Source organism: Danio aesculapii, chromosome 19 (assembly GCF_903798145.1).
Source record: "Danio aesculapii chromosome 19, fDanAes4.1, whole genome shotgun sequence".
Lineage (NCBI taxonomy): Eukaryota > Metazoa > Chordata > Actinopteri > Cypriniformes > Danionidae > Danio > Danio aesculapii.
The window spans coordinates 1074346-1146434 of record NC_079453.1 but is presented as its reverse complement, the minus strand read 5'-3'; the positions used below and the strand labels follow the sequence as shown (position 1 = coordinate 1146434).

The 72089-nt window shown below is 34.4% G+C and overlaps 3 protein-coding genes across 3 annotated transcripts in view; 1 reads left to right on the top strand and 2 right to left on the bottom strand.

Annotated features, from left to right (window-relative positions):
- The window catches only part of slc44a4 (solute carrier family 44 member 4), a 47862-nt gene extending 21896 nt beyond the window's left edge, over window positions 1-25966 (top strand). Inside the window, exons 10-22 of the mRNA XM_056479169.1 lie at window positions 1636-1748; window positions 1951-2073; window positions 2267-2366; window positions 4044-4136; window positions 6318-6420; window positions 9461-9720; window positions 10295-10389; window positions 13156-13259; window positions 19302-19375; window positions 19491-19561; window positions 20196-20290; window positions 20975-21059; window positions 24727-25966. Of these exons, the coding sequence (XP_056335144.1) occupies window positions 1636-1748; window positions 1951-2073; window positions 2267-2366; window positions 4044-4136; window positions 6318-6420; window positions 9461-9720; window positions 10295-10389; window positions 13156-13259; window positions 19302-19375; window positions 19491-19561; window positions 20196-20290; window positions 20975-21059; window positions 24727-24833 (1423 nt within the window). The 3' untranslated portion in view covers window positions 24834-25966. The remainder of the gene's footprint in view (window positions 1-1635; window positions 1749-1950; window positions 2074-2266; window positions 2367-4043; window positions 4137-6317; window positions 6421-9460; window positions 9721-10294; window positions 10390-13155; window positions 13260-19301; window positions 19376-19490; window positions 19562-20195; window positions 20291-20974; window positions 21060-24726) is intronic.
- Window positions 25967-32165: 6199 nt separating this feature from the next.
- Window positions 32166-40732, bottom strand: rnf5 (ring finger protein 5). Its single transcript, XM_056479170.1, has 6 exons — window positions 40464-40732; window positions 37313-37331; window positions 34934-35046; window positions 34253-34307; window positions 34056-34167; window positions 32166-32671 (listed from the first exon to the last, which is right to left on the bottom strand). Exons 1-6 carry the CDS (start codon window positions 40661-40663, stop codon window positions 32553-32555), a joined length of 618 nt encoding a protein of 205 aa, XP_056335145.1. The 5' UTR covers window positions 40664-40732; the 3' UTR covers window positions 32166-32552.
- Window positions 40733-42650: 1918 nt separating this feature from the next.
- Window positions 42651-66499, bottom strand: tgfbr2a (transforming growth factor beta receptor 2a). The gene is made up of 10 exons (XM_056480087.1): window positions 66234-66499; window positions 63455-63593; window positions 59967-60175; window positions 59340-59496; window positions 57022-57203; window positions 52411-52949; window positions 49820-50071; window positions 48921-49062; window positions 45189-45313; window positions 42651-43806 (listed from the first exon to the last, which is right to left on the bottom strand). Exons 1-10 carry the CDS (start codon window positions 66295-66297, stop codon window positions 43633-43635), a joined length of 1983 nt encoding a protein of 660 aa, XP_056336062.1. The 5' UTR covers window positions 66298-66499; the 3' UTR covers window positions 42651-43632.
- Between the last annotated feature and the right edge of the window lie 5590 nt (window positions 66500-72089).

Here is a 72089-nt window from a genome sequence, read left to right as displayed (position 1 = left end):
CCGCTGATTTACCATAGTATTCACCAGTGCTCATCAGTTTACTGCTCTTATTCCAGTGCAAACACAGATACACGGACACTGGAGCGCGAAGCAGCCGTGAAGATCAGTCCAGTCATCAAGCAGATCGCTTGTCTCATCTGTGTTTGCGCTCGGTAAACAGCGGAGGGTGAACTGATGACCTTCTCGGCCAATCACAATCATTTCTGTTGAGCACGTGAACACAATGGCCAATCAGCGCTGTTTTAAGAGAGCCATCAGCAGTGGCTTAAATGTTAACGGGAAAATTGATGGTTTTTCTTTTAATTCAGTATCATGACAAGTCTAATATAGTGAAAGAATCAGTTCATTAACTCCAGTTTGATAAATGGCATCTAAAACGTGTGTTTGGGAAAGAAAACGTTAGCTAATCATCAGCATTTCTCTTAACTTAGCTGAAAATGAGCTCTGATATCGCTTTATATTTACACTATTCATTCAGAACAGACCTTCGGGTCACTCAGAAGGCGCTGAAATGATAAATTTGTTTCTCTTTCTCTTCGCTGATAAGATATACAGCCAGCTACACAACGTTCCCATGTATCTCCTAATGACACCTCCAGGTTTCTTCCCTCCGCAGCCTCGATTTCGTTTTTAAAAATGGCGGACGCGTGAAATCAGTCTATACTACAACAACCAGGTCCAACCTGAATAAGGTGAGGAGAAATGGCTAATTCCCTTCAAAAGCCAGCCGAGCAAAATAAGTCCATTGTCTACCTCACTGAAAGCTTCTTTCTCATTGTGTAGTTAATAATAACAGATGAACTACGTGACCTCGCATTGTTTCCAGGTCACTTCTCTCGTGTTTGGTTGTTAGATGTAGTTTTTTGGATGATTTGTCGGCGATTCTTCCTATCGTAATGCAGTGTGAACCCCTCTGCTGTCGATCCATCTCATAGTGTAAACACAGCACCGACACAACGCTGCCCCAGATAGTCATGCAGTGTGAAAACATCTGTGACGCAACTACTTTAGAAATCCTGCCGTCTGAACTCAGCTTTACTTTGCGTTTGCTTTTTAAAGTTGATTTCACTCCAGAATGTAATAAAGGTGTTGTTGGTAAATTTCTTGAATTGTCTGACAGCTTCTGATCAAACTTTTTTGCAAAGTAAATTGAATATCTGACATGTTTTGAGGCTTTAATCTGATGTTATCTCTCTCTCTCTCTCTCTGTGTGTGTGTGTGTGTGTGCGTGTGTGTGTGTGTGTGTGTGTGTGTGTGTGTGTGTGCGCGCATGTGCGTGTTTGTACTTCTCTCTCACTGTATGTGTGTGCGTGCATGTGTTTGTGTGCGCATGTATGTGTGTGCGTGTATGTGTGTGCGTATGTGCGCATGTATGTGTGTGCGCATGTCTTTGTGCATGTATGTGCACATGTCTGTGTCTCAATGAATGTGTGTGTGTACATATGTTTTTGTGTGCATTTGTGTGTGTGCGTGCGTCTCTCTGTCGCTGTATGTGTGTGTGCATATATGTGTGCGCGCATGTATATGTGTGTGCATATCTGTGTGTGTGTGTGTGTGTGTGTGTGTGCGTGTGTGTTTGCATGCATGTGTCTCTGTCACTGTGTATGTGTGTGTGTGTGTGTGTGTGTGTGTCAGTGGTCTGGTGATAGCGATGGTGGTCAGTGTGCTGTTCCTCCTGCTGCTGCGGTTCACAGCTCCGGTGCTCATCTGGATCCTTATCTTCGGTGTTCTGGCCGTCGGAGCATTCGGTGTGTGTGTGTGTGTGTGTGTGTGTGTGTGTGTGTGTGTGTGTTTAATTCAGTCATTATTATCTACCGCTCAACCTTAAGTCCCCTTTAAGCATTGTTGAATGCAATACTCCTGAAAACTCCATTTCTCTGTCAGATATTTGTAATGTTAAAGTGTGCGTGCGTGTGTGTGTGTGTGTGTGTGTGTGTGTGTGTGTTTCAGGAATCTGGTACTGTTATAATGACTACATGTCTCTGGCGAGCTCCAGCTTGACCTTCAGTAATGTGGGCTTCACCACTAATGTTCAGGTGTATCTGCAGGTGCGGGACACATGGCTGGCCTTCTGTGAGTCACACACACACACACACACACACACACACACACACACACACACACACACACACACACACACACACCTGCTGTCAATCATCTTTACAAATCACTTGATTCATATTGAATTTATTTATTTTCCTTTCATTAAGAAGCTGTGTGTGTGTGTGTGTGTGTGTGCGTGCGTGCGTGTGTGTGTGTGTTGCAGTGATCATTCTGTGTATCGTTGAGGCTGTTCTGATTCTGGCTTTGATCTTCTTGAGGACTCGAATCCTCATCGCCATCGCTCTCATTCAGGAGACCAGCAAGTAAAGCAACACACACACACACACACACACACACACGCACACACACACACACTCACTCACTCACTCACTCACTCACTCACTCACACACACACAATACTCTCTCTCTCACACACACACTCGCATACAAACAGATACTGACAAACCTGATAACACTCTCTCACACAAACTCACACACACTAGCACACACTCTCGTATATAAACACACAACACATACTCACACACTAATTCACACCTATATACGTACATACACACACTTATACACAAACTTGCAAACACACACAACACAACACATTCACGCATACAAAAACACAATTGCGCAAAGACACACACACACACACAAACGCAAAGCTTACAAACACAACACTCATATACACACTCTCAAACACTCGCACATACACACACATAGAACACACACAATCATACATTCTTGTGCGCGCACACACTCTCACACACTAGCACACAAACCTGATAACACTCTCTCACACAAACTCACACACACTAGCACACACACTCGTATATAATCACACAACACATACTCACACACTAATTCACACCTATATACGTACATACACACACTTATATACACAAACTTGCAAACACACACACACACACAACACACAACACAACACATTCATGCATACAAAAACACAATTGCGCAAAGACACACACACACACACACACACACACACACACACACACACACACGCAAAGCTTACAAACACAAACACTCATATACACACTATCAAGCACTCGCACATACACACACATAGAACACACACAATCATACATTCATGTGCGCACACACACACACAGTAGCACACACACTCTCACATACATGTGCACATACACACATGCAAAAGCTTATACTCACTTTCACACACACACACACACACACACACAAACACAAACAGATACTGACAAACATGATAACACTGAAACTCTCCCACACAAACTCACACACACTAGCACACACACTCGTATATAAACACACAACACATACTCACACACTAATTCACACCTATATACGTACATATACACACTTATATACACAAACTTGCACACACAACACACACACACACACAACACAACACATTCACGCATACAAAAACACAATTGCGCAGACACACACACACACACACACACAAACGCAAAGCTTACAAACACAACACTCATATACACACTCTCAAACTCTCGCACACACACACACACATAGAACACACACAATCATACATTCATGTGCGCACACACACACACAGTAGCACACACACTCTCACATACATGTGCACATACACACATGCAAAAGCTTATACTCACTTTCACACACACACACACAAGCACGCACGCACACACACACACACAAACGCAAAGCTTACAAACACAACACTCATATACACACTCTCAAACACTCACACGCACACACACAGAACACACACAATCATACATTCATGTGCGCACACACAGTAACACACACACTCACACATACATGTGCACATACACGCATGCAAAAGCTTATACTCACTTTCACTCTCACGCACACACACACACACACACACACACACACAATGTATGAACACTATGATCATCATCATAATAATATTTAAAATATTAGATGAGTTATACTTGTGACGTGTGTGTGTGTGTGTGTGTGTGTGTGTGTGTGTCTGTGTGTTTTCACAGGGCCTTGGGTCACATGATGTCGACTCTCCTCTATCCCGTGGTGACGTTTGTGCTGCTGTTGGTGTGTGTGTCGTACTGGGGAATCACAGCGCTGTATCCTTAATCAATAACACACTGCAGATCTAAACACATCACTATAAACACAACATTCTGGTGCTTGCTTCTGATTGGTTGAGCCGCATTCTGAACTGTTGTAAAATACTATTCGAACACACACCCGTGTGTTAGTGCTGAGCCAAAGAGAAACCTTGTTTTATTGAGTGAAACCTTGATTTGTGTATGGAATAACTGTTTTATATAAGCAATAATCAACATCTAGCCGTGGTTTACAGTGATTTCACAATAGCTAAAGGGGTTTTAGGCACTCCGCTCAGCATCAGCGCCCTCTAGCTGATTCTCTGAATATGACTTGGCTTATTTAATTTATTATTTACTTTATTTTATGTCAATTTATAATATGTGAGATTATAAAAATTAATTAATCAGGATAAATAATTATTATTTTATGGCAGTTATCATTTATATCAGATAACTAAAATGTAAACGTATAATTAAATAATAAATAACTTTATAATAATATTTTTTTATTTTAGATAACTAAAATGTAAATAAATGTATGAATTAATTCATTTTCTTTTCGGCTTAGTCCCTTTATTAATTTGGTCGCCACAGCGGAATGAACCGCCAACTTATCCAGCATATGTTTAACACAGCGGATGCCCTTCCACCTGCAACCCAGTACTGGGAAGCATCCATACACACTCATTCACACTCATACACTACGGACAATTTAGCCCACCCAATTCACCTACAGTATAGCGACCTTCTTGCTGTGAGGCAATAGTGCTACCCACTGCGCCACCGTGTTGCCTAAATGTATAAATAAATATGATTATTTATTTCAGATAACTAATAAATATGAAATAAATGTACAAATGAATAATAAAGGATTCATAATAATGTTTATTTTATATAACTACACATTTAAAAATAAATAATGATTATTATTATTTATTTCAAATGACAAAAAATGTAAATAAATGTACAAATAAATAACATTTCAGAAACTAAAATATAAATCAATAATAATAATATTATATATTTCAGATTACTAAAAATGTAAATGTATAAATAAATACATAATAAAATGTGAATAAATATATATTCATTCATTCATTTTCTTTTCGGCTTAGTCCCTTTATTAATCTGGGGTCGCCACAGCGGAATGAACCGCCAACTTATCTAGCATATGCCCTTCCAGCTGCAACCCATCTCTGGGAAAGTAAATAAATATATAAATAAATAATCAATTACTAATAATAATAATAATATTTATTGGGTGGTGCAGTGGGTAGCACGATCGCCTCACAGCAAGAAGGTCACTAGTTCGAGTCCCGGCTGGGTCAGTTGGCCTTTCTTTGTGAAGTTTGCATGTTCTCCCCGTGTTAGTGTGGGTTTCCTCCGGGTGCTCCGGTTTCCCCCAGAAGTCCAAACACGTGCACTATAGGGGAATTGGGTAAGCTAAATTGTCCATAGCATATGAGTGTGCATGGGTGTTTTCTAGTACTGGGTTGCAGCTGGAAGGGCATCCGCTGTGTAAAACATATGCTGGATAAGTTGGCGGTTCATTCCACTGTGGCAACCCCTGATTAAAAAAAGGACTAAGCCGAAAAGAAAATGAATGAATGAATAAAATTTATTTTGGATAGCCTAAAATATGAATAAATGTTCAAATGAATAATAAATGATTAATATTGTTTATTTCAGATAACTAATTAAGTATAAATAAATAATGAATAACTAATAATAATATTATTATTTTAGAAAACTCAAATTTTAAATAAATGTATTAATAAATCATTTAAAATGTCATTTATTTTAGATAACAAAACATGATAAAATATTATTATTATTATTATTATTATTATTATTATTTTCATTATTATTATAAATATTAAGTAAACGTTCCCTGAGATAGGTTGCTGCTGGAACGGCATCCGCTGTGTAAAACATATGCTGGATAAGTTGGCGGTTCATTCCGCTGTGGCTACCCCGGTTTAGTAAAGGGACTAAGCCGAAAAGAAAATGAATGAATGAATAAGTAAACGTATGACTGATTTTATTATTATTATTATTATTATTATTATTATTATTATTATTATTATTTTTAGAGATGGTTAACTGTAATGTGCCTGCCGGTCTGGTCAGTATATAAATGTACATGTGTGTATTGATTATTGTTGTGTATCCTTGACTGAGTGTGTGTGTGTTCAGATATCTGGCCACATCCGGTGCACCCATATATAAAGTAGTGGCTCTGAACGCAACACAGGGAGACTGCAGCAACATACAAGCCAACCAGACCTGCGACCCTCAGGTACAGTCAAATACAGTGTAGAGTTGTGTGTTTGAGTACGATTAGATTTTGACATTTTATTTTGTAAACATGACAATTGTTTAAAATAAAAATGCTGCACGCAAAAATAAATGTCATAGAGCAATAAAAAAAGTCAAGCATAGAACTTGAGGGTTTTCCAGAGAGACAAACAGTATTCAGGTACAGAAATCGAATAATCAAGCGTAATGTAAAATAACACTGCTTACACTTCACTGTATTAATAATTCAATTGAAAGTTACAGGTACTTTTTTGTGCCCAAATGCCTTAAAGTCTTTTGAAAGACCTTTAATGACCGGCAGCTAGCTCTCTGCAACTCTCGCATGGTCGCCCACTTAAGCTGAGCAGGGCTGCACCCGGTCAGTACCTGGAAAGCAGACTACATAGGAAAGCCATGTTGCTGCTGTAAGTGATGTTCTTGAGACCAGCAGGGGGCGCTTAACCTGTGATTGGTGTGGGTCCAACCACCTCAGTATATTCATGTGGACTGAAAACAAGCAAAGGATAACGTTTCCCTCTGTTTTGATTAATCTTTGCAGTGACTCCACAAATCTCATGTATTCTGAATTGTGGTGCTGATCAACTATAACACCTGTTTCACACCGCAAGCACGAGCAGAGCGTGAGCAAAGCATGAGCAGTGCGTATGGAGAGTAGAAGCAGCGCACAGGCGTTTTCCTTTCACACCAGCTGCATCACTGATCGGCAGCTTTGGCACAGATTAGTTTATCTCTGTCTATTCTATCTAGTGACCTGTCTATATATATATATATATCCTCCTAGGGCTTGAGTGTCCACATACAGCAACTAAACCCTATTTTTAACTGTCCAAAATGGGGAAAAAAAATGTTGTTTTTACTCTCCTGATAGTCAAAGCAAGTTTAAAAAAATGTTCCTATGTTAAATATGCATGTAAATAATTCATACATACATACATATACATACATATACATACATACGTAAATACATATATACATACATACATACATATATATATATATATATATATATATATATATATATACCCTTTTTTTCTCATCTACACCAAGGCCCGCGGCAACTTCCCCTAAGCTGTTTCCTTAAGCAAATCTAATACTAAAATTGTTTTCAGTTTGGTTTTGTAGTTCGGGCCCAGATTAATATTTGTTGCCATTTTTAATCGTTTAAGTTCATTTGATTAAATATATAAAAATCTGTGGACATTATTGATGCATTTATTGTGTAAAATTACTACTTGTACTGTCATTCAATGTTTTTGGTCACTTTAATTTAAATGAGCAGTGCGGCAAAAATAGACCCAGCGCCGAAACTATAGCCGGTTCAGCGACGCTCACACTCTGCATACCGTATGAAAGCTCTGATCTGTTAACATGGACGCCCAAACAACACAATCTGCTCGCACTTGCAGTGTGAAACAGGCGTAATAATCCAAACTCAACATTGCATAATCTGTGATGTGACTATTGTGGATGCACACAGTGTGATATCGATGCTGAAACATATATTGTGCAGCCCTACTTTGTAGCATTTTTAGCTATAAAATAGCAGAAAGTTATTAGGATTTCAGAAATTCACTTTTAATCAATGCTATAATCATGTTTTAATAACAGAAGAGTGAAGAAATCAGTTTTATAATAACCCAGATTTGAAAAACAGGACAAATTAAATTATTTAAATTTTGGGGGTGGGGGCGGGGGGTGTGGGGTGATGTTAACCTTTCCTGCTCTGTCTCTTTGTGGTGTTAGAGATAGCAGGGGAGATTCACTTATTACTCCAGGGCCGAAGAATATTAGTTTCGGGGTTAACTCCCTTCTCTTTTCGTTGCAGCCGGTGAATAAACAAGGACACATGTAACTTGGTCCAACTATTTATTATTCTCCGGGTGGTACAACTAAATCAGTCACCAAAGAGGAAACAGCACTCAAAAACAGTCTCATTGCGAAAAGAAAGCGCTCCTCCTTTTTTTGTCTCTCCCTCTCCGCTTCACACACACACACACAAACTGCAGCCCCGCCCCTTAAAGGCCCACCTATTTTACAACAGTGCCTTTAAATGACTATTTTTTAAATGTTTGTTTCAATACTTTTAATATGTAAATTAAACGTTGTTATTATTATTAAAAATAAATTATTAGTAAACTGTAAATTATTTGATGTGACATTTTATTAGCTTCATTAAATAAAGCCAACGTTTGGTGCTGTGACAACAAAACCATGGCTGTGATTATACCATGAATGCTGGATTCTGATTGGCTGATGAGCACTCTAAGGCAGTGTTTCCCAACCCTGTTCCTGGAGGCACACCAACAGAACATATTTTGGATGTCTCCCTTATCTGACCCATTAACTTCAGGTGTTGGAGTCTCTTCTGATGTTATGATAAGATGATTCAGGTGTGTTTGATCAGGGAGAGGTTGAAAATGTGTACTGTAGGTGTGCCTTCAGGAACAGGGTTGGGAAACACTGCTCTAAGGTGTGCAGTCATTTGCATATAAAGCACAGCTAAAGTATAAGTGGAAGAACTGACTCCAGTCCAATGAATTATTAGGAAATAATGCAAAGCCAAAGTGGTGAAGTGGCCACATTATGAAGCCAAATGTGCATTACTCTCTAATAATTCATAATATTAGACTAGATATTCTTCAAGACACTAGTATTCAGCTTAAAGTGACATTTAAAGGCTTAACTAGGGTAATTAGGGTAAAGTTAGGGTAATTAGGCAAGTCATTGTATAACAGTGGTTTATTCTGGAGACAATCCAAAACTAATATTGCTGAAGGGGGCTAATAATGACCTTAAAATGGCTTTAAAACAATTAGAAACTGCTTTAATTCTAGCCAAAATAAAATAAATCAGACTTTCTCCAGAAGAACAAATATTATAGGAAATACTGTGAAAATTTCCTGAATCTGTTCAACATCATTTGGGAAATATTTGAGAGAGAAAATATTGCATAATTAATTTTGCCCTCATCTGTATTTGTGTGCAATCTCTGATGTGTGTGTGTTTGTGTGTGTGTTTAGACGTTCAACAGCTCTCAGTACTTGTCGTGTCCGTCCACACGCTGCGTCTTCATCAACTATAACACCGAGGGTTTGTTCCAGAGGAATCTCTTCAATCTGCAGATCTATAACGTCGTGGCGTTTCTGTGGTGTGTGAACTTCGTCATCGCTCTCGGTCACTGCACGCTCGCCGGAGCCTTCGCTTCCTATTACTGGGCCTTCAGTAAACCTGCAGATATCCCTACATTCCCTCTGACACAGTCCTTCATGAGGGCCCTCAGGTCAGACGCAATACACACCAGTGATGTGTGTAATGCATTACAAGTAACACAAGTTATTTATGGATTTCAAGTGAGCAGTAGATATGAGAGAGTGAGAGTTTATAATATGCGAGATTATAAAAAGTAATTCATTATGGTGAATAATTATGTTATGCCAGTTATTTATATTAGATTACAGATTATTTTAGATGACTAAAAATGGGAATAAATGTATAAATTACTATTAATAATTATTAAATAATTAATTAATTATTATTATTAATAATATTTATATTAGATAACTAAAAAAGTATAACAATAGTATTAATAATATTACTTTATCGAAGTAACCAGTAAAGCATTACTTTAATAAAATCAAGTAATAATATTTGAGTTGTATGTATTGTAATGCAAGTTACTTTCTAGTTGAATTAATTAGCGTTTAAAAAATTAATTGCTGAATTAAAACTAACATTGTCACGTTGTGTGTGTGTGTGTGTGTGTGTGTGTGTGTGTGTGTGTGTGTGTGTGTGTGTGTGTGCGTGTGCGTGTGCGTGTGTGTGTGCGTGTGCGTGTGTGTGTGTGTGTGTGTCAGGTATCATGTGGGTTCGCTGGCGTTCGGCGCTCTGATTCTCACACTCGTGCAGATCGTCAGGATCATCCTGGAGTATCTGGACCACAAGTTCAAAGGTCAGACAGTCTCAAAGCATCCTTTCAGATCAAGCTTTTATAAGAGGATTTTAATAAAGGTTTCTTCCAAATTCTGTAGATAATAAACTGTCAGGTCACGCTTAGTTCCTGTATTTACTAACATGAGCTAGTAATGAATTTAACAGCATTTATTAATCATAGTTTAACATGTACCAATGCAATATTACACTTCAAACTAAGATGATTAAGCTCTGTAATGCATGTTTTGTTTATTAAAGACATTAACTAAAATAAACAAACCCATACCTAATAAATTCAGTCAATCCAGACAAACTAATATTGTATTAACAATGTGTTATTAATGTATTCATAATATATACACACACTCACACATGGTATAAAAGCATCTAATTTAACATGATTTGAGTAAGATATGCACAAATATTTGTTGATTAAGGAATATAAATGTATTTGTGCTGGATATACGACATAAACGTCAATAAGAAAATCATTTTTGTTGATTTGTAATAGCAGGAGTGTCACACGTCAAATCTGATTACACTCATTTTACTCTCGAGTGTTTATTTATACTTTTATAATATACAATAGTACTTCATCTTTCACAATCTTTAGGTTTTTATTGATATTTTCTCCTGAAATGTATATAAAAATGCAAATACAGTGAGCACAGATTGGGCACCACAGTACAGGCTAATAGATAAATAAACACACAACTGAATTATCAATCGAAGAGCAACAAAACTGTATTAGCACAATTCTTTTTAATGTTTTAATTATACATTGTAACAGGACAACATAAACATGTCACAGTCAGCAAATACACTGAAGAGTATTTTCAGCAACAAAAATAAATGATAATAATAATAATAATAAATATATATTATTATATATAATATATATATATATATGTATATAAAAAACACTAGTGCAATCTTATATCCAGACAAAACAAGTCTACAAAGTGCTGACCAGAACTGGTATCCAGTACCAAGCTGGGAGTTGTGTGTGGGGACTGAATCAGAAGGAGCAGGGTCAAGCTGAAGAGTTTGGACATTTTTGCGAAGGAGTTCCCACAGTTTAATGAAAATAGTGCCTAATCTTCTCTAATTTCCTAAAATAAAGCACATTTCTTATCCAACAAGTGTGGGAATGAGGGTGAGGGCTCCTCCAGTTCAGAGGAATTAATCGCCTAGCCAGAAGGGTTAAGAAGGCTATAAAGTCTACAAAATGAGAGGGGTGAAGTGTGGTCGGGTGGGAGAACCCCAAATAAACCAATAATTGGACACGGTGGGATATCAACAGTGGTAATAGCCGACAGCAAGAGGAAATTTTGCCTCCAAAAAGAAAGCAGGGAAGGACAGGACCAAAACATATAGATTAAAGTAGCTTAACCAGAATGATGCATTAGCAGATTTTGCTTTGATTTTATACTAAAGTTAATTAACTAAGTTAAATTAATTAAGTTAATTATACTAAAGTTAATCAACATAAAGAGTCCTTAATGTTATTTACTTATTTAATTAATTTTCTTCTACACTTTCTGCAAATCTAAATAAAATACAGTTAAAGTCAGAATTATTAAACCACCTTTAAAATTTTTGAAATATTTCCCAGATGATGTTGAACAGATTCAGGAAATTTTCTTATTTAAAGTCTTATTGGTTTTATTTCGGCTAGAATAAACGCAGTTTTTAATTTTTTAAGCCCCATTTTAAGGTCAATATTATTAGCCCCTTTAAGCTATATATTTTTCGATAGTCTACAGAACAAACCATCATTATACAATGACTTGCCTAATTACCCTAACCTGCCTAGTTAACCTAATTAACCTAGTTAAGCCTTTAAATGTCACTTTAAGCTGTATAGAAGTGTCTTGAAAAATATCTAGTAAAATATTATTTACTGTCATCATGACAAAGAGAAAATAAATCAGTTATTAGAGATGAGTTATTAACACTATTATGATTAGAAATGTGTTGCACAAATTTGCTGTCTGTTAAACAGAAATTGGGGGAAAAATAAACAGGGGGGCTAATAATTCTGACTTCAGCTGTATATATACATAAAATCATGTCATATTAATCTTGTCATGTTATTTTATTGTTATTCTTTATAATGTTTTCTTTTTATTCTTTATATTTTCTTTTATTCAGTTTTCTAGTTAATAATAGTAAAGTATCATTCATTAATAGTTCAGTTTTTTGCTTGTATTATTTTACAATTCAATTTTATTTATAATATTTGAGTTCTGATATTAACAAAATGCTTTATTTTTTCATTCATTCATTCATAATCTTTTCGGTTTAGTCTTTATTAATCTGGAGTCGCCACAGCGGAATGAACCACCAACTTATCCAGCATATTCCAGCTGCAACCCATCACTGGGAAACACCCAGACACACGCATTCAAACACACACACTCATACACTACGGCCAATTTAGTTAATCAATTCCCCTATAGCGCATGTGTTTGGACTATCGGGGAAACCGGAGGAAACCCACGCCAACACAGGGAGAACATGCAAACTCCACACAGAAACGCCTACAGACCCAGCCGAGGCTCGAACCAGCGACCTTCTTGCTGTGAGGCGATTGTGCTACCCACTGCGCCACCGTGATGCCCTGCTTATTTTTAGTTGGCAATAATATTCCTGCTCTACACTGGAAAACAAGATGTTGAATTTGTTTATTTCTCGTTATTATCAGTTATATTTACAGTCAATGATGTACAATAATCTGATGTTTTCTTCAAATGTGTGTGTGTGTGTGTGTGTGTGTGTTCAGCTGCTCAAAACCCGTGCGCGCGCTTCATCATGTGTTGCCTGAAATGCTGCTTCTGGTGTCTGGAAAAATTCATCAAGTTCATCAACAGAAACGCGTACATCATGGTAGATCGAGGACTCATATTATTAACTAGATATTAAAGTTTGAGGACAAACTTTATGGTGGCTTGAAAAGCCGAGTCTGAATTAGCATGTTACTAGCATGAATTAGCAAGTAACTAGCATGATTCTAACATAAATTAGCATGTAACTAGCATGATTCTAGCATGAATTAGCATGTTACTAACATGTTTCTAGCATGAATTAGCATGTTACTAGCATGTTTCTAGCATGAATTAGCATGATTCTAGCATGAATTAGCATGTTACTAGCATGTTTCTAGCATGAGTTAGCATGTTACTAGCATGTTCTAGCATGAATTAGCATGTTACTAGCATGATTCTAGCATGAATTAGCATGTTACTAGCATGTTTCTAGCATGAATTAGCATGTTACTAGCATGTTTCTAGCATGATTTAGCATGTTATTAGCATGATTCTAGCATGAATTAGCATGTTTCTAGCATGAATTAGCATGTTATTAGCATGATTCTAGCATGAATTAGCATGTTACTAGCATGATTCTAGCATGAATTAGCATGCTACTAGCATGTTTCTAGCATGAATTAGCATGTTACTAGCATGATTCTAGCATGAATTAGCATGTTATTAGCATGATTCTAGCAGGAATTAGCATGTAACTAGCATGATTCTAGCATGAATTAGCATGTTAATAGCATGTTTCTAGCATGAATTAGCATGTTGTTAGCATGTTTCTAGCATGAATTAGCATGTTACTAGCATGATTCTAGCATGAATTAGCATGTTATTAGCATGATTCTAGCAGGAATTAGCATGTAACTAGCATGATTCTAGCATGAATTAGCATGTTAATAGCATGTTTCTAGCATGAATTAGCATGTTGTTAGCATGATTCTAGAATGAATTAGCATGTTACTAGCATGATTCTAGCACGAATTAGCATGTTACTAGCATGTTTCTAGCATGAATTAGCATGTTGTTAGCATGAATTAGCATTTTTCTAGCATGATTCTAGCATGTTTCTAGCATGAATTAGCATGTTACTAGCATGATTCTAGCATGAATTAGCATGTAACTAGCATGATTCTAGCATGAATTAGCATGTTACTAGCATGTTTCTAGCATGAATTAGCATGATTCTAGCATGAATTAGCATGTTACTAGCATGTTTCTAGCATGAATTAGCTTGTTACTAGCATGATTCTAGCATGAATTAGCATGTTACTAGCATGATTCTAGCATGAATTAGCATGTTACTAGCATGTTTCTAGCATGAATTAGCATGTTATTAGCATGATTCTAGCATGTTTCTAGCATGAATTAGCATGTTTCTAGCATGAATTAGCATGTTATTAGCATGATTCTAGCATGAATTAGCATGTTACTAGCATGATTCTAGCATGGATTAGCATGTTACTAGCATGTTTCTAGCATGAATTAGCATGTTACTAGCATGATTCTAGCATGAATTAGCATGAATTAGCATGTTATTAGCATGAATTAGCATGTTACTAGCAAGATTCTAGCATGAATTAGCATGTAACTAGCATGATTCTAGCATGAATTAGCATGTTACTAGCATGATTCTAGCATGAATTAGCATGTTACTAGCATGATTCTAGCATGAATTAGCATGTTACTAGCATGATTCTTGCATGAATTAGCATGTTACTAGCATGTTTCTAGCATAAATTAGCATGTTACTAGCATGGTTCTAGCATGAATTAGCATGTTACTAGCATGATTCTAGCATGAATTAGCATGTTACTAGCATGAATTAGCATGTTATTAGCATGATTCTAGCATGAATTAGCATGATTCTAGCATGAATTAGCATGTTACTAGCATGATTCTAGCATGAATTAGCATGATTCTAGCATGAATTAGCATGTTACTAGCATGATTCTAGCATGAATTAGCATGTTACTAGCATGTTTCTAGCATGAATTAGCATGTTACTAGCATGATTCTAGCATGAATTAGCATGTTACTAGCATGATTCTAGCATAAATTAGCATGTTATTAGCATGATTCTAGCATGAATTAGCATGTTACTAGCATGATTCTAGCATGAATTAGCATGTTACTAGCATGTTTCTAGCATGAATTAGCATGTTATTAGCATGATTCTAGCATGAATTAGCATGTTACTAGCATGTCTCTAGCATGAATTAGCATGTTACTAGCATGTCTCTAGCATGATTTAGCATGTTATTAGCATGAATTAGCATGTTTCTAGCATGAATTAGCATGTTATTAGCATGATTCTAGCATGAATTAGCATGTTACTAGCATGATTCTAGCATGAATTAGCATGTTACTAGCATGTTTCTAGCATGAATTAGCATGTTACTAGCATGTTTCTAGCATGAATTAGCATGTTACTAGCATGTTTCTAGCATGAATTAGCATGTTGTTAGCATGATTCTAGCATGAATTAGCATGTTTCTAGCATGAATTAGCATGTAACTAGCATGATTCTAGCATTAGTTAGCATGAAACTAGCATGTTACTAGCATGATTCTAGCATGAATCAGCTTGTTTCTAGCATGAATTAGCATGTTGTTAGCATGATTCTAGCATGAATTAGCATGTTACTAGCATGACTAGCATGTCGCTATTGTGTTGCTAGCACCTTTCTAGCAAGATTAGCATGTCAGTAGGATGTTAAAACTGTTAGCGTGTGTTAGAATAGCTAGTTACAGTCTCTGGGACAGTTGCTAGGGTGCTGAAATTGGTTGCTAGGGAGTGGCTAGTAAGTTTAAAGGTAATCAGTGATTGGCTGCTGGCTAGACTGAGTTAAATGAGGCCAGACTCTAGTCTGTAGGACAGTCTGATGCAGAGTTATGAGCTCACAAAGGTTGATCCAATGTTAAGTAAATGGGAGTCTTTTACAATGGAAGTCTATGGGACAGTTGCTAGGGTGCTGTAAGTGGTTGCTAGGGAGTGGTTAGTAAGTTAAAAAGTCATCAGTTATTGGCTGCTGGCTAGACTGAGTTAAGTGAGTCCAGTTAGAAGTCTGTAGGACAGTCTGATGCAGAGTTATGAGCTCACAAAGTTTGACCCAATGTTAAGTCAATGGGACTTTTGGGATTTTTCTGGGTCGTTTTTCGGAAAACCCAAGGTCGGATCAGTTAGAAAAGATATAGCAACCCGAGTCAGACCAGTTCGAAGGTTTGACGAAAGTTTGAAGTATGTAGCTTGAAAGGCCTAGGAGGAGATACACTTAGAAATTAGTCTCAGAAGAAGAAGAAGAAGAAGAAGAAGAAGAAGAATAATAACTAGATATTAAAGTTTGAGGACAAACTTTATGGTGGCTTGAAAAGCCGAGTCTGAATTAGCATGTTACTAGCATGAATTAGCAAGTAACTAGCATGATTCTAACATAAATTAGCATGTAACTAGCATGATTCTATCATGAATTAGCATGTTACTAGCATGTTTCTAGCATGAATTAGCATAATTCTAGCATGAATTAGCATGTTACTAGCATGTTTCTAGCATGAGTTAGCATGTTACTAGCATGTTTCTAGCATGAATTAGCATGTTACTAGCATGAATTAGCATGTTACTAGCATGATTCTAGCATGTTTCTAACATGAATTAGCATGATTCTAGCAAGTTTCTAACATGAATTAGCATGTTACTAGCATGTTTCTAGCATGATTTAGCATGTTATTAGCATGATTCTAGCATGAATTAGCATGTTTCTAGCATGAATTAACATGTTACTAGCATGATTCTAGGATGAATTAGCATGTTACTAGCAAGATTCTAGCATGAATTAGCATGTTACTAGCAAGATTCTAGCATGAATTAGTATGTTACTAGCATAAATTAGCATGTTACTAGCATGATTCTAGCATGAATTAGCATGTTACTAGCATGATTCTAGCATGAATTAGCATGTTACTAGCATGATTCTAGCATGAATTAGCATGTTACTAACATGATTCTAGCATGAATTAGCATGTTACTAGCATGATTCTAGCATGAATTAGCATGTTACTAGCATGATTCTAGCATGGATTAGCATGTAACTAGCATGATTCTAGCATGTTACTAGCATGTTTCTAGCTTGAATTAGCATGTTATTAGCATGTTACTAGCATGATTCTAGCATGAATTAGCATGTTACTAGCATGTTTCTAGCATTAATTAGCATGTTACTAGCATGTTTCTAGCATGAATTAGCATGTTATTAGCATGATTCTAGCATGAATTAGCATGTTTCTAGCATGAATTGGTATGTTATTAGCATGATTCTAGCATGAATTAGCATGTTACTAGCATGATTCTAGCATGAATTAGCATGTTACTAGCATGATTCTAGCATGAATTAGCATGTTATTAGCATGATTCTAGCATGAATTAGCATGTTACTAGCATGATTCTAGCATGAATTAGCATGTTACTAGCATGATTCTAGCATGAGTTAGCATGTTACTAGCATGATTCTAGCATGGATTAGCATGTAACTAGCATGATTCTAGCATGAATTAGCATGTTACTAGCATGTTTCTAGCATGATCTAGCATGTTACTAGCATGATTCTAGCATGAATTAGCATGTTACTAGCATGATTCTAGCATGAATTAGCATGTTACTAGCATGTTTCTAGCATGAATTAGCATGTTATTAGCATGATTCTAGCATGAATTAGCATGTTACTAGCATGATTCTAGCATGAATTAGCATGTTACTAGCATGATTCTAGCATGAATTAGCATGTTACTAGCATGTTTCTAGCATGAATTAGCATGTTACTAGCATGATTCTAGCATGAATTAGCATGTAACTAGCATGTTTCTAGCATGAATTAGCATGTTACTAGCATGTTTCTAGCATGAATTAGCATGTTGTTCGCATGATTCTATCATGATTTAGCATGTTTTAGCATCATTCTAGCATGAATTAGCATGTTACTAGCATGATTCTAGCATGGATTAGCATGTTACTACCATGATTCTAGCATGAATTAGCATGTTACTAGCATGATTCTAGCATGGATTAGCATGTTACTAGCATGATTCTAGCATGAATTAGCATGTTACTAGCATGTTTCTAGCATGAATTAGCATGTAACTAGCATGATTCTAGCATGAATTAGCATGTTACTAGCATGTTTCTAGCATGAATTAGCATGTAACTAGCATGATTCTAGCATGAATTAGCATGTAACTAGCATGTTACTAGCATGATTCTAGCATGAATCAGCTTGTTTCTAGCATGAATTAGCATGTTGTTAGCATGATTCTAGCATGAATTAGCATGTTACTAGCATGACTAGCATGTCACTATCGTGTTGCTAGCACCTTTCTAGCAAGATTAGCATGTCAGTAGGAAGTTTAAACTGTTAGCATGTGTTAGAAAAGCTAGTCACAGTCTCTGGGACAGTTGCTAGGGTGCTGAAATTGGTTGCTAGGGAGTGGCTAGTAAGTTTAAAGGTAATCAGTGATTGGCTGCTGGCTAGACTGAGTTGAATGAGGCCAGACTCTAGTCTGTAGGACAGTCTGATGCAGAGTTATGAGCTCACAAAGGTTGATCCAATGTTAAGTAAATGGGAGTCTTTTACAATGGAAGTCTATGGGACAGTTGCTAGGGTGCTGTAAGTGGTTGCTAGGGAGTGGCTAGTAAGTTAAAAAGTCATCAGTTATTGGCTGCTGGCTAGACTGAGTTAAATGAGTCCAGTTAGAAGTCTGTAGGACAGTCTGATGCAGAGTTATGAGCTCACAAAGTTTGACCCAATGTTAAGTCAATGGGACTTTTGGGATTTTTCTGGGTCGTTTTTCGGAAAACCCAAGGTCGGATCAGTTAGAAAAGATATAGCAACCCGAGTCAGACCAGTTCGAAGGTTTGACGAAAGTTTGAAGTATGTAGCTTGAAAGGCCTAGGAGGAGATACACTTAGAAATTAGTCTCAGAAGAAGAAGAAGAAGAAGAAGAATAATAATAAGTTTAAGATAGATAACAATATGCTGGCTTTTCAAGCCACCATAATAATAAAGTTGATCAGTTCCTCATCGAGATGAACACGTTAATAATGCCGCTGTTTCTCTGCTCTACAGATCGCCATATACGGGAAAAACTTCTGTGTGTCGGCTAAAAACGCCTTTTTCCTGCTGATGAGGAACATCGTACGGTGAGACACGATTATTGATCATCATTTAATAAGTGTCATCAAGGTTTGTGTGTGTGTGTATGTATTTGTATATGTATATTAATGTATCTGTGTGTGTATGTGTGTGTGTGTTCAGGGTGGTGGTTCTGGATAAAGTGACGGATCTGCTGCTGTTTTTCGGGAAGCTGCTGGTTGTTGGTGGAATCGGTTAGACATATATTAATTCATAAACAAATACATCAGTTTAACATATATATATATATATGTATGTATGTATGTATGTGCATTTTATATATGTGTATATATATATGTTCATTTTATATATGTATATATATGTTCATTTTATATATGTATATATATATGTTCATTTTATATATGTATATATATGTTCATTTTATATATGTATATATATATGTTCATTTTATATATGTATATATATGTTCATTTTATATATGTATATATATATGTTCATTTTATATGTGTATATATATATATATATATATATATATGTTCATTATATATATATATATATATATATATATATATAAATATATATATATATATATATATATATATATATATATATATATATATATATATATTTTATATTATTATTTAATTAATTAATTATTAATATATTTAATCAAGTTACATAAAACCTCACTTTATCACAAACGGTATATATTATATATATATATTATATTATATATATTAACTGTAGATATAAAGGTGTATATTAGTATAATTCTTTTGAATACGTGAATGAACTTTAATCCGGTAATAATCCGTGGTTGTCTGGAGATGTTTACGTTCAGATCTGATGTCTGCTCTGTTGTTTCAGGAGTTCTGGCCTTCTTCTTCTTCTCCGGCAGGATTCAGCTTCCAGGAAACACGTTTCAGACGGCGGCGCTCAACTATTACTGGATGCCCATCATCGTGAGATCCACATACACACAGTGCTCATTCATGCACACAAACACCCTCCAGATCATCTCATCTGATGCAAATCTGGTGTTATTGTCTGTTAGAAATGTGCTGATATTGATTATATGATGATAATGATCATGCACAATAATGACATCAACATATTGAACAATGCACATTATTTCTTTGTGACTTTATTTAGATTCTGAGTTGAAATTCAAATGACTTTTAATATATTTAGTGGTCATGATGTTACATAAAACATCAATTTACTGTAAAAAAAACAACAACAAGGACTTTATTAGTTTTTAAATTTGCATATATGAATAAATATAATCGTTTAATTGGGTTATTATCTACACTACCAGCAAAGATATATATATATATATAATACATCCCTTGCATATTACAATGATTTCTGATTGATCATGTGACATTAAAGATTGGCGTAACCATGCTAAAATATAAAATAAGACACTTTACAAGATAATCACATGGAAACCTGGAGGTAATCAGGTGGAAATGGTCATTTAAACAGTATAAATATATTTAAAAAATGTCGTTTTTACTGTTATATGTCTTTTTTTAATCACTTGAATGCAGCCTTGGTGAAAATGGGATTTTTTTTCTTGCATGCAAAACAATCTCCAGATTTCTGGATGTCTGATTAATATTGGGACTATTGTTGTGTGACAGACGGTGGTGTTTGGAGCGTATCTGATCGCTCATGGCTTCTTCAGTGTCTATAACATGGGTGTAGATACACTGTTCCTGTGCTTCTGTGAGTAACACACACACACACACACACACACACATACTCATAGATAACATTTACACACTGTAGATTAATGTTTTATTATTGTGATGGCTGATTTTAAAACACTGAACTTGAACTAGTGGTTTTGGAGCGCATATCAAATCAGAAAGGTCATGTGATTTCAGTAAACAAGGCTTTGTTACATCATATATGTTTCGAAACATGGGGGCCGATCTGTGTATTACTATAAACCCTCATGAGCTCCCCCTAGTGGCGAATCACTGAACAGCTTTCATAGTTTTACCTGATTTTGCATCATTGTTATGATGAATTTAGATGTTTTAATGAGGCATTTGTAAAATGCAAAGGAATAATAGTTAGTAATAGACTCTTATTGGTATTTTTAACAGAGCTCACTAATGAAACAGAAATATAGACGCTTTGAAAATCATCATCTAAACAGTTCACAATATAAACAAATTACAATGATTTCTGAAGGATCCATGCTAAAATCAGCTTTGAGTCATGGGATAAAAACATAACATTTTACAGGATAATCACATGGAAAACATTGAGATATTCAGGTGGAATAAAAATATTTCAAAATATGTAGTTTTAGCTTGGGGGCAATCTGTGTAATACTGTAAAACATGAGTCAGATCGCCCTCTAGCGGCCAATCACTTAACAGCTTTCATAGTTTTACCTGATTTTCAATCATTTTTATGTGTTTTTTAGATGTTTTAATGAGGCATTTGTAAAATGCAAAGGAATAATAGTTAGTAATAGACACTTATTGGTATTTTTACAGAGTTAAAAATAGAAAAAAAGGCATCAAATTTAATTACAATGATTTCTGAAGAATCCATGCTAAAAAATCAGCTTTGAGTCATGGGATAAAAACATAACATTTTACAGGATAATCACATGGAAAACATTGAGATATTCAGGTGGAATAAAAATATTTCAAAATATGTAGTTTTAGCTTGGGGGCAATCTGTGTAATACTGTAAAACATGAGTCAGATCGCCCTCTAGCGGCCAATCACTTAACAGCTTTCATAGTTTTACCTGATTTTCAATCATTTTTATGTGTTTTTTAGATGTTTTAATGAGGCATTTGTAAAATGCAAAGGAATAATAGTTAGTAATAGACACTTATTGGTATTTTTACAGAGTTAAAAATAGAAAAAAGGCATCAAATTTAATTACAATGATTTCTGAAGAATCCATGCTAAAAAATCAGCTTTGAGTCATGGGATAAAAACATAACATTTTACAGGATAATCACATGGAAAACATTGAGATATTCAGGCGGAATAAAAATATTTCAAAATATGTAGTTTTTAGCTTGGAGGCGATCTGTGCAGTACTATAAACCCTCTTGAGTCAGATCGCCCTCTAGCGGCCAATCACTGAACAGCTTTCATAGTTTTACCTGATTTTGCATCATTGTTATGAGTTTTTTTTAGATGTTTTAATGAGGCATTTGTAAAATGCAAAGGAATAATAGTTAGTAATAGACACTTATTGGTATTTTTACAGAGTTAAAAATATAAAAAAGGCATCAAATTTAATTACAATGATTTCTGAAGAATCCATGCTAAAAAATCAGCTTTGAGTCATAGTATAAAAACATTACATTTTACAGGATAATCACATGGAAAACATTGAGATATTCAGGTGGAATAAAAATATTTCAAAATATGTAGTTTTAGCTTGGGGGCAATCTGTGTAATACTGTAAAACATGAGTCAGATCGCCCTCTAGCGGCCAATCACTTAACAGCTTTCATAGTTTTACCTGATTTTCAATCATTTTTATGTGTTTTTTAGATGTTTTAATGAGGCATTTGTAAAATGCAAAGGAATAATAGTTAGTAATAGACACTTATTGGTATTTTTACAGAGTTAAAAATAGAAAAAAGGCATCAAATTTAATTACAATGATTTCTGAAGAATCCATGCTAAAAAATCAGCTTTGAGTCATGGGATAAAAACATAACATTTTACAGGATAATCACATGGAAAACATTGAGATATTCAGGCGGAATAAAAATATTTCAAAATATGTAGTTTTTAGCTTGGAGGCGATCTGTGCAGTACTATAAACCCTCTTGAGTCAGATCGCCCTCTAGCGGCCAATCACTGAACAGCTTTCATAGTTTTACCTGATTTTGCATCATTGTTATGAGTTTTTTTTAGATGTTTTAATGAGGCATTTGTAAAATGCAAAGGAATAATAGTTAGTAATAGACACTTATTGGTATTTTACAGAGTTAAAAATATAAAAAAGGCATCAAATTTAATTACAATGATTTCTGAAGAATCCATGCTAAAAAATCAGCTTTGAGTCATAGTATAAAAACATTACATTTTACAGGATAATCACATGGAAAACATTGAGATATTCAGGTGGAATAAAAATATTTCAAAATATGTAGTTTTAGCTTGGGGGCAATCTGTGTAATACTGTAAAACATGAGTCAGATCGCCCTCTAGCGGCCAATCACTTAACAGCTTTCATAGTTTTACCTGATTTTCAAGCATTTTTATGTGTTTTTCAAATGTTTTAATGAGGCATTTGTCAAATACAAATGAATAATAGTCAATAATAGTCTTTTGTTGGTATTTTGAACAGAGCTCGCCATGAAACAGAAAGATAGACGCCTTGAAAATATAAAAAAGGACGTCATATTTAATATGAGAGAATAGACTTAACTTTCAGCTTACAGTTTGCAATATGTTTGAAAATGTTGTTTCTAATCAGTGGCTTAAAGTAACACATGACAAATACTTAAATGACTGTAATTGAGCAGGTTTTCTCAGGAATTACTCTTTACAAAGCACTTTTACTTTCACTTGGGTAGATTTTAGTGCTGTATCGGTATCTTCACACCATTTTTTCCTTCAACCTGCACTCACTACTTGATTCTTTTACTTCTTTATATATATATATTGATTGGCTCAGTAGAATAATCAGTCCTGGGATTCCCGTCCAATCAAATTGTGTGTTGAAAAATTGCATCAACTTCAAGATACAGAACAACGTCAAGACTCGAATGCTTTATGAATGTAGCGAACATGAGCAGTGTGAAGCGTTTAAAGTGTCCAAGAAGACACAGAATCATTACAGGCAATCCCAGAGAGACTGTTTAGATGATGATGAAGAGGAAATATCAACTGTATGAGGACTGAAATCAGCTGATGGCCTTAACCAGTCACTACATGCACTACAAACAGCATGTAAACACATCAGCCTTTCACAGTGCAATACACACTACTCTTGAGTACTTTTAAAAGGGCTGCTCTTTACTCATACTTTGAGTAATATTTACAGCAGATACTTTCACTCTACTTGCACTATATTCTTGTGTAAGTAGTGGTACCTGAGTGGGATTTCTCAGTGCTCTTTCCACTCTGTTTTTGTGGCATTTACACAGCTTTGACCAGCAGGGGTCACTAGCATCTGCTATTTTCAATGCTTCAAACCCAATCAGCTCAATGATTCTGAAGCTTCACTTTGACTTGACTTTCTTTATCCTCCACAAGATGTATCTACGGCTTCACATGACATTTATCACAAGAAACACAAATACATTTAATATCATCACATTGAACACTCAATTCATACTTAAAACCCAGTTTAAGCGCAGTTTCTCCTGTCATTATTTCCCTTTGTGTTTGTCCTTCAGTGGAGGATCTGGAGAGAAACGACGGCAGTGCAGAGAAACCCTACTTCATGTCCAAAAACCTGATGAAGATCCTCAACAAGAAGAACAAACAGCCTAAGACTGGCTAACACGATGAAGATGATGAAGCCTTTACTCTCTCGAGCACCGTCACTTTCAATCGACGCATGCAGATCCTCCTTTTAAACCTGCATTATTACCAATATTACTGTTTCATAGATGTTACTGAGAGCTTTTAGTTCAACACACACTCCTGCATTCTCAATCTACTCCACCAAAGATGCTGAATCACATCCAAACCGATGGGAAACGATGTTTCCACTGCAAATGTGCCAGTTTTTAGCTTTTTATATGCACTTTTTAATTCCTTTTCAACAGAAATGCATGACATGAGCTGGAGTGGAGCCTGCAGTCTGACGTCTGTAAGCCAAAGCATTTATTATCACACATTATTCATGTTTTTTTTAGTGCTGGACACACTTAAATCACATTTAGATGAAGATTTTGATGTAATATAGATATATTTGTGTGTGCTGTGTGTGTTTATTATGTGGATGTGATGCACACATGCATGCATATATCAGAGAACATGTTTATTTTTATTTAGATAGAAGATTTTGATGTGTATAATACAGATTATATTTCATTTTAAACATCTGTGAGACTAAATAGTTCTGTTTGTATGCATGTGTGTGTGTCAGATATACATATATAACACACAAACATATCTATTACGTCAAAGCACACTATTATTTTAGATGCGATTCATCTTTACTCAGTGCTACTTTAGTTTGTTGATGTTTTTAGACAGATATTGCACATGTGATTATTAGTGCAGATTAATAATCTGTTCTTCCAACATGACTGTACTGTTTTAAAGCCAGCTCCGATTTATGAATCTTCACATGCATATTCTGTTGGTTTTTATACTTTAATAATGATTTGTTTATTTGGTTCTGAGTGATTTAGTTGAAACTGGAAATAAATATTTATTTAAAGATAGAACTGCATGTGTATAAAGTTAATAAAACATCGGCTTTTCTTCTATATTTGCTGTCCATTATGGTCATATTTTAGCACGTTATTAACATATTGTTCACTTAGTACGCCTGTTAGCATGTTTTAACTGATCGTCTTCTTTTTTTACACACTGCTAACATGAATTAGCATGTTTTATGCTGCTGGCATTTGGCTAACATGTTTCACCATCATTGCTAGCTTGTTTATAACGTATGACTAATGTTAAACAGTTGCTGACTTTAACATTTGGAAACCTTTTAGTATTGTTTTCATCGTTAGCATGCTGCTATCATGACTCGCCATGTTTTTAGCATATGCTAACAGTGAATTGTTGCTCATTTATGACCTTTTTAGTACATGGATAACATGATTTATGCATAATCCTCATATTGGTAACATTGTAAACGTTTATAATCATCTTTTACATGCTGCTAACATGACTCACCATGTTTTTAGCATATGCTAACAGTGAATTGTTGCTCATTTGTGACCTTTTTAGTACATGGATACATGATTTATGTTAGCAATCATGCATAATTCTTATATTGGTAACCTTGTAAACATTTATAATCATCTTTTACATGCTGCTAACATAAGTTAGCATTTTTTCAGCATGTTTTACACTGCTTGCATTTGGCTAATATGTTTCACTATTATTGCTAGCATGCTTATAGCGTATGACTAATGTTAAAAAGTTGCTGACTTTAACATTTAGCATCTTGCTAGTACTGTTTTCATCATTAGCATGCTGCTATCATGACTCACCATGTTTTTAGCATATGCTAACAGTAAATTGTTGCTCATTTATGACTTTTTTAGTACATGGATAACATGATTTATGTTAGCAATCATGCATAATTCTTATATTGGTAACATTGTAAACGTTTATAATCATCTTTTACATGCTGCTAACATGAGTTAGCATTTTTTTTCAGCATGTTTTACACTGCTTGCATTTGGCTAAAATGTTTCGCCATGGTTGCTACCATGTTTATAACGTTTTAGAACATGACTAATGTTATAAAGTTGCTGATATTTTAAGCATTAGCATCTTGCTAGCATTGTTTTTGTTAACATGCTGCTATCATGACTTGCCTTGTTTTTAGCATATGCTAACACTGAATTGTCGCTCAGTTATAACATTTTTAGCACATTTTTTCAGCATGTTTTACACACATGGCTAAAATGTTTCATTGTTGTTGCAAGCATGTTTACAACAATTTTAGCACATTGCTAATGTATACTTAGCTGCTGACATTTTTAACATTTAACATGTTGTTAGTCTAACAGAAACCATGCTGCTATCATGACTCACCATGTTTTTAGCATATGCTAACACTGAATTGTCGCTCAGTTATAACATTTTTAGCACATTTTTTCAGCATGTTTTACACACATGGCTAAAATGTTTCATTGTTGTTGCTAGAATGTTTACAACAATTTTAGCACATTGCTAATGTTATACTTAGCTGCTGACATTTTTAACATTTAACATGTTGTTAGTCTAACAGAAACCATGCTGCTATCATGACTCACCATGTTTTTAGCATTTGCTAACACTGAATTGTTGCTCATAACCCTTTCAGTACAAGGATGACATGACTTATGTATACATTGTAAATGTTTAGCATCATCTTTCACATGCTGCTATCATAAATTAACATTTTGTTAGCATGTTATTACATTTGGCTAACATATTTCACCATTGTTGCTAGCATGTTTAAAACATTTTAGCACACAACTAATGTTATAAAGATGCTGACGTTTTTTAACATTTAGCGTCTTGCTAGTTTTGTTTTCATCTTTAACATGCTGCTATCTTGACTTGCCTTGTTTTTAGCATATGCTAACAGTGAATTGTTGTTTGTAACTTTTTTAGTACATGGATAACATGATTTATGTTAGCAATCATGCATAATTCTTATATTGGTAGCATTGTAAACGTTTATAATCATCTTTCTCATACTGCTAACATGAATTAGCATTATTTTTCAGCATGTTTTACACTGCTTTCTTTTGGCTAACATGTTTCGCCATTGTTGCTAGCATGTTTATAACATTTTAGCACAAGACTAATGTTTAAAAAGTTGCTTTTATTTTTAACATCTAGCATCTTGGTAGTATTGTTTCCATCATTAGCATGCTGCTATTATGACTCACCGTGTTTTTAGCATATGCTAAAACTGAATTGTTGCTCATTTATAACATTTTTAGTACACGGACAACATAATTTATGTTAGCTGTCTTACATGACTTTCATGTTGTTAACGTTTTAAACATGTTTAGCATCATCTTTTACATGTTGCCATCATGAATTAGCATTTACACACTGCTTGCATTTGGCTAACATGTTTCACCATTGTTGCTAGCATGCTTATAACATTTTAGTATGACTAATGTTATAAAATTGCTGACATTTTTAACAATTCGCATCCTGCAAGTATTGTTTTTTTATCGTTAGCATGCTGCTATCACTCACCACGTTTATAGCATATGCTAACACTGAATTGTTGCTCATTTATGACCTTTTTAGTACATTGATAACATGATTTATGTTAGCAATCATACATGCGTTTTTTATGTAGGTGACTTTGTAAATGTTTAGCATCATCTTTAACATGTTCCTAACATGAATTACCATTTTGCTAGCATCTTTTACATTTGACTAACATGTTTCGCAATGGTCACTAGCATGTTTATAACATTTTAGCACATGACATGTTATAAAGATGATGAATTTACCATTTAACATCTTGCTAGTGCAGTTTTCATCGTTAGCATGCTGCTATCATGATTTGCCATGTTTTTAAGCATATGCTAACAGTGAATTATTGCTCATAACTCATACAAGGATAACATGTGTATGTTAGCAATGACACATGATTTTCATGATGGTAAACATTTAGCATCATCGTTTACATGCTGCTAACATAAATGACCATTTTCAGCTATTTACAATCTCATTTGTCTACAAAAAAAAACCAGCAAAAAAAGAGCTAAATATTTATTAAGAGTTATAAATTAAGTTACAATGGCGACTATCCTGAAAAACAAACAACCTCGCACATTTATTTGACAGTACAGCAAATAATTGAGAAAAGAATTGGAAACATCACACAGCTTGTATTAAATGTTTATTTATCAAGTGCCAGAGAACAGGCCACACCCACTTTCCGCCCCACATATGCACAAAAATTATATGCAATTTAGCTACCAAAGGACTTTACGCAAATAAAAAGAGAGACTGTTTAATTACGTTCGTAACCCGTGATATGAAAAAAGACAAACAAGAGCAACTTTCAACTAAATACACACAAAAATCATCTTAACGTATTCAGACTGTAAGCCCCGCCCACTCAAGTCCAGCAGATGCCCGTCAACAACTTTTTTTTTTTAAATAAAAGTGGGCGTGGCCAGTGGGCCAAACAGGCCAATCAGTTTGCAGCAAGAGGAAATAAGACGTGTTTTTCACAGGTGTTTGTTACATGAGTTAAAACTGAGGATTACAAACCATCATCAACAAGATCCAGATACACACACACACACACACACACACACACACACAAGCTGAAACATTAGCACGATGACATTAAGGGAAATTAGCAAAGCATCTCGCATAATGATAATGATGCATAATGTGCTCTCGTTCTGCTGTAAGTCATCATTTAGTGTGTGTGTGTCTGTGTGTGATTGGTTATTATTAATATTAATGCTAATGTGTGTGTGGTGTGTCCAACCGGAGAAAGAAACTGCAAGAAGTGTGGAGTCAGTAAATGATGACAGAATTTCATTTTAGAGTGTACTGTCTCTTTAAGAACGGCAAGTTCATATTTACACAACACACACACACACACATAACAGATGAAGCTGTTGTGGAAACACTGTAAAACTGAAGCAGGACTGATCATCTGCATTAGATGATGATGCTCAAACGTTCCTTAAATAAACCTTCAGCAACTCTTCAGATTCACTCACAAAATGTTCATTAAATAAAACGGTAAATCTCAGAAGCACACACACACACACACACACTCGGGTCATCCCTTACACCAGTAACAAGCAGAAAACATCTGAATATGCATATAAATATATTAGGAATGCTCCGATCAATCGGCCGATAATCACGTTATGACGGATCAGTATTCGTCAATCTGGCCGATCTCATGAACCCATCGCAGGCGTTTTGACTGAGATAAAATAGCCCAGAATTCAGGGAGATGAGCATGAACTAGCAAGAGATCAGATCACGAGAGGCACAGTGATGTTGCAAGCTTTACATATATGGAGCTGCTGTGAGGCTGTCTGGAGATTAGGAGCTGCGGTCACAGACGTGCTAGTTGGAGATTTGCTTTTTTACATCTATAAAACCTGAAAGTTCGGTGTTTTTGACTATTTGATCTATTATTTTCTGCAAAGCTGCTTCTGACCTTGACATGTCCACGCTAGATGGTTATAAGAGACGTGTTTAAGGGATGATATCAAACATCCTTCATCATTTCTCTTAGGTAAGAAGAGATCTCCACTCGAGTGTCATACTGCTTAATGCAATGTAAAGCTTGAAGCATTAGAATCGGTACTCCGTATCGGCCGATCACCGTGACAAGGAATCAGTACTCAGTATCGGCTGCGAAAATCCTGATCGGAGCATCCCTAAAATAAAAAAGTGTGAGTTTAATATATTAGAGATCACTTTAAAAGAAAAGAAAACAATGGGAAAAGCCTGAATTTACAAACACATTTCTTTATACATCAAGGAAATGATTCTAATGCAGGAAATAATCTTGCTTGCAGTACTGTGTTTCGTGGCTGTACACCTCACTATTCTGCTTTCTAGTTTCTGCTGTGATCTAAAACATAATTATGCTGTAATTTGATTTACAATACTGATTTCTTTCACAGTTACCTTTTCATATATATATATATTTTTGTGGCATGGTAAAGTTCTCATGAACATAATATTTCTGTAATACAGTTTTCCTGGCAGCGCAACAGATCTTATCCTGATGTTTTGCATCATGGGAATGTTTTTCCTTTATTAATAATGTAGTAGTGATGTTAAAAAGGTCCTAAAATTACAGTCATTTGAATCTTCCTGCTGAGTAAACTGTAAAAAATGCAGATTTCCACACAATTTATTGATGTAGTGTCAACTTAAACTGATCAAGCTCACTTAATTGATTTTACAAATTTAAGTTGATTGAACATAAAACTATTGAGATGTTCCAAAAATGTTTTAGCTCATTTTGAATAAATAAACAAGCACCATTTTTATAATATTTCACCCCAAAATCAGAAAGAAAATACAGAAAGAGAAATGAGTAGAACGACTAGCGTCATTTAATGCAGGACAATTAAAAGCTTGACTTATATACTGCCGAATATATAACAACAGTAAAAACTGAAGAGAGCGTCTGAATTTATTATAGTTATAATGATAACAAAAAAGGAATAATAATTTAGGGGACATAGTAAAAATGATTACAGTATAATAAAAAGAACTTAGGGCAGGGGTGGGTAAACTCGGTGTCCTGACAGTTTAGCTCCAACACTAATCAAACACACCTGCTTTTAGATTTCTAGTGATCATGAAGACACTGATTAGCTTGTTCAGGTGTGTTTAATTAGTGTTGGAGCTGAACTGTGCAGGACACCGGACCTCCAGGACTGAGTTTGCCCACCCCTGTTTTTACATCATTATGATTATTACAGAAAAAACATGATATCCTCTACATTAGAATTATTCTTCTTCTTACATTATTATAATGAAGGAAAATGATTACAATTTAAGGGATATCATGAAAATGATTTCATAATAATTAAAATAATAAGTAGAGGAATTTAGGTGATTTTACACTAAATTTTACACTATAATAACTGTTCTTTATTATTATTATTATTATTATTATTGTTATTATAATTTAGGCAATATCATGATTGTTTCTACATTTTAATAATTATAATAATAAAAAAAGAAAAATAATTATAATGTGGGTGATATCATGAAAATTATTTTATAATGATAATAATAATAATATTAATAATAATAACAATCATAATAATAATAATAACAATAATAATAATAATAAAAATTAACTATTATTATTATGTAAAATTTTGCATGATATCACCTAAATCATAATAATAATAATAATAATAATAACAACAATAATAATAATAATAATGATAATAATAATAATAATAATAACAATAATAATAATAATAATAATGATGATAATAATAATAATAATAATAATAACAATAATAATAATAATAATAATGATGATAATAATAATAATAAAAATTAACAATGTAAATGTAATAATGTAATAATAATAAAAATTAATAATGTAAAATTTTGCATGATATCACCTAAATAATAATAATAATAATAATAATAATAATAATAATACAAAAAAGGATCATATTTAGGGTATATCATGAAAAATGATTTCAAAATGAAAAAATAAACCTACATATTAGTTCTAAATATATTAAACTATTAACATTTTATGCATTGAGACATTAATTTTATGACAAAATATTTCTATGAATTAGTGAACATTTTACAAAAATCCTCAATAAAGCAACAAAAGATTAGAAACAACCCAAAATGCAAGTAAAGCGTAATCTACTCCAGAGGAAATGAACTGAAGTCTGATTAGAGTAAAGAGGAGGAGGAGATAAACGTGTTTAATGAGCATGAAGCCTTCTCTCAGGGTTACAGCTGAGATTCTTCAGCTGGTGTAGTGTTTGATCTATTCACGCTAATACTGCGCATGTGTGTGTGTGTGTGTGATACGCGTGTTCGTTCAGACGCTCAGGATCCAGAAGAAGAAGAAGATGGCGAGGAAGAGGAAGAGCGAGTCCTGCCAGTTGTTGCCGTTGTTTGCGTTTTCATTGGCTTGCTGATCTGCTCCGTAATGAGCGTCTGAATCAAGATAATTCATATTCAAATGAGGTGTTACTCAATGAAACATCAGCTCATTTGCATACATTTCTCACACACTAAAACTGGAACGTTAGAGGAAGTCAATTAGTTTTTAATTTACTCATTTTATTTCATTTCATTGTTTTAGATTAATAGAGAGAAGGATTTTTACTGAGAGGATTTGATTTTGTTATTATAATATTATTTCATTTATTTTTGTTAATTTAGCATTATAATTAATAACGATTTTAGGATTCAAAACTTTTATTTCTAGAATTAAATTTTTTATTATTGTTATTTTATTTATTCTTTTATTTTTGTTTATTTTGCATTATTCATTTTTACAGAGAGGACTTTAGGAACCCAGACTTCTATTATTTAAATTTTATTTATTATTATAATTTGATTTATTAATTATTTTTGTTAATTTACATTAATATACAATTTTACAGAGAGGATTTTAGGATGTTGTTTTGTTATTATAATATTATTTCATTTATTTTTGTTAATTTAGCATTATAATTAATTACAGAGACAATTTTAGGAATCAAAACTTTTATTTTTATAATTGTTGTTTTTATTATTGTTATTTTATTTATTCTTTTATTTTTGTTTATTTTGCATTAACTTTTTTTACAGAGAGGATTTTAGGAATCCAGACTTCTACTATTTTTATTTTATTTATTATTATAATTTTATTTTTTATTTATTTTTGTTAATTTAGCATTAATATTCGATTTTACAGAGAGGATTTTAGGAATCCAAACTTTTATTATTATTATTATTATTTTAATATTATGATTTTATTACTTTATTTTTTATTTTAGATCTTTTCTGGTTAATTTAGCATTGATTAGATACTATTGTAGTTTTTATTTATTTATTTATTTTTACAGAGAGAATTTTAGGAATCACAACTGTCATTATTATAATTTTATTTAATTATTATAATTTTATTTTAATTTTATTTATTAATTTAGCATTATTTATACGCTATTGCAGTTTTTATTTATATTTATTATGAGTACATTTTTAGTTTAAATATTGTGGCCAAATAAATAAATACATTTTAGTTTTTACAGAGATTATCTTTTTACCACTTCATAATTCACAAAATATTCTGGCCAAACCTTTATTATTATTATAATTATTATTATTATTATTGGTTAATGTAGCATTATTTATATGCTATCTCAGTTTTAATTTATATTTGTAATGTGTATTTGTCATTTATATATATATATAGAGATTTTTTTTTTACAGAGAGGATTTTAGGAATTCGGTAAATATTGTGGCCAAACTTTTATAATTATTTTTAATTGTATTATTTTAGAACAGACTTTACAGCTTTACAGTGGACATTAATATGAAGATGAGCTCTGACCTGGTCTGTGGAAAGGGTTGTTGGTGTTAAAGACTGTGGTGAAAAAACCAAAAGGAAAAGCACCGATCCCGAAAGACATGTGAAAGCCTGTGTCTCCAAAACCCTGAAATGGCTGCGCACACACACACAATGACATTATTAACACAGTTATAATCATCACACTGACATTAATGAGGGGTTAATGAGGTCACACTCACTCCTCTGCTCTCCGGCTCTGATCTCTGACCCTGAGGTCGAGGGGGTGTTTTTAATCTGCAAAACACACACACACACACACACAGACACACGCACAGACACACGCACAGACACACACGCACAGACACACACGCACAGACACACACGCACAGACACACGCGCACAGACACACGCGCACAGACACACGCGCACAGACACGCGCACAGACACGCGCACAGACACGCGCACAGACACGCGCACAGACACGCGCACAGACACGCGCACACACACACACACACACGCACGCACACATGCACGCACGCACGCACGCACGCACGCACACACACGCACGCACGCACGCACGCACGCACGCACGCACGCACACACACACACACACACACACAGACACAATGTTTATCATTATATTCAAATTAACAACCATATTTTACTGCATCTGCTGCTTTAACATCAAACATGCGGTTTTATGACAAACACACAAGTGAAAATTAAGGAACAAACATTAAATAAATAAATAAATAAATAAATAAATAAATAAATACAAGTCATTTTCTATTTGTAATCTAAAATAAATTGATCTTATGATTAATACAGTGAAATATGTTTTCTAGTTGGATGCAGTATATGTGGGCAAATTGGGATGCATCAAAAATGTGTGTACAGTGTATTGGTGTGTGTTGCTGTACCTGGGGTCCTCTTGACTGCTGCTTCCACGGCCGTACAGAGGAATCACTTTATCACGACTGATTCCTGCTTTACACACGGGACACTGCTGTCTGCTGGGACGCGTCTCCAACCACTAAAACACACACACACACACAACATCATCACCATCATTTCATCATCTTCAATATACACTCCAAAACACTGAAAAACACACACACACACACAAGACTATCATCATCATTTCATCATCTTCATCACACACACACCATCATCAAGATCATTTCATCATCTTCAACAAACACTCAAACACACACGGCAATATTATCCCGATCATTTAAACATCTTCAACACACTCCAAAACACACACACATTCCAACACACACGTGAAAATATCATCACTATCATTTTCATCACACACACAACGTCTCTTATGAATGTGTTTGATCAAAATACTGTAATAAATATGGTTAAAATTCAATAGCTTTGGATGTGAATATATTGCAAATCTGAATTTACTGCAGTGAAATAAAGCTGAATTTCATAAGATCACACAGGACTGTGATCAAGTCACATGATCACTCAGAAACCAGTATGAAGATTTGATGATGATGATTAAAGAAACATTTCTGATTATTATTATCAGTGCTGAAAACAGTTGTGCTGCTTCATAACTGTGCAAATATCAGAATCTATGCAAAAGCAGCATTTATTTTGGAGAGAAATTTTTCATGACACTGTAAGTATTAGGGCTGTACAATTAATCGAACATTCGGTATCGATTTCGGCTTCTAATGATTATGAAAGCATTAATGGAGATAAGTGATTATTGCATCATATTAACCCTTTCCAGTTGTTCATATTTGTTGCTCCTCAAAGTTCAGCTCCACATGAAAATGGCTGAAAGCATGTACAGTAATGTAACGTTTGCAGCACGGGATGTTTAGCATCGTTGTTTAAAAGCGTGAATGAGAGCGCATGCTGTTGTGTGTGTGCGCTCAGCCTCAGAGACGAGCAGAGCACACACATCTAAAGTCATCTTAATGTGAGCGCTTTAATGGTCTAATAGGTGTCAAAACACGGTGTTCAGTGATTATTCTTATTCATATTACCCTCATTTGTGTAATAAACAAAGCAGTTGAGAATCAAAAGACATGTGAAAGAGAAACCATAAATCAGAACCGTACTGCTCTTAAAGAGACAGCGCACAATATTCCTGCTGCAGACTGCTTTTATCATTAATCAAACAACAAAAGGAGAAAATCCCTCACTGCTCTTGACTGAAGGACTGCTGGAGCTGAAGTGTTTTCCTTACAGTGAAGATGCTTAAAGCTCAGTTTGTTTCATACTTTTATACTATTGTATTTATTTCCCTTTTCTTATTTACAGGGAGGAAAATAACTATATATACAGCTGAAGTCAGAATTATTAGCGCCCAATTTCTACACATTTCTAATCATAATAGATTTAATAATTCATCTCTAATAACTGATTTATCTTATCTTTGCTATGATGACAGCACATGATATTAGACTAGATATTGTTCAAGACACTAGTATTCAGATTAAAGAGTGATTTAAAGGCTTAATTAGGGTAATTAGGCAAGTGATTGTATAACAGTAGTTTCTTCTGCAGACAATCAAAACATATATTGCTTAAGGGGGCTAATAATATTGACCTTAAAATAGGTTTAAAATATTTTTATTCTAGCCAAAATAAAACAAATCAGACTTTCTCCAGCAGAAGTTTTTATATTTATATAATATTATAAATATTACAGGAAATACTGTGAAAATTCCTGAATCTGTCCAACATAAATTAGGAAATATTTATTTTTTAAAAATTCACAGGATTGATAATACTTTTGTCTTCAACTGATAATCGTTTTCAATAATCGTGATTACATTTATGACCAAAATAATCGTGATTATGATTTTCCCCATAATCGAGCAGCCCTACTAGGTATATTATATTTTCCATAGTTCATTCATGCATTTTCTTTTAGCTTGGTCCCTTTATTCATCAGAGGTCGCTACAGCGGAATGAACCGCCAACTATTCCAGCATATGTTTTACACAGTGGATGCCCTTCCAGCTGCAACCCAGTACTAGGAAACACCTGTACACACACAACAGCCAATTTAGTTCATCAATTCCCCTATAGCGCATGTGTTTGGACTGTGGGGGAAACCGGAGCACCCGGAGGAAATCCACGACAACACAGGGAGAACATGCAAACTCCACACAGAAACGCCAACTGACCCAGCCGGGACTTGATCCAGCGACCTTCTTGCTCTGAAGTGACAGTGCTAACCACTGAGCCACCATGTCGCCACCTTTCATTTCATGCCACATAAAATTATGACACATATATTATTTCTATTTATAGATGGAGACACTGACCTGATGTAGACACGGCCAACTGCAGAGAGAGAGAGAGAGAGAGAGAGAGAAAGAGATATCAGTTAATACATTCAGAACATGTCTGCAAAACTAGAAGCGAAATATATTTACACCATCCAGAGCACAATCTACACTGTTTATCATGGTAATTATCGTATTTAAGAGTAGAGATATTGTTTGTTTTGTTGTTTTCTCTCATTTATTTCTCATTCATTGTATTATTTATTACTTTGATGATGCAATTTATATTCCATCGTTTAATATATTAATAAATTATTAGTTTTGGATTGTCTCCAGAATAAACCACTGTTATACAATGACTTGCCTAATTACCCTAACTTTACCCTAATTACCCTAGTTAAGCCTTTAAATGTCACTTTAAGCTGTATAGAAGTGTCTTGAAGAATATCTAGTCTAATATTATTTACTGTCATCATGACAAAGAGAAATCAGTTATTAGAGATGAGTTATTAACACTATTATGATTAGAAATATGCTGGAGAAAATCAAATATGTAAAAAAAAATCATTCAAACTTCACAGAAAGGCCGATTATTTTATCTTCAACTCTATACTTCATCATTATGAGCTAATATACAGTCAAAAATAAAACAGATCAGCGGTGTTGCTCATCCTGAAAGGTTTGTTTTCTAAATACTGAATAATTATCTTATCATTATCATTCTGTCATGCACACAAACACAATAAATGACATCTGCAAATCTACAAAACAAACAGTAGATAATGAATGAAGATCCGCAGCCAGTGTTACTCCATCATCATCTTCAGCAGCAGCAGCAGCAGCAGCTATTCTTACTCCTGCACTACGACCTCAATCCTGCAGAGTCTGTAATCTCTCATTAACCTGATAATCACACACTAACACCACTCAACATGCACAAATACTACTACACACACACACAATGATCAACTTAAATAACTCAATCAAGACAGAGCTCACTTTAGAGTTTAATCAACCCTATCAAGGCCTCTAAAACTTTGATATTCCTATAGGCCCAGTTTCACAAACAGGGCTTAGATTAAGCCAGGACTAGGCCTTAGTTAAAATAGGCTATTGAAGCCACATTTATAAAAATAGCCTTAGAAAAATATATTACTGGTGTGCACAAAAAAATGACACTGATGTATTTCAAGACATCTCACCGCAAGTTATTTTGAGTTGAGACAGCTCAAACATGCAATTTAGTATTGACTAGCCTTAAATCTTGTTCGTGAAACCGGGGGCTAGTGTTTTATTATTTATTTGATTACAGTGTGACTTATTTATTTATACAGTTTGATTTGATTTATTTATTTGATTTGATTTATTTGATTACAGTGTGACTTATTTATTTGATACAGTTTGATTTGATTTATTTATTTGATTTGATTTGATTGATTTGATTGATTTGATTACAGTGTGACTTATTATGTGAATTTCTTATTTTTCAATCTTTGCATTCTTATGTTTTGTGCATGTTGTAGTGCTTTTGAGTTTAAGAAAAGTGCATCTTAAATAAGATTTATTATTAAACATTATTATTATTATTATTGATTATTTACAGATGCATTACATTTTCGACCTCCGTAAATTATCGAATTATAATTTTTGCTTTTCAGCTGAAAGTGGAAAAATATGTAAAAGAGAAATAAAGTATTTTATTGTAATATTCCAATAAAGAACACTTACTGAAGCATTTTACATTTGACTGATCATTATGCTGAAAAATTATGAGTTTGCCAAGTTTTAGGGGAAAGATTAATTCCAGAACCTTTGCTTTCTCTGTTCCTCAGTGGTGAAATTGTTCATCTCTCAATTACAATCGTCTTATTATGTTCTGACAATGAATAGTTCTGACTAAATAAGCATTTTTCAATATATTAACACAAAATGGAGACAAAAATAAAATAAAACAAAAGTAATTAAATTAGACAAAATGATTAACCCTCCTGTGAAAATGTTATTATTTCTCAAATATTTCCCAGAGTGCTGTTCAACAGAGCAATGGCATCGATGTTTTGTTTTTACATAATTTCCTATGATATTTTTCTTTAGGAGAAAGTCTGTTTTCATTTACGTTGACTGGAATAAAATATATTTATTAAAAATGACAAGCATCAGAATTCATCTTATTTTTTTATGGCTGTATAAATATCAGCATCTGTACCAAAATGCTAATTGTCTTGACTAAATTTAATCTGTTTTCTTTACATATTCTTCCTATATCAGCACCGCCTGTTTCTGTGATTCAAAATATAAAATAAACATGCTAAATAAATAATATTTGAAATAGTTTTCTTTCTAATATTTACTCTAAATAGTCAAGAAACAACAAAAGTGGCATAACTTCATCCTGTCAATCATCTATAGCAATGCCAAACAACATTTACCATAGTAACCACCAGCATTTACACCCAAATCACATGTGGAGAAGAAAATAATGCAGTGTAATGAAACACAATTCAATGCTGTATGGAATATATTAGTCATGTGTTTGACTCTTTAACGAACATTACAGTATTATGTCATATTTTACTATATTAATCTACAGTATCAGCTGTATTATGAGTGTTTATTGTATTATCAATCAGACTCTTGTTTGTCAACAAAGACTGTCTGTCAGTCAGCCAGTTTCTGTCTTCTGACAGGTTGTGTTTGACAAAAATAAGCAATAATAATGATAATAACAGGTATTATAGGTGCATCTCGTCTCGGTTATTGAGGAAAAAAGTTGTCTATATTCGTACATTCGGACAGTCTCCTTAATAATGTTATTTCATTGAAGTATTATTTACAAATTCTAAATAGTAAAATTATATTAGCAGCCAATGATTATCAAAGTACAACATTGTTTACAGTCAATTAAATAGTGCTAATGTTGTTTTGAGGGTACACATATTCAACTGAACGTGGTAAACATTATAGGGAGGGTTAAAATGACCGAATGTGCGAAATTACACCAACTTTACCTCAGTCTGTCAGTGAGTCTCTGTTTGCCTTCTAACAGCTCGTGCTTTACAAAAATAAGTAATGATAATTACAATAACAACAGGTATTATAGGTGTAACTTGTCTCGGTTACCATAGTAAATGCTCTCGGTGTGTATTATCGCGCAGGTACTGTTATGATATCGATTACTGATCAGATGTACCAGAACAGGTGTCCGCAGAGGCTGATGACCGCGTCTCGGGCGGTGTCCAAGCATATATTGCACTCGAAAGTGGCCCGTTCTCTGTCCCGCTCGCCCTCCGCGCCTCCACCGGGACCTGCTCCGCCTCCGCTTCCCGGGAAACCCGCTCCTCTTGCGGCCGCGCCGTCACTCGAGCTCCGCTGCTGCTCTGCGGCCTCCATCCTCTCGCGCTCGCATTCAGTGAGTCCTGCTGCTACTATCGCGTTGACGTCACGACACGCCAGCTACAAGCTCCGCCCAGTTCCGTCTGCGTCGAGCAAGTGTTGAGTAAACATCTGAATATTCATAGATTCATTAGTGTTGTGCAAAAATGAATCGCGATTAATCGCATCCGAAATAAAAGTTTGTTTTGACATAATGTGTATAAAAATATACATATATATGTGTCTGTATGAGTGTGTGTGCTGTGTACATTTATATAAATACACAAACGCATCTAAGAAAACCTTTTTGCAGGTATACGTCTCAATTTCTATTTAACTATGAGATTAAATAATGCATTTTAGTCACATTTTAAACAGTTTTTTTTTTTTTTTGCTGGATTAGCTAGCTGAATGTCATCATAACCACACTTTTTGATGTACCAAATATATTTCCTAAAAATTAGCAATAAAGAAAATATAGGATAGATATAGGAGTTTAAATACAAGAAGTGTCATGAAAATGAAGGAAGATGCAATCTTGGCCCACAGTTTAACAAGCAGGTGGTCGTAACGCACCTTGAAGTTGTATGCTGACAGCCAATTCTTTTTTTGGATAAGGCTGGTCTAAAAGAGGAAGCAGAGTGCCGACAACTTGATGAGAATCTGGTTTAACCACTGATAAGAATTCAATCATTAAAAATGCTCTATTCTGTTTGTTAAATTTCTCAAGGCATGAAGGTAGGCGGTGTCTTAACTTGTGTTTCTCCAGGAGTCAAGACTGACAGTGGACGGATAAAGACCCAAGCAGGGAATTTACACTGTGAAGAAATTATACATATTCCAGCACAAAGTAACGCTATCATGATCTAAAGACATGTTGGAAAGGCTCTGGAAATGGAAAAGTTGACCTCCATTGTGTTTCCAGCTATTGGAACAGGTAAAATACGCTTTTATAACCTAAATACATATCAGTTCTATAAAAAAAACACATTAAACGGATTTTATGACATAGTTTATGAAGATTTTATAAAAAATGTACACAATGATTACATGTATACTGTATTACAAAAAGTGCTGTATTTCTTGGCTTTTATAAATGTTCCTTTCAGCTGCTGAATAATAATATTTTATATTCATACTAAACCACATTCATATAAACGAATCTCTGCTCAATAAGGCACAAATGTAAAAGTCTTCATACTGTATGTTCACATTAAAAAACTGCTTCTCCTGAGTCTCAAATACAGCAAAATAATATCATATATCGGTTACTAACATCTCTATATAGCTCACAGTTCAGTTCTCTTTGGTCATCGTTAATATCCCTCTACTGTTTATAAAACTATAGGATCAAATTTCCAGCCAAAAGTATTGAGGTCACATATTCATTCATTTCCTTCAGCTTAGTCCCTTTATTTATCAGGGGTCGCCACAGTTGAATGAACCACCAACTATTCCAGCATATCTTTTACACAGCGGATGCCCTTCCAGCTGCAACCCAGTAGTGGGAAACACCCACATACACTCATACACTATAGCTAATTTAGTTCATCAATTTCCCTATAGTGCATGTGTCTGGACTGTGGAGGAAACCCACGCCAACACGGGGAGAACATGCAAACTCCACACAGAAATGGCAACTGGCCCAGCTGGGACTCGAACAAGCAACCTTCTTATAAGTAATGAAAAAATAGAAAAAATACTAAGACTTAAAAAAAATTATAATAAAGTGTCATCGTTTAGAAATAAAAGCAAAGATCAAAAGCACATGAAAAATGAAAATATACAATTAAATAAATTAGTTTTTCAAGTTTCAGTTTTGTGCAGTAAATGTAAGGTTCATTTTTAATTCATTCTTATTTTTCAACCCATGATCTGTTTATTATAAATAGCATTTAAATTGAGTATTTTTACAATTTTACACCTTTGTTAATATATGCATATTATTCTCTGATCCATGACCTCATAGTTTTTATTCTAATTAGGTTTGTATTTATACTTCACATATTATTTTGACCTCAATACATCTGGAGGAAAATGACTCCCATAATAAACACTTAAATCAGCCGATATGTCATTCAGGATCACTGCTCATGTTTTTGTGGCTTCATAATACTGTACGTTTTTGGCATTCAGTGTTGGGGTAAGTTATTTAATAATATTGCTTTAGCGAAGTAACGAGTAAATGCATCACTTAACTAATGATATTTGAGTTACATTTTAAAAATGTAATGCGAGTTACTTTTTATTTTAATTAATTAGCTTTTTAAAAAATAGGCTTAGTCCTTTACTAATCAGGGGTCGCCACAGTGGAATGAACCGCCAACTTATCCAGCATATGTTTTATGCACTTCCAGCTGCAACCCAGTACTGGGAAACGCCCATACTCTCATTCACACTCATACACTACGGCCAATTTAGTTAATCAATTCCCCTATAGCGCATGTGTTTGGACTGTGGGGGAAACCAGAGCACCCGGAGGAAACCCAACATGGGGAGAACATGCAAACTCCACACAGAAATGCCTACTGACCCAGCCGGGACTTGAACCAGCAACCACTGAGCCACCATGTTGCCAACCTTATTGTTTTAAAAAATAACTCAAAAGTAACGTAACGCATCACTTACCATAAAGTAATTACTATATATAGTAACTCAATAGTAACTCAATATACCATATAGTAACTCAATATTGTAATGTATTACTTTCTGAAGTAACTTTCCCCAACACTGCAAATATTTCCCAGAATTCTTTGCTCCAGGAACACTGCCTTTAAAAATGTTTCTTGAGCAAATAAAAGTCTTAAAAGCAGATAAAAGTCTCCTTTGTATTGTCGGCTGGTTTTCCCTGAAGTGAGGACAACGTTGGCATCAAACACCACACATTGATCTCAGAAATGGACACTGATTATTGAAGCTCTACAAACCGTGTGTGTTTTTGGCATGGTTCTGCTGTAAAGTGCAAATGTTGTCTTTTTTTTTAGGCTCTACATTTCTTGTATCCCAGAATCCCCTGCGCTCTTGGTGTCGGGGCTGATGGGGAGGATGACGTCACTGCTGATGATGTCATCGAAGCGCTCCACCACACACTGCGCCGTCAGACGCGCCTCGGGGTCGTGATCCCAGCACTCCTCAATGGTGGAGCTCAGATGATGAACACCCTGAGGAAGAACCAAATATTAAAATCAATATGTATTAAAATAAACACTGATCCTAGTGGTGGAGCTCAGCTGATGAACACTCTTACAGAGAGAGAGTTTGGAGGAAAATAGATAAATAAATGATCATTTAAATTTAAAAAATGTACTTAAAAATAATTATAAATTATTTTGTTAATTACAATAAAACATTTTTAAAATTGAATTAAGATTATGAAAATAAATAAAATTATAAAAATAAATCAAGTAAAATTGTAAAATAACATGTATTTAAATAAATTAAAAAAAATGGTAATTAGTATAATAATAATTTGTTATAATATATTAATTAGAAAAAAATTACAAAACAGTAATGAATTATTAATTATGAAGTAAAATAAATAATAATTTACATTGTTGAATTGGGAAAAAAACAAGTATTTAAAAAATAAAAATTGTTGCTAACTATGAAAGAATATTTTTTAAAACTTAAAATTTATAAAAAAAAATTAAAGGCACGATGTCAAATTTGTCATTAAAATATACAAAAAATATAATTATTATAAAAAATTATTATAATATATTATAATATAATAATTTAATATCCAAATAAATCAGAATCTGCTCCATACTTTTATTTTATTGTAACTAAAACGAATATTGAGCAGGGGCGGGGTTTATTTTGGAGCTCCGCCTCGCATCTTTCACTTGCAGCAAACTAATGGTTGAAGAGGTGTGGCTGAGAATGCTTCACCCAATCAGAATGATCAGTGATAGACTGCCCATTAAGCACACCAGAGTTTGTGTGTGTGAAATTCTGTCGTGCGGCGCTGCGAAAAGGGGCGGGATTAAACAAGATGATTAGACATTAAATAAAGCGAGCGATTGCTCCATAATTTAAATTTCTGTCCAGAGAGGTCCTGTTTTGATCCTCGATCGGTCTCACGCAGTCAAGTGATGCGATTTCGCAGGTCAGAGTTCACCAAGCTTGAACTTTGCACTGCAGCGACATGCGAAACTTGACGCATGACCTTGCGTTTCCGGTCTGACGCATTAGCGTGCGTATGAATGGAAGTCTATGGGAGGAAAAGCCCAGTGTGAGCGCAGCTTTACAGAGCAGAAACTGATGGTCAGATTTTATTGAAAGATTACCATGAGAGGCGGAGCTAAAAATAAACCCCGCCCCCTACTCAATATTCCATTTCAGTTGGGAATAAATTCTGAAATAAAACTTCTGGTTCACACAGACACAGACAAAAAAAATACTTAGCTGACGTAAAACTGAAATAAACAAACTAATTATAAATGTGGTACAATTACAACATTTAAAATTAGATTAAACCTGAAATGAAGCTAAATGAAAAATGTGTGTGTGTGTGTGTGTGTGTGTGTGTGTGTGTGTGTACCGCATGTTTGCTCCAGCTGGTCGGGATCTCAGGTCTCAATCGATCTCTGATGACATCATCCTTCATGCTCTCCACACACGGGTGATCCTTCAGCTTCCCGAACGGAGGCTCATAATCACGCACATCTAAACACACACACACACAAACACATATAAATTAGGACTCTACATAGATATGATATATTTTATGCTGTATTCTATACTGTAAAAACCCTTCAGTTTCCCGAATAGTAATCACACACATCTAAAAAACGTTTGATTATTATATTTGGAATGACTGATATGAATGAAGTGTTAATGATTATTAACCAATTTAAACTATGAGAACACACACACACACACACTGCTGCTGAGCACAGATGAGCTATGTAACTGCAGTAAATGAAGATCTATTTTTGTTTGTATCGTTTTAGGTGTGTTTCCTTTGCTTTTTCACCATGTTTATATTCTTTTTCTGGAGAGTCTCATTTCTTTTAGTTTTGTTGGAATAAACTATAGATTTTAAAGTCAAAACTGCTGAAATATGCTAAAATATATGTTATAAAACAGCTATAAATATTATTAGCCCCCTTAAGAAATAATTTTTGTCTGAAATAATAATATTTTTTCTATATTTGTCTGAAAAAACCCACTGTTATATAATGACTTGCCTAATTACCCTAACTTTACCCTAATTAACATAGTTAAGCCTTTAAGTGTCACTTTAAGCTAAATACTAGAGTCTTGAAGAATATCTAGTCTAATATTATTCCCAATATGAAAGAAATGAGTTATTAAAACTATTATTTTAAAAATATGTACACTTTTTCTTCTTGGTTTATTTGTTTCTGCAATGTTGAATTTCTCCAGCAGGAGGCAGAATATGGTTTAATCTCAATGCAGTTAATCTAATCCTCATAAAGTCCTGTATATTTATATTTAAAGCACTATATTTGACTATATACACACACCTAGATGTAATATTTATTTGAACCATACTCTATAATACAGCTTCTGTTTTTCATATGTGATCATAAATATCTGTTGGCATAAAAGCTCCTTTAGTGTCAGACATTATTTACTCTGGAGCTCATTTTACTCTAGTAATTTACTCCACTAATAAAAGGTGAGAAGTGGCTCTAAACAAAGTACCACAAACTGAAAATCAAAATAAACCAGAAACACCGACTAACACAGAGGGACGTCTGCAGAAGTGCGGTGGGAAGTGTTTTCCACCAGAGTATTAACAGGTCACACCAAATACAAATTTGCTAAAAGGGATACAGCTGTGGTCAGAAGTTAACATTCATTCATTTTTCTTTGGCGTAGTCTCTTATTTATAAGGGGTCGCCACAGCGGAATGAACCATCAACTATCCCAGCATATGTTTTACACAGCGAATGCCCTTCCAGCTGCAACCCAGTACTGGGAAACACCCATACACACATTCACATACACACTCATACACTACGACCTATTTAGTTAATCAGTTCCCCTATAGCGCATGTGTTTGGACTTGTGGGGGAAACCGGAGCACCCGGAGGAAACCCACACCAACACGGGGAGAACATGCAAACTCCACACAGAAACGCCAACTGGCTTAGCCGGGACTCGAACCAGCGACCTTCTTGCTGTGAGACCACAGTGATAACCACTGAGCCACCGTGCCGCGCTTAACATTTATTTACATTATTTATTAAATAACCCATTAATTGTATTTTATTATCATCTACCCCAATCCTAAACCTGATATATGTATGATATATGAATCACAGTAATGTAAATAATATGAATTATTGTACAGTGCCACAGAAATGATGCTGTATTGATGCGAGTTTCTGCAGCTGTATCTCTTCTAGGCTTTACCCACAAACTCAGTTGATTCTGGAATAAACAGCTCAGCCTCACACTGCAGTAAAACACAAACAGGCCATGCAGGAAGTGCGCAGAGCAGAGAGAGGAAGTCAGTGGTGTAACATGACAGCTGAGCTCACAACAAAAAAGCTTCCTGTTATTGAACAAAACTTGACTGATGCATTTCTATAAATATATGTGTAATATATAAATCTATCTATCTATCTATCTATCTATCTATCTATCTATCTATCTATCTATCTATCTATCTATCTATCTATCTATCTATCTATCTATCTATCTATCTATCTATCTATCTGTCTGTCTGTCTGTCTATCAGTCTATCTATCTATCTATCTATCTATCTATCTATCTATCTATCTATCTATCTATCTATCTATCTATCTATCTATCTATCTATCTGTCTGTCTATCTATCTATCTATCTATCTATCTATCTATCTATCTATCTATCTATCTATCTATCTATCTATCTATCTATCTATCTATCTATCTATTTATCTGTCTGTCTATCTATCTATCTATCTATCTATCTATCTATCTATCTATCTATCTATCTATCTATCTATCTATCTATCTATCTATCTATCTATCTATCTATCTATCTATCTATCTATCTATCTATCTATCTATCTATCTATCTATCTATCTATCTATCTCTCTCTCTCTTTTGGTGGAGTAATTTTAATACCAATCTTTATCTAATATATATACATATATATATATTTATATTTATTTATATTTATTTATATTTATTTATTATTTACATCTGTTTTTATAATTATTGATAGTTATTTTTTACACTATACTGTTATATTTTAATTAAAAAAATTATGTAAAATTTATAATTATGACAATAATAACAACTATATATTTTAGTTGAAGAAGATTTTAAATAGATTTATTAATATTTTAAAAAAAAGAATATTTTTTATATATTTTTTATATCTTAAAATTAAAATAAATTGTCATTGTCATATTTTAATAATTATAAAACACATAGAATATTGACAGGTATATTAAATAATCATAAATACATACAATTAAATTTGTAAATATGTAAAATCAAGTCATACAATAAACAGAGTAATTATTAAATGCATGATTTATGTATATGTAACATGTTTATTAATCTTAACATTTTTGACAGTTCAGATTTTTTTTTACAAATATTGAATATAATATCTGACTTTTATATTCATCTAAATAAATGTTGCATTGAAATAATGTATATTTACGTTAATATTGCATAATATAAATAATTACAAAATCTGTGGATGAGATCAGCTGAGATGCTTCTCATACAGTGTGTGTGTGTGTGTGTGTGTGTGTGTGTGTGTGTGTGTGTGTGTGTTTGTCAAGTTGAGCTTTACTGTGCTTCTGCTACATGTGTGGACCTGCAGTGGAATGAATTGTTGTGTCTCTCAGGACCACAGTTCTACAATCATAAACATTAACACAACACTGGACTTAGGAGCGATATTAAATCTATACTAATGTAACTCACTACTAATCATACACATACATACTTAACTATACACATAACCTAAGACAGACTACACAAGTACTTTTACATCAGACAGAACAATATTTTAATATTAATAATTAATATTAATATCTTAATATTATTAAGGTTATGCAAAAGAGGTATTTGAGGTTGAAGAAAACTGGTGCAACAGGATTGTGTGGTACATTCACAAGTAAACATTGTTTTCCTTATTGAGTCCTTGTAAGACAGAGTTTAAAGTAAAGTGTGTGGTGCATATGGAGAGAAGAGTGATTCTACAGGTGGTTTGTCAAACCCACTCACCTGTGTGAGGCACACTCAAAAATGCACAATGTTTTTTCTAGATATATTGTGTGTGTGTTATATTCAGTACCTCCAGTAGCACTGCATCTGGACATGATCTCCCACAGCACCAGGGCCATGGAGTAAACATCAGCCTGCTTAAAGGACTCTGTGTTTTCCAGATCCATCCGCGACTCCAGCACTTCTGGTGCCATGTAACGCGCCGTTCCCACCTGACAAACACAAAACACACACAGAAATATTGTATAGTTTTAGTTTAAAGTTATTTATGCTACAGTGCTGTTAAATGCTTGATTCTGATTGGCTGATGGTCATTCTAAGGTGTTTGGCTATTGTCAGATAAAGGCACAGCTAAAGTAGTTCCGGCAGGTTTTGAGCACTTCACAGCTCTAAATCACTGAATTCAGCAGTCATGTTGTTCAGCAGTAATTTCATTAGTAGTTTCATTGCACATTTCAGACCCCAATTCCACTAGAGGGCGCTGTTTACATGCTTGCGAATATGAAATATATTATTTAGAGCACGTTTTGTAGTATGCTTCAGATATTTTTATTGTATATAAATAATATTAATATTAAGACTTTAATTTGGTTTTATTTTATACGTTTAATGTATTTATCAATTTAATAGCATAAATATTTTCTTTTTATTTAGAGCACATGAAGAAGCAAAATAAAATATATGCAATCATTTCTATAAATAAAGATGTATTTTTAAATATTTTTGAATCATGCATTTAATTTTTTTAAATTATTAATATAATATAATCTTCTGTATTTAAAATATTTAGTTTATTTAATTATTTTTATAATTTTACATGTATTTTATTTGCATGAATATCTAAAGAGAAAATGATTCCGTCTATATTATTCGCACGTTCACTTTCGAAAGATACTCCAGAAGTCCAATCAGAAGTCTATTATCCTTCAGCCAATCAGAATCAAGCATTAATGAAAAACATGCGTTCACCTGTCCGCTATTGGCCAGTTCTTCAGGACTCAGGCAGCTGTCGAGTCTCAAGCTGAGGCCGAAATCGCAGACGCAGCAGCTCCAGTCGCTTTTCACCAGAACATTTGAGCTCTTCAGGTCTCGGTGCGCAATCGACACTTTGGCTCTCCCGCACGGCGTCCTATCCGAGTGCAGGTGAGCCACGCCCCTTGCCAGAGACACGCTCAATCGGCACAGCTCGTCCCAGCCAATCACCTGCAGCACCAGCAGCTCCTGATGAGACAAACAAAACGTTTCAAAACTTCGAAACAATTGAACAACTTCGCAAAATGATCGAAAATGAGTGTTCGAAATACATGCTAGTGACACCTGCTGGTCAAAAACATGTTATTGCAACAAAAATTAGAACTAGAATTAACTATTTTAAACATAATAAAAACGTTTAAATCGAAAATATAACCTATAAATTATCTTCACTAATCTAATATTATTAAATATTATGTGTCTGCATAAAATGGATTCTTTTATAAAAAATAAAAAGCCTATATATTGTTATATATTGTAAAAAAAGCCAACAGGAGACTATTAACTAATGTTATTTCTTTTCATTTTACAATCGTCTAATTAAAAGTGATATAAACTCGTAAAACTGATCTGAGATGAAAACTATGAAACCAGTTTAGTGATTCACCACTAGAGGGCGAACTGAATGAAGTCGTGTGATTCATATTCATATCCAATGTGGATTTTATAGTATTACAGAGATCATCCCCCGGTTGAAACCACAAGATTTCCTCTGTAAACGCTTACGAATTGTCCTTTACACAGGTCCCCAGTGGAGAAATCTAGAATTTTCTAAACGTTTTGAGACATTAATGACGTAACGAAGTCACATGACTTGACACACTTGATACAAACCACAATTCAAAACAAACGATTCATGTCGGTAAAAATAAAATTCCAACATGTTTTATAGAAAACAGCATCTAAAGTAAAAGCGCATCTACATGTGTTTCTCTGATCTACAGGTGTTTTTACTAATTATTATTTAATTTCAGTTCATTTTATTGTGATTGTTATTAGTTCCGTTTAGTTTTTTAAATTTTGTAATTTCAATAAACAAAATATTTTTGACTACTAAAATAACCAAAATAACTTGCACCATTTTTTTAAACAAAAATAACCTTGCACCAAACCATTTCCAAAAAGACAACCATTAAAATTGTCTAAACATTTCGAAATGGTAATGACGTAACAAAGTGTGTTTACTACAATCACATGACCTTTCGTGCTCAAATCGCGCCCTTGATATGCACTCAAAGTTTATAAACTTTAATGACTTAACAAAATCATGTGACTTTGCCCACTTGATACTTACTCTGAACCACTGATCCATCAAAACCAAACTTATTTGAAACAAGATTCAAAATGTTTCTAGCTTTGCTTTGTAAACATCTGCAAATCGTCCTTTACACAGATCGCCCCCCCCAGTGTACAAACACTGAATTTTCGAAAAGTTTCAAAACAATGACGTAATGAAATCATGTGACTTCCACTGGTTCAAAACAAATGACTTATTATATTATTAAACACGCCTCGTATACATTTATTTGAGTTGGTTTTATTGTGACTGTTGTTATTCCGTTTACTAAAAAAACATTTCCAATTTTGAAACGGTAATGATGTTATGAAGAGCGTTTTATTGAAATCACATGATCTTGCCAATTTTATTCTAAATATAATTTTATTTAGGTTCAAAACGACCTCATTCAAAACAAAAGTTTCGTAAACGTTTTAAAGCTTAATGAAGCAGTGTTTTCGAAAGCAGCCATCACTACTGCTTTTCATCTGCGAATCGTCCTTTCCACAGTTCACCCCCTTGTGGAGAAAACATTGAAATGTCAAAGTTTCGAAATTTTAACCAAACAAAATCATGTGTCCGCCCAGTTGATACATGCTCCGAACAACTGATTCAAAACAAATGACTTATTATGTAGGTAAACACTATTTTATTTCAGCTAGTTTTTGGGTGACTGTGGTAAGTTTTGTAAACAAAAATGCTTTTTGACCAATATTTTTTGTTTTTGTTTATTAAAATAACCTCGTAATGTCGTAACAAAGCATGTTTACCAAAATCACATGACTTTTGCAATTTATTAAATGCTCAAATCCACTTATTCGAAACAATATTTGTTAAGGTTTTAAAGCTTAAGCTTAATGTTTCGAAAGCAAGCCACCACTACTGCATTAGACTGCAAACTGGCCTTTACACAGATCGCCCCCTAGAGGAGAAACATTGAATTTTAAAAAAATAATAAAACGGTAATGACAAGTTTCATGAACTTCCCAATTTTATACACGCTTAAAATCACTGATTCAAAACCAAAGGTTTATAAAAGTTTCGAAGCTTCATGAAGCAGTGTTTCGAAAGCAGCTATCACTACTGCATTAGACTGCAAATCGGCCATTACACAGATCGCCCCCTAGTGGAGAAACATTGGATTTTCCAAAAGTTTGAAACGGTAATGAAATTACACCTTCCCAATTTTATAGACAATTAAAATCACTGATTTGAGACCAAAGAGTCATAAAAGTTTGGCAGTCATCCCCACCTGCAGGTTTCCTCGCTCGTGATAAGCCGTGATCAGCCAATACTGTCGCTCCGCCATTCGCTCTTCTGCCGTCAGAAACTGCAGGACGTTTTCATGCCGAAGCTCGACGTCAGAGAAAATCTGCCATTCACTCTTCCACGAGGAAAACTCCTCATACGGGAAGATCTTCACCGCCACCGTCTGGAAGGAGTCTGCGCTCTGCTTCAGTTTCGCTTTATAAACATCTGCGAATCTTCCTTTTCCCACGACTCTGTCCAGCTGGATGGGCAGCAGCTCAGTGTTGTGGTTCAGGCTGTTGGCGTTGGCGGAGCTGCTGTCCGAGTGCTCTTCTGGATTCATGAAAATGTTGCACCTCTCGCTGTCCAGACTCTTCTTATTGGGGAGCTTCAGTTTGTGCTGACTCATGTAATAACAGTAGAAGACTGAGAGCAGGACGATTGTGATGAGGACAAAGACGGAGATCAGCACTGAAGCCAGACTGAACCATGATGACTCAGAGGGGTGATTGAACAGAACCACTTCTGGAGATTGTTCCAAATCTGAGCATGAGAAAAACAATAAACATTAATATATGATTAAAAAGTATGAGCGACGCGGTGGCGCAGTGGGTAGCTCTCTCGCCTCACAGCAAGAAGGTCGCTGGTTCGAGTCCCTGTCAGTTGGTGTTTCTGTGTGGAGTTTGCATGTTCTCCCTGCGTTCGCGTGGGTTTCCTCCGGGTGCTCCGGTTTCCCCCACAGTCCAAACACATGTGGTACAGGTGAATTGGTTAAGCTAAATTCTCCGTAGTGTGTGTGTGTGTGTGTGAATGAGTGTGTATGGAAAGGCATCCGCTGAGTAAAACTATGATGATGATGATGATTATTATTAGGTTGGATATTGTTTATTTATTTATTTTTTTAAAGTCTACTTTTACAATTTGACACTTGTAAACCACAGCAGAAAGTTCTAACCAGCAGGCCCATGTCATACACAGTACAGATACTTCATAAATAACCCACTATAAAATAAAAGCATTAGCGTATGCTGTGTTATTTGTTTTCACAAGCTTTAGAGATGTAACATAAATTCCGCTTTTAAATAATAGGTCACCTATAGCTTTCATCATGAGGCTGTGTTCAAAATGACATCGATGTTTTCAAAGTGCACTGCGAAGGGAGCACACATCGCTAAAACTGAACTGTAAAAATAGTTAGAAAGCAAATGACACCTAAGAGTGATGACTTTAATGCTTTTTTACTTTTAATCATTCCATCTTTGAATGTTAGAATGTTCTAAATGAATAGGGCATAGGGGGAATAAGTGGGAATAGAACACAGCCAGGAACTATGCTTCTTACTACAGCTCCAGAGGTGTAGTTGTGAGTGCTCAAGTTTGCGACGCAGTTTGCGAATGTTCGTTGGAGCGACGGATTTGGGAAACGGCAAATCAGCGAACTATGTTTGTAACAACGTAACTTGCGACCTTAGTTGGCTAACGATGGTTTTGGGAAACGCACCCCAGAGCGAGAGGTGGCAGTAATGCACCAAAAAGTTTGTTGTCAACCATCGTAGAACAGGAAGAAGAAGAAATCGTCATTCTCGCAATCATATGGCTCGTTTCCACTGACTGGTACGGTACGGTTCGGTTTGGTACGGGTCACCTTTATCAGGCTTGCGTTTCCACTACCAAGGGTACCCTTTTGGTGGGCGTGGTGTATGACAGAAAGTTTTAGTCGACGTCATTCTCGCTCGAGGAAATGTCTACAATTAAGCTGTACGGGTCACTTACATATCATATGAGAAGCACTTCACACAACACAGATGCTTCATACACATAAATACTTGTGTATAAATGTTTATTACTGACTTTTCAATGAACATGAGTTGATTATAACTGCAGATCAATGATCAGTGCGAAACAGCCTACTGTAACGTCTGTAATTATATTAAATAAATAAATAAATGAACATATATAAACACATACAGACCCTTACAGTCTCCGATATGTTATCAACTACAGAAGAACTACATACAGCAGACATTTCGTCCTTATTTAGGTTCAAAACAACACAAACTATAGCCTACAGTCATTGTAAACCTCTCATCTGTGTCTGTAATCTTCAGCAGCACATGTAGCCTCTGTTAGAGCGTAATTCAATCATTCTGAGTTCACATTAGTCCAAAAGGTGATAATAACAATAATAATTAAATAAGGCAGTGTGTTCACGTCTGCTCAAAAATAATGTGCTCCTTTATTCCGGCTTCTCCTTTGTTTCTTCACGCTTCACTCTCGCGTTTGTCAGTGTCTGACAGGATCGGGTTTCAGAAGCACATCAATAATTAAGCGCAGGTTATTATCATCAGCTCAAGAAGTTTGTTATTTCAGATATAATGTTAGACGCGCGGCGAGCGCTAGCAAGAAAGCGAAACCGCTCGCGCCTCAGACTGCCTCGTAAAAAACTATGAGGCACAGGGTAAATCTGCTCTTCTTCTTGGCTTTGTGGCTGTTTATCAAGACGACAAGGTTTGTTTGAGCCCTGATCAACCATGGCTCGTTATTATATGTATATATAACTCCGCTGTAATCTCTCGCTGTGTTTTTCAAACATGGCGGGTTTTTTGTTTTCATTCTGGCTTGTTGCGTAAGCGAATGACGTATCTCTGTAAACCAATAGCGTTCAGCTGCGCGTCTAGCTCCGCCTTTTGGTACCCTTTCTCGTGTTTGGTACCCTTTCGAAAGGGTGCTGAAAAAGTGGTATGGTACGGTTCGGTACGCTTTTTGACAGTGGAAACGGCCATAAAACCATACCAAACTCTACCGTACCACTCAGTGGAAACTGGCCTATATAGAGTTACCTTTATCGGCTAGACACCGGCCTCACAGCTCCGTGAATGTCAGTGCCATCACTTATTGATCTGCGATCGGTAAATGTAGCTTGTGTGTGGACGCTACTGCGCTACTTGACTAATAAAATAGCTTCACTACTGAAAAGCTATTGGATTTATAAAGTAGCGGCGCTACCGCCACGCTATTGAGAAATGTAGCTGCTGCCCAACACTGTGCACTGGATTCAGCGATCGCGGAAGGGTCAGATTTACATCACTTTGCTCCTGAAGACACATCTATTTTAATTTAATGTGTAGACATTTGTCCTGAAAAAACAAGACAAGATTACCAAGGCAAAACCTCACTTTTTACAGATCTTGTTTCAACATCAGATTTTCTCACACAATCGAGAGATTCAGCTTCCTGTTAATAATCTAAAACTGGCCTCAAATCATTTCTGATAGATAATAAACAGGCGCCAGTGAGTGGTGTTTTCCTCGTGTGAGTTTCCCAGACTGCTTCACATTACTGTAATCACACAGTAAAACAGACACACAGTTGAGCTGTGATCTTCAGACAGGAAACCACACACACACACACACACACACACTGTCTCTATCTCTCCCTCAGACACACACACTGTGTCTCTATCTCTCCCTCAGACACACACACACACTGTCTCTATCTCTCCCTCAGACACACACACACTGTGTCTATCTCTCCCTCAGACACACACACACTGTCTCTATCTCTCCCTCAGACACACACACACTGTCTCTATCTCTCCCTCAGACACACACACACTGTCTCTATCTCTCCCTCAGACACACACACACTGTCTCTATCTCTCCCTCAGACACACACACACTGTCTCTATCTCTCCCTCACACACACACACACTGTCTCTATCTCTCCCTCAGACACACACACACTGTCTCTATCTCTCCCTCAGACACACACACACTGTCTCTATCTCTCCCTCAGACACACACACACTGTCTCTATCTCTCCCTCACACACACACACTGTCTCTATCTCTCCCTCACACACACACACACACACACACACTGTTTATTTCAGTGGGAGTTTTACTCATTTATTTTTAGAAATTTTTGTTTAATATTCATTCTTAGTGAGGCGACACAGTGGCGCAGTGGTTAGCACTGTCGCCTTACAGCTAGAAGGTCGCTGGTTCGAGCCCTGGCTTAGTCATTTGGCAGTTCTGTATGGAGTTTGCATGGTCTCCCCGTGTTCGTGTGGGTTTCCTCAGGGTGCTCCGGTTTCCCCTACAGTACAAACACATGCGCTATAGGGGAATTGTAAACTAAATTAGTGTATGAGTGTGACTGAATGTGTATGGGTGTTTCCCAGTGATTGGGTTGCAGTTGGAAGGGCATCCACTGAATAAAACACATACGCTAAATAAGTTGGTGGTTCATTCCGCTGTGGTGACCCCAGATTATGGAATGGAATGAACCACCAACTATTCCAGCATATGTTTTTACACAGCACATGCCCTTCCAGCTGCAACCCAGTACTGGGAAAGACCCATACACTACGTCCAATTTAGTTCATCAGTTCCCCTATAGTGCATGTGTTTGGACTGTGGGGGAAACCGGAGCACCAGGAGTAAACCCACGCAAACACGGGAAAAACATGCAAACTCCACACAGAAACGCCAACTGGTCCAGCCGAGGCTCGAACCAGCGACCTTCTTGCTGTGAGGAGTGTATATTTACCATTCTACTCATCTACAACGCTGCCAGTGTGAGTGCAGGGCTCAGTTTTACTCATGTGAGGTTTACCGTGGTTAAAAACGAGGCGATCATTGCACTCCTCATCATTACAGGAGCAGATGTACAAGTCCTCCTCCACCTTCTTCATCTGACAGACGCTGCTCTGAGAATCCGTCAGATTGTGGCCGTGAAACAACAGCGCTGGATTGTGACACACCGTCTCTATGCTGGAGTTTCCTCCGTTACTCCTCCTGAAACACACACACACACACACACACACACACACATCACCACATATACACACACACATATATGAACACACATACATAAACACACACCATCATGTGTGTGTGTGTGCGTGTGCGTGTGTGTGTGTGTGTGTGTGTGTGTGTGTGTGTGTGTGTGTGTGTGTGTGAGTGTAGTTTTGATTCTCAGTTTCTCTGAGCTGAACTATTTCCTGCAGGATTGTCTGGAAGTCAGGCAGGATTTCCTGTGTGGCAGTGAAGCCATTTCCTGATTAACACTGCTGTGATCTTTCAGACTGAACCAACACACCACACACACACACACACACACACACACACACACACACGCAGACACACACACAAACAGACACACACACACACACACACAAGTTTGTAATGTTTTTTGTCTGTGTAGTGTATTTCTAAGTGATTTTAAATGCAGTGTGTGTTTTGTTGATACAGTGTGTTGTGTTGATGCGGTGTGTGTCGTGTTTATGCAGTGTGTGTTTGTTGATGCAGTATGTGTGGTGTTGATGCAGTGTGTGTTTGTTGATGCAGTGTGGGTTGTGTTGATGCAGTGTGGATTGTGTTGATACAGTGTGTGTTGTGTTGATGCGGTGTGTGTCGTGTTTATGCAGTGTGTGTTTGTTGATGCAGTATGTGTCGTGTTGATGCAGTGTGTGTTTGTTGATGCAGTGTGGGTTGTGTTGATGCAGTGTGGATTGTGTTGATGCAGTGTGTGTCGTGTTGATGCAGTGTGTGTCGTGTTGATGCAGTGTGTGTCGTGTTTATGCAGTGTGTGGTGTTGATGCAGTGTGTTGTGTTGATGCAGTGTGCTGTGTTCAGTGATGCAGTGTGTGTTGTGTTCGGTGATGCAGTGTGTGCCGTGTTTATGCAGTGTGTGTTTGTTAATGCAGTGTGTGTCATGTTGATGCGGTGTGTTGTGTTCGGTGATGCAGTGTGGATTGTGTTGATGCAGTGTGTGTTGTGTTGATGCAGTTTGTTGTGTTGATGCAGTGTGCTGTGTTCAGTGATGCAGTGTGGGTTGTGTTGATGCAGTGTGGATTGTGTTGATGCAGTGTGTGTCGTGTTGATGCAGTGTGGATTGTGTTGATGCAGTTTGTTGTGTTGATGCAGTGTGCTGTGTTCAGTGATGCAGTGTGTGTCGTGTTGATGCAGTGTGTGGTGTTGATGCAGTGTGTGTTTGTTGATGCAGTGTGTTGTGTTCAGTGATGCAGTGTGTGTCGTGTTTATGCAGTGTGTGTTTGTTAATGCAGTGTGTATCATGTTGATGCAGTGTGTGTTATGTTTATGCAGTGTGTGTTGTGTTGATGCAGTGTGTGTCGTGTTTATGCAGTGTGTGTCATGTTTATGCAGTGTGTGTCGTGTTTATGCAGTGTGTTGTGTTGATGCAGTGTGTTGTGTTGATGCAGTGTGTGTCGTGTTGATGCAGTGTCTGTTGTGTTCAGTGATGCAGTGTGTGTTGTGTTGATGCAGTGTGTATCATGTTGATGCAGTGTGTGTTATGTTTATGCAGTGTGTTGTGTTGATGCAGTGTGTGTCGTGTTTATGCAGTGTGTGTCGTGTTTATGCAGTGTGTGTCGTGTTTATGCAGTGTGTTGTGTTGATGCAGTGTGTTGTGTTGATGCAGTGTGTGTCGTGTTTATGCAGTGTGTGTCGTGTTTATGCAGTGTGTTGTGTTGATGCAGTGTGTTGTGTTGATGCAGTGTGTGTCGTGTTTATGCAGTGTGTGTCGTGTTTATGCAGTGTGTTGTGTTGATGCAGTGTGTTGTGTTGATGCAGTGTGTGTCGTGTTTATGCAGTGTGTGTCGTGTTTATGCACTGTGTTGTGTTGATGCAGTGTGTGTCGTGTTTATGCAGTGTGTGTTGTGTTTATGCAGTGTGTGTTGTGTTGATGCAGTGTATGCTATGTTGATGTAGTGCGGGTTGTTAATGCAGTGTGTTGTGTTCAGTGATGCAGTGTGTGTCGTGTTGATGCAGTATGTGTTGTGTTGATGCAGTGTGTGTTGTGTTGATGCAGTGTGTGTTGTGTTGATGCAGTGTGTGTTGTGTTGATGCAGTGTGTGTTGGTTTCTGCAGTGTGTGTGTAGTGTTCATGCAGTGTGTTGTGTTGATGCGTACCAGGCGCTAGCGCAGACCTCGTCCGGCGTCTCACAGATGGCGTTTATGATGCAGGCGGACTCACACACACCACTGGCGTTACACACCGAAGACTCAACATCACAAAACTTACAGTTCTGGTTGAGTTTGAAGCCTCTGCTGGAGTTTGTCTTCGACACTGTAAACACACACACACACACACACACACACATTCATGCTGTCATTCTAACAATATCTACAATATGTAGGAAAAACTGACATTCTGTGCAGATGAGAGTTATCGCTGAACAGCATAAACGCAGTACAAACGCATATTTCTAAAAGACAAAAGGTGTATTAATATTAATATTTCATCTGCAGATCTACTAAATTAAGTGTCGGTGCATTTAAAGACGGTCTGGAGTCAGGAAAATGTACAATATACCTTCCATAGTTCAATAGCATGATATTACACACTTCATAAAAGAACATTAGTAGTATATAATCTATAGTATTACATTAGTTAGTATAAATAGTAGTATACATGGTAGTACACACTTCATAAAAGAATGTTAGAAGTATATACTATTTGCGATTTGTCTCACACACACATATACACACTCCCTTTCTTTCTCTCTCTCACACACACACACGTCTCAGTATACTCACATTTCTCCTGCTCAGTGAGTTTGTGCAGCAGTGGGTTTTGGTTGCACTGGTCTTTTGTACAGCCACACACACGCATGTGTCTTTTGTGTACGTGTTGTTCCTGCAACACACACTCCGAGCTGAAATAATCCCGCAACATCACATCGTGCAGAAGCTTCAACGGGTCATGACATAAAGTCTCCATCATCACCGGTCCTGCATCTCTCCACCTTAAAATACGCACATATACACACACCGTCAGCAGCTGAACACACACATATGTGTCCTGCAGCGTCCCAGAATGCAATCTGCTCAATTGTTCATTTACAATATTTAAAAGCTTGAGGTTAATAAGATTTTATTTGGGGATGGAAATTAAAGAAATAATTATGTTTACACAATCATCAATGATCTATTCACAATTTTATTTCAATATTATTATTATTGAAACAATAATTTTGAAAAAAAAATACATCAAATGCAAAAATGTTTTATAATAATAATAATAATAATAATAATAATAATAATATAATAATAATAATAATAATAATAATATAATAATAATAATAATAATATAATAATAATAATAATATAATAATAATAATAATAATAATAATAATAATAATATAATAATAATAATAATAATAATAATAATAATAATATAATAATAATAATAATAATATAATAATAATAATAATAATATAATAATAATAATAATAATAATATAATAATAATAATAATAATAATAATAATATAATAATAATAATAATAATAATAATAATAATATAATAATAATAATAATAATAATAATAATAATAATAATAATATAATAATAATAATAATAATAATAATAATAATATAATAATAGTAATAATAATAATAATAATAGTAATAATAATAATAATAATATAATAATAATAATAATATAATAATAATAATAATATAATAATAATAATAATAATAATAATAATAATAATAATAATAATATAATATTAATAATAATAATAATAATGTTTAAATCATTAGAATAAACAAGCAATACCAGTGCACTGCTGCGTGCTTATACTGTATTTTGCATACTGTCTCCAGATTAATTATGCTGTTTTAATAACATAGTCAGCTTATTTACAACGTTAGCTTATTTTGAGCTGTTGTTGCTGAATCAGAAAGAAAGTGAAACAAGCTCATGCTGCAGTTTCTCTTTCCCTGTAATAATCGTCACAAACAAAACTACAACACCCATAATGCAACAGTGCACATGCTCACTTGTGTTAGAAATCCATCTGTGTTCTGGTACTCTAAAGAACTATAAATCTTAAACACTGAGAACTTATTGACAATGTAAGAAAACACTGAGCTTCATTCACTATTCCCTACATTAGTCCATTAGTACACTTGAAGGAGTGAATAAAATGAGTGAGTGAATTCGAGCACTACTGAGTGCACAGAGGGGATGCCTTTGTGTAATTCTGACTTTTTGGTCTGACTCATAGAGTATATACATAAATAAGTGCATTGTGTATAAGTGCATAACTATCTAGTGTATAAGTGCATAACTACCTAGTGTATAAGGGTATAGTGTATAAGTGTATAGTGTATAAGTGGATAGAGTATAGTGTATAAGTGCATAACTATCTAGTGTATAAGTGCATGGTGTATAGTGTATAAGTGGATAGTGTATAAGTGGATAGAGTATAGTGTATAAGTGCATAGTATATAAGTGTGTAGTGTATACGTGCATGGTATATAGTGTATAATTGTATACTGTATAAGTGCACAGAGTATAGTGTATAAGTGCATAGTATATAAGTGCAAAGAGTATAGTGTATAAGTGCATAGTATATAAGTGCAAAGAGTATAGTGTATAAGTGCATAGTATATAAATGCACAGTGTAGTGTATAAGTGCATAGAGTATAGTGTATATGTACATAACTATCTAGTGTATAAGTGCATAGTATATAGTGTATAATTGTAAAGTGTATAAGTGCATAGAGTATAGTGTATAAGTGCATAGTATATAAGTGCGTAGTGTAGTGTATAAGTGCATAGTATATAAGTGCGTAGTGTATAAGTGCATAGAGTATAGTGTATAGGTACATAACTATGTAGTGTATAAGTGCATGGTATATAGTGTATAATTGTATAGTGTATAAGTGCACAGAGTATAGTGTATAAGTGCATAGTATATAAGTGCGTAGTGTAGTGTATAAGTGCATAGAGTATAGTGTATAGGTACATAACTATGTAGTGTATAAGTGCATGGTATATAGTGTATAATTGTATAGTGTATAAGTGCATAGTATATAAATGCAAAGAGTATAGTGTATAAGTGCATAGAGTATAGTGTATAGGTACATAACTATGTAGTGTATAAGTGCATGGTATATAGTGTATAATTGTATAGTATATAAGTGCAAAGAGTATAGTGTATAAGTGCATAGTATATAAATGCAAAGAGTATAGTGTATAAGTGCATAGAGTATAGTGTATAGGTACATAACTATGTAGTGTATAAGTGCATGGTATATAGTGTATAATTGTATAGTGTATAAGTGCATAGTATATAAGTGTGTAGTGTATACGTGCATGGTATACAGTGTATAATTGTATAGTGTATAAGTGCACAGAGTTTAGTGTATAGGTACATAACTATGTAGTGTATAAGTGCATAATATATAGTGTATAATTGTATAGTGTATAAGTGCATAGAGTATAGTGTATAAGTGCATAGTATATAAGTGCGTAGTGTAGTGTATAAATGCATAGAGTATAGTGTATAGGTACATAACTATGTAGTGTATAAGTGCATGGTATATAGTGTATAATTGTATAGTGTATAAGTGCACAGAGTATAATTGTATAAGTGCATAGTATATAATATATAGTGTATAATTGTATAGTGTATAAGTGCATAGTGTAGTATATACGTGCATAGTTTATAATTGCATAGTGTAAAAGTGCATAGGGTATAGTGTATAGTGTAAAAGCGCATAGGGTATTGTGTATAGGTGCATAGTGTACAAGTACGTAGTGTATAAGTGCATATTGTAGTATGGTGTTTAAGTGCATAGTGTATAAGTGCTTGGAGTATAGTGTATGAGTGCGTAGTGTTGAAGTGTATAGTGTAAAAGTGCATAGAGAATAGTGCATAAGTAGATAGTAAATAAGTGTATAGTGTATAAGTGTATGCATAAGTGCATAGTAAATAGTGTATAAGTGCATAGTAGATAAGTGCATAGATATAGTGTATAAGTGCATAGTGTATAAGTGCATAGATATAGTGCATAAGTGTATAAGTGCATAGTGTATAAGTGCACATCATAGAAGTACATAGTAAATAGTGTATCAGTGCATAGTGCATAAGTGCATAGTGTACAAAACATAACAAAACACAAACATAGTGTATAAGTGCAAAGTGTGTTTTTTGGAAAGCAGCTTAGGTCTTGTACTGCAGATGAGCGAGTTCAGACATGTGTGTGTGTGTGTGTGACTGGAGTATTGCTCATACCAGACGGCGGCGCAGACGTCCCGCTCATTCACACACACTGTAGACTCACTGCAGTTGGAGAAGCACTGATTTGACACACAGTTGACTAGATGAGGCTTACAGGAGCTACAGATGCGGAGATCAGCAGTGCAGAGAAGAGCTGCAGAAACATCAGAGAACATCAGTTTATATGTACACACACACACACACACACACACACATACACACACACACACACACACGCACACACATACAGATGATCGATTAGTTATTGTGCTATTATTATTATTAGTTATTATTACGTTATTATTGGTTATTAAGTGATTTGTTATTATCATTTTGTTACCAGAGAACATCAGTTTGTATGTTCACTCATCAACATCAACACACAGCCAGAAGTTTTAACCCCAAACAGATGTTTTAATTTACAAAAACATTTCTACAGCATGAAGCATGATGTCAGTGTCTCTACATTCAGCTCAACACGCCAGAAAATAAACACAAACACATGCGGCCGCAGAGACTGATGTGATCTCCAGATTACCACGATCAGATGAGACTATAGTCAGCATCCCATAAACACACACACACATACAAGTGTTACAAATATAGAGTCATAAATACTAAACAGTAATAAAACTGTGACATATATATATCACTCTATATATATAACTCTCTCTCTCTCTCTCTCTCTCTCTCTCTCTATATATATATATATATATATATATATATATATATATATATATATATATATATATATATATATATATATATATATATATAGAGAGAGAGAGAGAGAGAGAGAGAGAGAGTTATATATAGAGAGTGATTATATATATATATATATATATATATATATATATATATATATATATATATATATATATAGAGAGAGAGAGAGAGAGAGAGAGAGAGTTATATATATAGAGTGATTATATATATATATATATATAGAGAGAGAGAGAGAGAGAGAGTTATATATATAGAGTGATTATATATATATATATATATATATATATAATTATATATAATTATATAATGCAGAGAAAACATTAGCCTTTATTTAATTAAATGTTAATTAAATTAACAACCCCCAAAGTACCACAGAAAGTTATTATGACTTAGTTAAACTGTTCCCACATGAAAAAATAGCAACTTATAATAATAAACACTAGTCTTTTTGAACCATACTATAGTAAAGTGTATTATATTGTATATATTAGTATATCCAACACTTTACTATAATATATTAACTATATTGAACTGATATAGTGAACTCTAATAAATATTGTAGTTTTTACTACAGTAAACTATGATGTATTGTAGTATAATATACCATAGCTATAGTTGTAGAAAACTCCAGTATTGGTTCATTTGTTTATTTAAGCCTACTATAGTTGTTGTATTAGCATGGTGACTCGATTATTTCAAGCTCAAAAACACTATAAATAACTATAATATATATATTTTTAATATGTGGAATGCTAGATTTAAACAATATTTCACAATAATATTAGTAACGCTCCAGAGTTTTACTGTAGAAACACTAACTCGCGCAAAAAATAACATCAACATGTTTGTTTTTATATATAAAGTCATTAGTAACAGATAGACAATACTACAATGGAATGTATTTTTACTGTATATATTATAGTATATCAAACACTTATTATAAATGCTCCAGCAAACTGTAACATTAAAGATAGCGAACTGATAACCAACATAGTTACTCTAATAAATATTGTTGTAGGGTTACGGTTAGCTATACTTTAGTTTTTACTACGGTAAACGGTGGTGTACTGTATTATAATATAGCTATAGTTGTAGAAAACTACAATATTTATTAATTTGCTTATATTAGCCTATTATAGTTGTTGTATTAGCATGGCGACTCGATTATTTCAAGTTTAAAAGCACTATAAATAACTATAATATAAATTTTTAATATGTGGAATGCTAGATTTAAACAATTTCTCACAATAATATTAGTAACGCTCCAGAGTTTTACTGTAGAAACACTAACTCGCGCAAAAAATAACATCAACATGTTTGTTTTATATTTAAGATAATCATTAACAGGTAGACAATACTAAAGTAAAATCATTAACAGGTAGACAAAACTATAGTAAAATGTACTTTATTGTATATAGTATATCAAACACTTTGCTTATGAATGCTCAGCATACTGTAATATTAAATATAGCGAACTGATAATCTAGTGAACGCTAATAAATATTGTTGTGAGGTTAGGGTTAGCTGTACTTTAGTTTTTACTACAGTAAACGTTGTATTGTAGTACAATATAGCTTTAATTGTAGAAAACTACAGTCTTGGTTCATGTGTTTATATTAGCCAACTATAGTTGTTGTATTAGCATGGCGACTCGATTAATTTAAGTGTAAAAGCTCTATAAATTACTATTATTATTATTTTGTAATGTAAAAAATCCTATATTTAAACAACATCTCACAGTAATATTAGTAACGCATAGTTTTACGGTAGAAACAATAACTCCAGCTAAAAATAACAACAACACGTGTTGATTTATATAAAGTTAACAGTAGCGCTGTATTAATGTTAAACTGTTAAGCTATCAAACACACGTGGGAACTCGCGCACGAGGAGATGAGAATCACACCACTGCTGTCTGACAGGTTGGCACACTGATAAATAAATAAACAAATAACAGTACTAGCCTAATAATGAATATATTTCCACTCAAAGTTTTGACGCGTAGTTTTGAGCGCGCTCCCGCACACCGAGCGCGCGCTATTGAAACGAGACAGAAGCGGAAACTCACCAGACGTGAGAAACACGAGAAGAACCGAACCGGAGCCGAAGCCCGGCGGACCGAGCCGCTCCATCACCGATACCGACCGCGCCACTGTCCGCCGCCCGAGGCTCTGAAAGCGGCTGTCACAGCGACTGATCTGCCTCTGAGCGGAGGATCAGGACTCACTGACAGGAAATGTTGAAGAGGAGGAGACGCGCTGTTCCTGGTTCATTTTCTCAAACCCACAACACTCAAGTGTGTAGTTCCCTATAACTAGACTGCAGCCTTGGTGAGCACACTACATCATCCTAATGAATCTAGTGAGTTCAGACACACCCCAACACCTTAACAACAGAAAAACACATCAAAAAGTGCAAAACGTCAAAGTCTTGACGTCTATTTGACATCCACACATTGACGCCATTTTGACCAACCGCCAAAATAGCGACACAAAAAGTTAGTAATAAGATTTTTCCCATCTATTTCTTATCTTTTTTTCTCTCTTTCTTTCGTTCTTTCTCTCTCGAATACGAAAATATATATATTAATCCAATTGGTTTGCTTACTCCTATACACATTGTCACACACACAGATGTTGACAGTCAGTTTATGTTATATATTGGTTATATGTATACTTCTATGTAAATATTGTCATATCCCGTTAGCTCAATTAATTTAAAAAAAACTAAAATTGCTGGGTTATTTCAATTGAAGTAATGTGGACAAACCCTAATGTTGGGTTATATTTGGGGTATTTTTGAAATTTTATTATTATTATAATAATTTTTTCAGTTCTTTTCTTAAAATTGGGTTTGAATAACCCAGCATGTTTTATGTTGGGTTCAATATGGAATAAACCCAACTCTGGGTTAATTTTGTCAATAAAATTAAAATGACACATATAACTCAATGGTTGTGTTTGTCCATAATTCACAGGCATTAAATTAACATTATTAAATAAACTTAACACCTATTTAGTTTAAAAGAATGTTTTTGTAAACAATTGTTGGGTCAATAATATGGACAAACCCAACCATTGGGTTAAAAAGTGTGATTTATTTATTCATTCATTTTCTTTTCGGCTTAGTCCCTTTATTAATCAGGGGTCGCCACAGCAGAATGAACTGCCAACTTATCCAGCATATGTTTTACGCAGCGGATGCCCTTCCAGCCGCAACCCATCACTGGGAAACATCCACACACACTCATTCACACACATACACTATGGACAATTTAGCCTACCCAATTCCCCTATAGCGCATGTGTTTGGACTGTGGGGAAACCGGAGCACCCGGAGGAAACCCATGCCAACTCCACAAAGAAATGCCAACTGACCCAGCGACCTCAAAGCGACCTTCTTGCTGTAAGGCGGTCGTGCTACCCACTGCGCCACCGTGACGCTAGTGTGATTTAAATTTAATAAAAAAGTCAACATTGGGTTTTTCCATATTTGACCCAACACTGAGTTACAACAACCAAACATTTTAGTTAGTTTCACTTTGATGTTTTATGATATTAAACTAAACTTTGACTTGGTAATGTTACTGTAAAGTGACTAAGTTACTGTATGAAAATATTTTTATTAATAACAACAAACAATAAATAAATAAATTACACAAATTAGACTCAAGTTAGTTTAGCTATCATAAGGTTATAGAAGCATTCGTATATTCACTATACAGTGATTCTCAAAAAAGCAAACCATGTATAAACAGTGATGCAAAATATGTATTGTAGAAATGGTCATATTTTGAGTTCGGTATTCTTGGGTTTGTTATTATTGGCCATTGGGCTAGAAAATCTGGCATCCCTGCCCAGTTTGCACTGAAAAACAAGCCTGAAATGAGCCAAAATGCCGTTTTTTTTGCCTTCAGGATTGCTGTGTGCCGTACGGATGCTGTTTATACTGTCTCTCAGATCAGACTCTCTTCCTGGAAATCAGTGCAGAGCTTGCGAAACGTGTGTGTTTTTCCTTCTGAGACGGTCAGCTCATCTAGACAGCCGGCTGCACTTTTACCAGCTTTACTGGAAGTGAAGCAGATCTCCAGAAAAACAAATGCACATAATTCTGCATCTGTTTCACGTCTCTCTCACTGCTGAAACATCTGCATAGCGAATAACAGTGTCTACAGCCTGATGTAATACAGCTGTTTTATCAGCTCACACTGCATTTCTGGACATTTAATGAATATATAAATATCCAATCAACCAAAGAATCTTTTCAGTTTTTTTATTAAATAATTAATTAATTATTGTGTGTCAATTATTTTATTAATGAACTATTTTTTTGTGTAATTAAATAAAATAACCATTTAAATTATTATTTATTTATTTAATCAATTATTACAAATATTTTTAAATTAAATTAACACAATTAAATTAAATAAAAATTAATAAATGAATATAAAACTGTATTAAATTAAATCACTAATTAAATTTAATTAACATGTTTAAATTTAAATTAAATTAAAAATTTAATTAATGTTCTTAATAATTGTGTATTTGTTTGATCTGTGTTTTAGTGACGATTAAATAAACGATCTGGTCAGATCAGATTGTGTTAAATGTACAGTAATGAAAAACACACACTAATGCTCACACTCTTCTACTGTCTGTGGTGATTTATATCTCTCCATCTGCACTTCCTGTATTTTGGTGTCTATCACCATGGAAACCAGACCTACATTTTTGGGATGTCTGAAATCAGAGTGATTTAAAAGCGTGTCAGAACATGTTCAGATGGCGCACACACACAAACACACACACACACACACACACACACGCACACACACACACACACTATTGTTTCCACAGGAAAGTGATATCTCACACACTAACAGATCTAGATTGTTAACTGATTCCCAATAGTGTATTTAATTCAAATTTGATTACATTAATTAACCCAACAATGGGTTACAACAACATTGCATTGGTTAAAAATAAAATAGTTACTGTGCTGACTTTGTTTAAATAGTTATTGTTTATTGGTGCTGTATAAAATGCTGAAATTGCCATTTAAAGTTTGTTTATATGCATATAGCTGTCATCAGAATATTAGAGCATCAAGGAGAAGAAATATATATCATTAATATTATTATTATTATTATTATTATTATTATTATTATTATTATTATTATTATTATTATTATTATTGGTGATTATTATATTATTGGTATGATAATAATAGAAGTAGTGGTAATTTTTTTTAATTGATTATTAATAAATTATAAAAAAATAAATTAATTAATTAATAATGATAATAAATAATATTAATAATAAATAATAGCATTACATCGAAATAATAATCATAGTAATAATAATAATAATAATAATAATAATAAATAATAAAATAAATAGATATGTACATAAAATTAATATGCATAGTAAAATAAATAAATAATATTAATAATAATAATACATAATAATGATAATAATGGTAGTAAATAATCATAGTAATAATAATAACAAAAGATAAAACAAATAAATGTACATATATTAAATAATCATAGTAACACTAAATAAGTAAACAATATTGATAATAATACATAATAATAATAATCATAGTAATAATAATAAATAAGTAAATATGTACATAAATAAAATAATCATAGTAATAATACATAAATAACTAATATTAATAATAATAATACATAATAATGATAATTATAGTAATAATAATAACAATAATAAATAAATATGTACATTAAATTAAATAATCATAGTAATACTAAATAAATAAATAATATTAATAATAATAATACAAATCATAATAAATAATTATAGTAATAATAATAAATAAAACATGTACATAAATAAATAAATAATCTTAGTAATACTAAATAAATGAATAATATTAATAATAATAATACATTATAAAATAATGATAATAAATAATTATAGTAATAATAATAATAAATAAATAAATGAAATAAATATATACATAAATAAAATTAAATAATCATAGTAATACTAAATAAATGAATACTATTAATAATAATACATAATAAAATAATGATAATAAATAATTATAGTAATAATAATAATAATAAATAAATAAATATATACTTAAATAATCATAGTAATACTAAATAAATAATATTAAATAAATAAATAATATTAACAATAATACATAATAATAATAATGGTAAATAATAATAGTAATAATAATAAATATAATATGTACATAAATCAAATAAATAATCATAGAAATATTAAATAAATATTATTAGTATTATTAATAATAATATTATTAATAATAATAACATCAATTTATTAATTAATTGATTGATTGGTTAATTAAAATTAATTAATTAATTATCATCATTGAGAAGGTTGGGAGATCCATCAAACAATGAGTAAATAATTAAATAGATTTAATTTGAAGTCTGCCTGGCATAAATTAGACCCAAATTAGTTGTGCTGTATATTTAATTTTATTGTAATGTAACAGATCTGACTCAAGAAATCACTTCTAGAAATCATTCTGGAGTATCTTTCACTTGTTTTCTGGCTGAATATACAAATAAATGTGATGTTTGAAATACTGCAGTGAGTTTATTGGTGTGTGTGTGTGTGTGTGTGTGTGTTGTTTTCAGTAGAGTCATCTGAAACATGAGTGTAAACACATCAATCTGCTCCATCAGCAGGACACAAACACACTCATATTCTGATATGATCACTAAACAATCATGTAAGAGTTTAACTAGAATACAAGACGGATATACTTACTGACAATTAAATGTTTTGCATCTCGATGGTTTTATGATTGGGGTGACATGGTGGCTCAGTGGTTAGCACTGTCACCTCACAACAAGAAGGTCACTGGTTCAAGTCCCGGCTGGTTCAGTTGGTGTCTCTGTGTGGAGTTTGCATGTTCTCCCCGTGTTGGCGTGGGTTTCCTCCGGGTGCTCCGGTTTCCCCCACAGTCAAAACATATGCGCTATAGGGGAATTGATCAACTAAATTGGCTGTAGTGTATGAGTGTGTGTGTGTGTGTGTGTGTGAATGAGTGTGTATGGGTGTTTCCCAGTACTTGGTAATCCAGTTTCAATATACCAGCAGCTAAAATAGATGTTTTACAGTAAAATTGAGCTTAATTTTATCAGTTTCCTTTAATAAGAGGATGAGGTCATAAACACACACACACACTGACAGACAAACGCACGATCACAAACACAAATATACACACATTCGAAGAAACACAAACAAACTTACAGAGACGTGCACACACACGCTCACAAACATAAAAACAGACACATTAAACACACATTAAGTCATTTATGATTAATAGTTTTTATGGAAAATTTTAATAGTATTAATGATTATTATTTTGTAGCAATAATTAAACAATTTAACCACGATTTATTATATATTTTAAAATAATTACACCGTTAGGACCTTGTTTTCCTTCTGTTTTTTTAGTTTTTCAGAAATTCAGTCAATTTCAAAGGTACATTTTAACGGTTTTATTAGATTTCAATATTTGAAATAAATATTTTTATTTACTTTTATAACTTTTAAAACCTTTGATGCTAATATTTTAATAATAATAATAATAATAAAAATAATAATAATGATAATTAATATTTAGTTGCAATAATTAAACAATCAATTTAACTACATTAATTTATTAATTAATTTTCTTCAGTTAGTCCCTTATTTATCAGGAGTCGCCACAGTGGAATGAACTGCCAACTATTCCAGCATATGTTTTACACAGCGGATGCCCTTCCACCTGCAACCCAGTACTGGGAAACACCCATACACACTCATTCACACACACTCATACATTCATTCATTTATTTTCCTTTAGCTTAGTCCCTTTATTTACCCATGGTTACCACAGTGGAGTGAACCACCAACTATTCCAACATATGTTTTACA

Excerpts from the sequence above, each read along its gene's own strand:
- rnf5 (XM_056479170.1), bottom strand. The coding sequence starts at position 40,663 with ATGGAGGCCGCAGAGCAGCAGCGGAGCTCGAGTGACGGCGCGGCCGCA. Across the intron at positions 34,168-34,252 it reads CAGAGCCGGAGAGCAGAGGA|CCATTTCAGGGTTTTGGAGA; the intron begins GTGAGTGTGACC and ends GTGTGTGCGCAG. Across the intron at positions 32,672-34,055 it reads CAACCCTTTCCACAGACCAG|ACGCTCATTACGGAGCAGAT; the intron begins GTCAGAGCTCAT and ends ATCTTGATTCAG.
- tgfbr2a (XM_056480087.1), bottom strand. The coding sequence starts at position 66,297 with ATGGAGCGGCTCGGTCCGCCGGGCTTCGGCTCCGGTTCGGTTCTTCTC. Across the intron at positions 50,072-52,410 it reads ACGAGCGAGGAAACCTGCAG|GAGCTGCTGGTGCTGCAGGT; the intron begins GTGGGGATGACT and ends TTGTCTCATCAG. Across the intron at positions 43,807-45,188 it reads CCAGCTGGAGCAAACATGCG|GGTGTTCATCATCTGAGCTC; the intron begins GTACACACACAC and ends GTTCTTCCTCAG.